Source organism: Neoarius graeffei, chromosome 4 (assembly GCF_027579695.1).
Source record: "Neoarius graeffei isolate fNeoGra1 chromosome 4, fNeoGra1.pri, whole genome shotgun sequence".
Taxonomy (NCBI): domain Eukaryota; kingdom Metazoa; phylum Chordata; class Actinopteri; order Siluriformes; family Ariidae; genus Neoarius; species Neoarius graeffei.
This window is the reverse complement of record NC_083572.1, coordinates 749,483-821,571: the sequence shown is the minus strand read 5'-3', so window position 1 is coordinate 821,571 and position 72,089 is coordinate 749,483. Positions and strand designations below refer to the sequence as shown.

Below are 72,089 nucleotides of genomic sequence, written 5' to 3'. Positions count from 1 at the left end.
GTTTGGATTTGTGACTTTACAGAGTTATACCTAATTTACATAGACTTAAGGAAATTTCAGTTTAAATGAATAAACTTACAGTCTGTTATCTGTGTCTGTTATCGACATCAGAACTGAACGAGCTCCTGCTGCTTTGTCATGTGCTGCTGTGAGCCAAGGGCGTAACTTTGGGTCTACCACTGGGGGGGTTAAACTCTTATTTATTTATTGAATCATTTACTTGCGTAAAAAGAATCATGCTAATTTGGCATTCCTGTATTAGAAATACATTGTGATATTTTTACTCTGATTTACTTAACGTAGTTGCAGCTGTGCACTTGACTATTTATACCACAATGACACAGTAGTTAATTCATAGTGTTTAAGCACTAGCTAGCAAGACTGTGGCAGCTTCCACTCAATTGATTTTGTGTGTGTGTTCACTATCTATGAAAAAAAAAACCAAGAACTTAACGATTAATCAATTGCATCACTGTATTGACACCAATAAACTACACACAGCAAATGTCTTATGCATAATTCATGACAACACTCAATACATCACACAATACAGGGTGGCACACTGGAGTGCAGCTTGCATCTCTATTCTGAACATGGCAAACTAATTTTACATATTGGTGGGCATCACCAGTTCATACTAACAAAATCCAAACAAAAGCATGAAAATACAAAAGTAGGCCTATCTGTGAATCACATATTAAAGTATGTTATAACATATTAGGCTGCAACTTAACACACATACCATACCATGCCAAGTATTTGACTAAAATAAACAGGATGCCATACTGATGTCTATTCTGCCAGCAACTATACTACTACTACTAGCAGACTATAGATATTGTTGGGCAATTCAGATAAAAGCACCAAATACCTGTTTGCATCTCGGTGTAAAAGAAATGAACTGTGTACACACTGACTTCTTAGTTAAGAGGTCCAATTTGTCCTGATGTATGTGACACACTGCAACATGGTTCAGCCTCTGCTGTGTCATAGTTGTGCGTAACCAAGTCTTTAATCGTCTAAGAGCACTAAAGCCCCTCTCTGCCTCAGAGGATGAGACTGGTACCACAAGGAGTAACCTCATCAGAGTTTCAATTTCAGTGAATAAGCCTCGCACCTCTAATGGCAAACCTTTGAGAATGTTTGTAGCCTCTCCACAGGAACTGTACATGTAATTATGTTTGAACATGGGTAGCTGGATTTCCAGCAGCTGGGCATTAATTTCTGGATAGTCATGAACCACTGGGTCAATATTTCCAGAAAGCAAGGTGTTCTCCAGCTTTTGCAGGGTAAGAAGACCACCCTGCTGGAAACGTTCTGTGAACTGTGTGTGAATGGTGTCAAGTAGCTTATAAAACTCAACTCTGTAGTATTCCATAGGAGTTTTAGGACTGAAACCACTTGATTCTCCACTATAGCGCTTGGGTGGTTGTCGAACTCTTGGCATTGTTATAGGTTCTAAGTCTAAAGAATTCACAACTGTAGATGCCTTCTCAAAAAGGCTTCGGAAGGCCTCATCACTTCTCTTGCCATTGAGAGTAGACTGAACCTTACAAACAGCAGCCTGCATACCAGAAACAGTCTGTGTCCTTCTCTGAAGAGAACTGTTGAGACACTCTAGCTCTCCAACTGCTTGTGCCATCACAAGACCAAGTACAGTGCTGCCTCTCATAAACTGCTGAAACAGACCATTTGCAGTGGCTGCAGTGGGAGAGTCAGTCCCTGCCATTTCCTCTAAGGCAGTGAGGATAGAATCATACTGTGTTAAAACGGAACGGATGGCACCATGTCTAACAGTCCACCTAGTTTCACACAGTGGTTTCAGGGCACTTGGGGTTCCATGGTCAGATATCGCTATCTGATGAAACATCTGTTTGAATTTGCCAGACTGTCCACACAAAACTCCTAATTGATGAACCCAATCAAGGGCATCTCGCACAACTCTAGAAGCTGTGCATGCCTTCTGTGCTATCAGATTCACACAGTGTGCTCCACAGTGCACATATAAAGCTAGTGGCTGTTTCTCCTTAATAAGCGCCTGTGTACAAGAATATTTGCCAGACATATTCGCTGCGCCATCGTATGTCTGCCCACGCAGTGCTGACAATGGCAAATTTAGTCTGCAAAGTACATCTAATGCTACTTTTGCAAGATACTCTCCTGTTGTTTCAGGCACTGAATACATCCCAATAAATTCCTCATGAGGATTTAAGTCATGATCCACATAACGAAGACATACAGATTCTTGTTCTTGACCTGATATGTCTTGTGTCCCATCAACAATCAAGGCAAACTGTGTGACTGGGAGGCATCGAATAGTGTCAGCTATTCCTCTTATAATGTCATTGCTCATTATGCCTAGTATTTCGTTCTGAATGAGAGGACTTGTGTAATCCTGCTTGTGTGTCTCTAACCACTTCTGCAAAGCAGGGTCATCTTCTGCCTTGTCTTTAAGATGTTGGGATAGATTACCCTTCTCTTCCACATGACCTCGTAGAGCTAAACCTTGCCAAGCTAAGTATTTGATGGAGCCTACAATCTTCAACAATCCATACCTTGCTTCCTCCTGTTGTCTGGCAACAGCTGAAGAAAGCTGTGAAGCTACAGTGTTCCCTTTTCGTGCATAGATGTTCATGGCTTGGATATGCAGCTGACTTTTTGCATGTTCTGAGAACTTCTGGATAGCCTTTTTCCAATTTCTAAAGCCTACATTCACAAAGGCAGGGTCACACTTGCTTGCAAATGTTGACTGATTCCAAAAACTTTGGCACAGTGAAAACATATGACCCCTTGTAAGGTGGCACTGTAATGCAACCAAGGAAAAGTTGTGAACCATTTCTGTTGAAAAGACAACACACATTTAGCTCACTTCTGCACTACTATAAACTTAGGATCAGGTTGCACAAGTGATAATGTCTGAAACATCAAATCCTTTCCTGTCCCTGCCAGTGTTCGACTGGTCCCTGACGTGGGGCTCAAGATCCTGTGGTAAACATGACAAGAAAACTTGTCACTGTCTGAAATAACAATCCTATTAAATGAATGTATTGTACATATCAATAACACTATTCACAGCTAAATTATGTTTCCTTGCATTCTCACCTGCTCATTTGCCTGACTGCTGCCCTCATCATGTGTCCCTCTGTGAGGAAACCACACGGACCAAATACAAATCAGTTCAGTGTCCTGACAGTGTGTGCTTGCATGCACAATTTTGTTTTTTAAGGTCTGTTACCTGGTCATCTGTGCCTCCTGCGCTGCCTGTCTCTGTGCTCTCCCTCCCTCTCTTTGGTCACCTGACCCTCCGCTGCCTCCTCTTCTCTCTCTCTCTTCAACTGCTGCAATTCCTCCGTCACCTCCTCCTCTCTCTTGCTCAACTGCCACACCTCCTCTGTCGCCTCCTTCTCTCTCTCTCTGGCCACCTGTCTCTCTCTCATCACCTGTACCTCTTTGGCCATTTCCCTCTCTTTCCCTCTTCTCTTGATATATAAAAAAATCTCAGTTATAGGCCGTAAGGTGAACCTCGAAAAGTCCTTCCGAAAAGGGATCCCGCTCCGACCTCTCCGAACCGCACACGCTTCAGTTCATAAAAAAGAATGAGTTGTGGTAAGATTACAACAAAAAGTTCGCGTCACAGAATCACGCTCATTTCTTAAATCGCAACATTTAATGAAGAACTAGTATCTCCAAGGCGCATGTACATATTCGGCAGGCGTAATAACACTTTGGCTCACGAGAGGTGCCACGGTTGAAACGTCATCAGACTGGACGAATCGGGTAGCTGGGAGCTGCCAGCTGTGCAAGGGAAACAGAAGCAGCATGGCAGCCACCTAACCGGAGTAGCAGTGCTATCATCCAGCATCACCGAAGAAGAAGAAAACTCGGCCGAAACTGTTGAAAAAACTAAATCTTCGACACATAAGACTTGTTATATGCACATATCTTCTGAAGGAACAAATAAAGAAGCACTTGCTGAGTTCTTGTATGATGCGTGGACAAATGCTGATCTTACAGCAGTGGGCAAAAACCTCAGCTTGTACAGAACACATCGAGACCAATGTCACTGTGTGACTGTACTGGACGGTGTGCAGTCTGTTCATGCTGTGGAAGACCTGCAGTGTGACCATGAAGAATGTGACACAAGGGTGTTTTTGCATGCACAACATGCTGCACAGGAGCACAAGACTGTCATTATTAAGAGCCCTGACACTGATGTGGCAGTCATTGCTGTGAGTCTGCAGAAAGAATTACCATGCAGCTTATACTTTTTCACAGGGACGGGCAACAGGACACGCATCATTGACATTACCAAGGTGTCATCAGCTCTCGGAGCCAGTGTGTGTTCAGCCTTGATTGGGATACATACATTCACTGGGTGTGACTCCACAAGTGCCTTTTATGGCAAAGGCAAAAGGAAGACATTTGCTGTGGCATGTGAGAAAGATGTCTACCTGAAGGCTTTCAAAAATCTGGGGACTGACTTTAACTTAGACCACTCAACATTTGCATTACTTTGCAAATATGTATGCCATCTGTATGATCAGCCAGCTGCAGAAAATATCAATGAGGCTAGGTACAAGGCTTTCTGTATGGCATCATCAGCCTTGCCAGAATTATCTATCCCCCCAACAAGTGATGCCCTCCACCAGCACTGCAAAAGGGCAAATTATCAGGCTGCAATCATGAGGTCATGTGTGAAACAAAACATTGGCGCTCCATCTCCCGCTGGATATGGTTGGCATCTGGAAGATGGAAATCTACAAGTGACATGGATGACAAGAAATCCAGCCCCTGACACTGTTCTGCATGTGATACACTGTGGTTAAAGAGGGAGTGCCTGTGAGACAAACAGATGCTCCTGTGTCTCTGCAGGACTCTGTTGTACAGACTTGTGCAGGTGTTCCAGCTGTTCGAACACAAAGGAAACAGAAGAGAAAGAAGATGATAACTGCCCTGACACTGACAGTGAGGATTAGCATGTCATGTGATTTTTACCTCTATTCTATTGCATTGATATCATTATCATTCATTTTATTATGATGTTTATTTATATATGTATATAAGTTTATGCCAGTCAATGTATACTTGTTATGATTGTTTTTATGTGTTGTATATAGTTGTGAGTGAATAAATGAACAAATGAATACCTGAATGTTCCTTATCATTGATAATTAGAATTATTTCCATTTACTGATAAAAATGACAACATGAAAAGGTCTACCTTATCACCCGCTTGCATCATTGTTCTTTGTGCTATAAATAAAGCACTGTTTGGAATCCATTTAGCCCACTTTAGAAATACATGAATGGTTATCACTGATAATTAAATTGTTTCCATTTATTGATCAAAATGACAACATGAAATGTCTGCCTTTATCATCCGCTTGCATCAATGTTCTTCGTGCTATAAATAAAGCACTGTTAAGAATCAATTTGGCCCACTTTAGAAGGATATTTTGGGAGATTCCTTTATGTTGGTTACATTTGACAACAACAAGCAGGCTGTGGGTGGTAGAAATGGGCAACTGGACTTGCTTGAAGATTCTTGAAAACGTTTCACCTCTCGTCCAAAAGGCTTCCTCAGTTCTGTCTGACTAAGGAACTGAGGAAGCCTTTTGGACGAGAGGTGAAACGTTTTCAAGAATCTTCAAGCAAGTCCAGTTGCCCATTTCTACCACCCACAGTTTACTATGACCTGGATGACTGAGAATCTTCACAAACAAGCAGGCTGTCATTTTTCCAGTTTGTTGTCGTAAATCGGCTATGCAATTGGTTTAGCGCGGTCACGTGGTGTCTCGTGACGTCAAAATCGCATTCCGCTCTGAGGAAAATAGTTCTTCAGAAAATGTCTCGATTTAAAAAACGAGTGCGATTCTGTGATGCGGAAAGTTTGCTATAAGTGTAATATAACTTGGTCCTTTTTATCAGCTAAAGAGCATGTAGTTCAGAGACGTCGGAGCGACCTAAAACGAAAACGGGGTTCACCTTATGGTCTATTAATGTTCAAATGGTTTGAGAGAGGGGGTATATCCGCATCAGGTTTGGAGAATGCATGTTCCCTCACAAAAAAGTTGGAAAGCATTTTAAATACCTTTTGCCGTCTTACTAGCATATTAAGATTGCTACAAAAAAAAGCATTTTTAAATGTTGTTTCAGTGTTTCCCACATAATTTTACTGTCCTACTGTAATATTCAGCCTACATTCTTTTTGCAATGTTATACTTTAGGTATTTCATTTTCCTGGTTATAATGCTCACATGAATTTACCTGGGTTTGAAATTTGTCGAACCCATGAGGAAAATATTAGACTCGTTTTATTATTTCAAGATTTTATTGTGTCAAGAGAGGAGTTTTCTTAGTGACCACTTTAATGCTGTGATTGTAGATAATTAACAAGCTAAATGTCAGACATGCTAGTTAACATCAAAGTTTGCAGTGACTTGGGGTGGAAGACACCAGTAAATAGGGCAAACATTTCCTTTCCCTTACATTAGATTTTTTTTACGCCCATTGTTTTACATTAAATCTTTCGGATTTTTTGCATAAACTATTGAACAACTAACCAGATGTTTCTGGTAATCCTCAACACACCGTTTCAGTCATAGACTGCATCCTTGTCTTTTGTACCTTGGAGCTAGCCTACTCACATGCACCATCATTCACCGTGTGTCTGTGTGTTGCACAGGTGTGTGCGCTCAAAATGAGTGGAGTAATCTCTGAACTAGCCCTCAGCAGCAATGAACGGATGGCATCTATAAGTAAATTATGCCATCTCCCCAAAACGTGTGACTATATTGGAGCAAACAGCAACTTAAGTTACAATTCAAAACTGACATTGGTCCAGTAGATCCCCTGGCACCCTCTGGCAGGGGCACCGCCAGAAATTTTGGGCCCCATGAAAGATTAGAATTTTGGGCCCCCCAACTTTGCCCACCCTCATCACAATTGCACTATTGTCATTATTTGACTTTTGATAGCCCATGGACCTTGAGTTTGTGACTTTATTACATTTTATGTATTAACCTACCAGGGACTAGATGAAAACTGGTCAGTGACTAATTCTGGTGCATTTACAATCACAAATGAAAATTCAAGATTTTGCCACATGCCTTCTTGTGCTAGGACAATTGGTAGTGAAATGTGGGATGTGACTGCTAATAAATCATAGAAAAAGTTTATTAGCAACACTTTAATCTAGCAAACTGTATATGGCGCTCGCTCATTAAAAACTTCAATCCTAAAGCATTTATGGGTTGTATTGCTGCTTACCTCCTTCTCCAAAGGGGGGTTCAGTGGTTTGGTAGGGCGGAGGTCCCCCTGAGGCTGAATCTGTGCATATTTAGGGCACCCCATTAGTTATGAAACTGGTTATTAGCACTAGTTATTAGCACCAGCATAACGTAATATTTCATCTTGTTTATCACACAAGTCAGTTCAGTTATTAAAATGGAAAAAATGTCACTGTACAAACTGTAAAAGTGTTCTCTTGATAGGCTAATCCAACCACGTTCATACTGTTTATTTACCATTCGCTAATATTTTGAACACACATGTGAGCGATAGCTACCTTTCTTTGGGAAAAACTGAGTGACCAGTTGCCTGCCTCTCCGGTCCCTCTCAGCTTTCAGCTGCCTTTCTTTACGTTTTTGACAGCCACTCTTCATATTTAGCGATCATAGACTGTACGCACTCCACTGCTGGCTGGCTGGCTGCTGCACCGCGACACAGCAGCAAGTAGCGTCGCACTGATCAGCACACAGATTTAACGCATCGCGCTTCTACCAGAACTGGACCGTACCATTTCGCAAAAGGGGGAGGGTTAAATGACAATATGTTGAAGAACTCAAGAAATAGACAACCTTGTTCAATTAGCTCATTTTACCAGATGGAATATTGCATTGTTGTTATTTCAAAAGTCTTATTAAAATCATTAAAAGCATATTATCAGCCCCTTAAAGGGCCCCATGGCAGTGCTGGGCCCCTAGAATTGTTCTAACCTTTCCCCCCCTGGCGGCGCCCATGCCCTCTGGCTTTACCTCACAGGACACTGGCAATCGAACAACTAGCTAGCCAACTCCAGTCAACAAACCATCAGCTAACTTAACAGGCAACTTAACAATATGGGTATTTACCTCCTTTTGGTCAGGATTTTTTCTCTTTTTATTTGGGGTTGGTGTCGACCAACAATGAAAAATTGTTGTCTGGCCGCCTTTTAGTAGCCTAGTAAACTAGACCCACCCGCCTAGCGGCCAAAAATATTTTTTGCCTAGCGAGTGGGTCTAGCCTCGCACCATATAAACAAAAACACCCCGGGCATCAAATCGTGCCCGCCAATCACAACGCAAGGTTTTTATTTGGATTCTTTGGGCGGGCTTTTGCAGGAGTGACGACAAGGCTGCGCGACACTGGAGAAAGCACAACAGGAAAGATGGCTACAGCTAGTGAATAGCGCGCGTTTGACTCCGCTTTGGAATCAGTTTTAGAAGAATTAGACTTGGAGTTTTCGTTGAAACATGAGCAGGAAGAGGCTCTCCGCTCATTCCTTTTCAAGAAGGACGTTTTCGCTGTTTTGCCAACCGGCTATGGCAAAAGTCTGATCTACCAGCTGGCTCCGCTCGTAGCCAAAAGGATGGGGCTAGTTTGTGCAGTACGAAGAATTAATAAACAGCTTTGAAACATTACTTTTTGATTGTTTCTTATTTTCCCGTTATTTTAAATTTAAGGGAAATTATTTCACCAAACACTAAATAAAAACTCTCAAAAACAGTTTAAGCAAACCCTTGAAAAACACTTGGAAAAAAATGTGTATGTGGTACAGACTCCAAACTTGTGGTCATTATCTCCAAACTTCTTAATATCTAGAACCTGTTTATTAATTAATACGCATTTTGAAAAATTATTTATTTCAAGGCCTCCCCCACTGCTTTCTGTCGCTCTGACTACGTCACAGTCACTGTTGCGCTGATTGGTCAGAGCGTTGGCCTATACGCACAGAGACAGTTTGAAAGACAGCGGTTTGTTCCTCCCACACCCGTCGGAAATGTCTACGGATCGAGGCCAGACTAAATATTCACATTTAGTCTGGCTTGCCTGGCTAGCCTTTTAGTGCTTTTTTCATCTTACCATATTCAGTTAGCATGAGCCTGCCACTACTTTCTCCAACAATTCATACAGGACTGCGCAAAATGGTGAATGGGTAGAGAAAGCGGGTTGGGTAATACCAAGTATTCAGTGGGGAAGGGGGGGGGGGGGGGGGTTACATTACCAGATGATTAAACATGCTACTATTTTGCTGGCAAATGAAATGAATAGAGAAAATAAACAAGTTATTCATGCAAGATATTTCATATTTTTATTAATGTGAATGATGTGATTATATTGGGGGGGGTTATATTGGCTGGATCTGATTTTTGCGGGGGTCATGCAAATTATGTGCCAGCTGTGAGCGCAGGATGAGGCTGAGCGAATGATCTCCTACATTTCACTTCACATTTTTATTAAATTCCTCCTCTGCTTTAGCCTTCAACCAGGAGGTAATATCAGAGGGTCGTGTGTGTGTGTGTGTGTTCATATTTGTTATAAACATGATGTGTGTGTTTGTTTTTGCAGGATGAGAAGGAGATCCCCTCCAGTGTGTTTGTGAAGGATCCAATTTGTGACGCTGAAAACGAATCCCTCTCTCCTGATGCTAATCGCGCACAGGAAGAAGCGGAGCTTTACACCGTCCAGCTTTCTTCAGATGAGGATCTCAATGAAGAGCAGGAGGATGAGGAAGAGTTTGTAGAATTGATGGAGCCTCAAGAGAAATCTCGTGCTGAGAAGATCAAACGCTCCAGTCTGAAGAAAGTGGACAGTCTGAAGAAGGCCTTCTCCCGCGAGAACTTTGAGAAGAAGATGAACAAGATTGTCTCGGTGGAGAAACGTGAGAAGATCAAGAAGAGTCTGAGTCAGAAGAACAAGGGCGGTTCGTTTAAAATCTTCCACGTCAAGAAGAATCGAGAAGGAGGTGAGGAACATGCTGAGCACGAGACCTTCAGTGAGATCCACGCTGACCTCGCTCCAGCTCAGGAAGAAGATGTGGAGTCTGAGGAACTGGCCAAGGAGAAGATGGGAGGGGCTAAGGAGAAAGAGGAAATGGAGGAAGTGGAGAAGGAGGAAGTGGAAGTGGAGAAGCAGGAAGTGGAGAAGGAGGAGGTGTCATTGGATGATGTTGGTGAGAATGAGCTATCAATCACAGAGGGGCTCAGGGCTGAGTATACACTCTCAGCCACTCTGCCTCAGGAAACCTCCCACATATCCCACAATGCACTGCAAGGAGAGGAGGAGGAGCAGAGGGAGAGAGAGGAAGATGATGAAGGTGAAGAAGAGAGCACTGCTGTAGAGAAGAGAGCTTAAAGCTTGTTCATTCTGCTCCTCCTGCTGACCTCAGTGCTGATACACAGGAGATGATGGAATGATGATGTAACGATGATGTCATAATGAAAAGAGAGCATCTCCACGATGGGGTGAAATTTCTATTAGTCAACATTTATATTGAGATTAAATTAAAGAGGAGAAACCTGAAAGCGTAAACAGTGTTTATCAGAAATGCCTCTGCTGGTGTCTTTAAAATCCAGAAATTTCATATTTAGAGTGTAAAATTAAAACCTTTATTCAAAAGTGAAAGTAAAACATAAAAAATGCTGTCTATAAATCACACTGTTTTCAGATGTGAATTAAAATTCTTTACAAAATACACTACCATATTTGAACACTGCTGTCTAATGTCATTAATCTCTGGTCTATATTTGTGTAACTCTCTGTCATATTAACGAAGCATTTCACCTTAACCTTTATTTTCACTCTTAAAGCTACATGAGAGAAAACTGATGATACCAAAGAAAGTGATGATGACGATGATGATGAATAACTCATAACCATGTTCACTTGCCTTGTTGTCTGAGCACCTCTGTCCAAATGATTCTACAATAAACAAATAAAGATTCTGAACTGTGTTTATGCTCATTATTTCTGAACTTTGGAGGCAGCAGTGTCCAGGTTTCTTCAGTTTATTGTGTGTAGAAACTCAGCAGCTTCACCACAGAAGGCATCAGAGAGCCAAGTAGGACTGTGTGGAAACGAACACCAGCTTTACACTCTACACATTTCAGCTCGATCCAGCTCTCACAGAGAAAAGTCTCACATTGTAAAAGAATTTCTTGGTGGTGAGTTGCGATCGACACTTTACAGTAAAACGCAGGCTATAACAGAACCGATTTATTGCCACTGTGACCAAAGACTAACGAATTTGGGTCAAACTAAAATCTCAGAGTGTGCCATAACCAGGGCCGGCTCTGGCCATAATGCTCGTCTAAAATCCACCAACAGAACGACAGCAAACCCAGCACACATCTCCAGATACCACCACGGCGATGGAGAAACGTAAACGAAACATGCTAATGGACAGAAGCTCACTGTGAAGATTGTGTGTGTTTATTTTCTTCACGAGTTGATCTCCTGATCACGCTGATCGATGGCGTGAGCGGAACACAGCTGTGGTCTTTAATTGTAGGTTAATCGTGAGAGGATCTTTATCACAGAGACACACAGTGTGTTAGTGAATATTCAGTCCTGGGTTTATTGGGCTGCACAGACTGACACAGGGTTTATTAGAATTAGTGAAATAGGGGTGGCACGGTGGCGTAGTGGTTAGCGCTGTCGCCTCACAGCAAGAAGGTCCTGGGTTCGAGCCCCGTGGCCGGCGAGGGCCTTTCTGTGTGGAGTTTGCATGTTCTCCCCGTGTCCGCGTGGGTTTCCTCCGGGTGCTCCGGTTTCCCCCACAGTCCAAAGACATGCAGGTTAGGTTAACTGGTGACTCTAAATTGAGCGTAGGTGTGAATGTGAGTGTGAATGGTTGTCTGTGTCTATGTGTCAGCCCTGTGATGACCTGGCGACTTGTCCAGGGTGAACCCCGCCTTTCACCCGTAGTCAGCTGGGATAGGATCCAGCTCGCCTGCGACCCTGTAGAAGGATAAAGCGGCTACAGATAATGAGATGAATCCTTACAGAGTGGTTTTATGTGAGTGAAGGTTCTGCTGTTCATCATTTCAGAGCTTTAGCGCCTCCTGGCGGTCTGTTCGCTTCATTTCGGTTTATTCTCTTCATCTGAACAACAAAATGGCGGACACGAAAAAAAAACAATGAGATCTTTTAAAATACGACATTAGAAAAATCAGACAGGAAAAGATCTTGTCATGTTGTTGAGGTCGGTTTTAGAAAACAGAAACCGCCGGTAAATTTAACAGTAAATTATTTTGTCCTTCAGATTTTTAAAGCTTCAGAGTCGCGCTAATTACTGACTCAGATTATCACTGGGTTTCTGGTTAAATTCAGATTTTATTCTTAATTTAATCTCCCAATCTCTGATAACTCATTACTGCCCTCCACTTTAAAGGTGAATAATCAGCATATTCTCGCCGCGCCGTCACGGTGGCCGAGAGGTTAAGGCGTTGGACTCGAAATCCAATGGGGTTTCCCCGCACAGGTTCGAATCCTGTTCGTGACGATTAACTTTTAATACAGGGGGAAAAAAGAACACGTTGGTGGAGGCAGTTATTAGTTGAAAAACTTATGACTCTCAATATGGACCCTGACACAATTAACTGGTACATGAATTTTCTTCAAGATAGAAAACAAAGGCTCGTTTTTCATGGAAATACTTATCAGTGTGTAGCCATAATGTTAGCAACAAAAAAAAGTTCCTGTTCTCATGTAAAAGTGAATGCAATGCAGTGGTTCATACAAAACAGTCTGTTGAGGGTCTTCTGACCCTTTTCCCCTCTGCCTCCATTATAGTCAGGTGACTGTTGCTTTGTGTGGAAGGCTGTACTTTCTGTTCATCAAAGCAGGTGTAAATTGTCTGTCTGGCAGGTCAGTCAGGTTAATGTGTAAACAATTTCAAAAGATTTTTATCCAATAATAAAGATTCTTATCCATTGTTGCTGTTGTTGTTACGAATGATGCGCGCGAGAGTGCTGCTTGTTCTAGTCATGTGGTTGTGACGTCATCATAAACAAATCCGTTCTACTCATCCAGATGACTTCGCAACGGCGCCGTTGCCAGATTTTTCCACCCTGGAACCCGTTCTCAAAAAATATCGTTTTGGGGCACCCAAAACGCCGGTGCCGTGTGGATGCCAGGCCGAAACGATAAAAAATTTTTATCAGATTCACCTGAATCCGTTGCCGTGTGGACAGGGCCTGAGTCAGACAGAACTGAAGAAGCCTTTCGGATGAGAGGTGAAACGTCTTCAAGAATCTTCAAGCAAGTCCAGCTGCTCTCTTTTACCACCCACAGTTTACATTTCATTATACATACACCTGAGACAACAAATATCAAAAATATTTAATGTAATATCTAAACACATACAAGTGCATCTGCAGTGACACTGAGCTTCCAGATTTAAAGCCCATGTTCCAGCGTTTCCCATTAAACCCACGTCCCAGTTTACGGAGAACACAAAATACTTTGATGAACACATGAATGACGCACGTTTACAATGATACTTGATTTTATTTTTACCATTAAAATGTTAACAATTTTAAATTAAACTTACACTTTCTCAAAACAGATGTCTTTTTTAAATTAATCATTGAATCATCAACACAAATAATGAATTGATAAAATTCAGCTTTGACACACAGAAACAATCAAAATAAACACCTCCACCAAAACAACCCAAACCGTTTTCTCTACACATCAAAATGGGTACAAAGATTTAAATGAACATTAAAATCAGTAATGTGATGATTACTGAGTCACTTCTTTGATGAGAATGCCGTAAGGACGGATTGAACTCTCCACGATCTCCTTCTCCTGCTCTGCTGTGCTGCCCTCAGGAACAGGGATGAGCCAGAAGTTTTTCTTTTTGATAATCTTCCGTTTATTTGGGTTAACTCGGTTCTGCATGATGACTTTGTAGGTTTTACCAGTTTTCTTGGATGTGAATGTCTTGGTCATGGTGTAACCCTCTGCAATTGTAATGTCAGGAGTTGAATAAATGCCGCGACCGTATGCTTCACGTGGACCGGCTTTGTAATGTGAGCGTGTGATTCCTTTAGCACCTTCGATGCTTGTGCCATGGAAGGAAACGGGCCACTCACCGGCTTCAGAGTGACTCCTCCAGTGTACAGAACCAAGCCATGCATTTCCATCTGGGTATTTATCCTTCACTTTGAGAGCGAAGCGGTACCATCCGACCGGCCGCGTGTACGGCTCACCTCCACGCGAGCACTTTGAGGAATCCGTCAAGGCTCGGAAATCATAATCAAAACTCGGGTCTAAAAAACTGTCCAAGTCCACAAACAGCTCGTTACGTAAATACGAGAATTCACTGTTGCTCCTGGTCTGGTCATCATCTACTAACAAAGCGCTGATCCACGGACACAGTGAGCTCGGTGTAGCATTTAATAACGCTGGCTCAAGTAGAACTGCATAAAGTAAATTTTCAATCGTGAGATCAGCAACACTCGCACAGCTCTCTTTCTGTTCAGTGTAAGTTCTCACTGTACGCTCAGTGAGGGCAGAGAGAGCCTCCAACACAAGATCTCTGTCCATCCCCGGCATGGCTCACTCACGTCTTTGTGGAGACTGAACACTGAGAAACACTGACATGATTTTATACAGAGCTGCTGTGATTTCAGGGAAATGGTGTGCCTTATCTGAAGCTCATGGACTTTTACCTTTAACCTGAGAATAATCATGTGGTCCATACCTTCTCACACAGGAGCTGTTTCTACATACATGGCAACTCACTGTGTATTTAAAGTTAGGGGATTTCTTTATGACTGTTCATTATTGAAAAGTATTTATAAAAATGGGTGTCCGGTGATGGACAGGGTAAAGGACTGTATAGGAGGGACACTGGATCGGGTATACAGCAAGCTACCCAGGCTGTCCGGTTAGAACAGGAATTAATGGATGTCCACTCACGAGAAACCGTGTAAACCGTGGTTTTACTAGAAAACAGAATAAAATACAAATACAACAAGACATGAGTGATAATATACACACAAGCAATAATGTAAATAATAACAATGATATAAATACAAATACACATCGCATTAAATATATATTAACGCAAATGAATAATAATTATATACAATGTAATACAAATGTAAAACACACAAATGAATACTATATAAGTAAAACAATGTAAAGCCCAATGAATGCTATTTACACCCCATAATAAATAACACAACACACTAGATACTGACTATATACACGATATGTACACAATATGTACAATGTGTACAACGTACACGGAGGATGAGGATAGCTGCCTACAGCAGCTATCATTACCAAGGTGCGTGGTGCAACTGCTTACAGCGAGTCACACCCGCATGAAGACACAGAGTGTGTCGGCTGAATGAAGGGGAGCATGGCTCCTTTAAGCGCTGCCCCGCGCTGTATTGCGCATAGAAGGTTAGAATATGTGGCGCGGTTATGAACTGTACATACCACCACTACACTCCCAACACGGCAATAGCTAATAATGAAATGTGCTCCCGTAACAAACCGTGGTCGAGAAAACAAGCGCTATCATTACATGGCTACTGAACAGAACAGAACAAACACGTAAGAAAATAGACAGACACAGGATGAGAGAATAAGAGAAGAAATACTCGCTAGCATTACCGCTACATGTAACAGTTACAGATAACGAGTACACACATAACACAGTAGCTACGCAACAATAAACAACTTACATTCAAGGACGCACGGAATGCTCACACGGCACAAATGATGGACGTTGGATCCTGACACGTCCGCGATAGAAAGACAGAAAGCAAGAAAGAAATGAAACCGAGAAAGAAAGAGAGAAACGGATCCAAATATTCACTGATGAGAAGCAGGTGTTGCATGGAGTCCCCGTCTGATGTGTGCTGTGTTTTCCTCGATGTTTGTGCGCATCTTATATAGTCCACGCAGCACAGTGTGATGGACAGTGGCGCCAGGGTGTCTGAAGTTGGCGTGTGATGGACAGTGGCGCCAGGGTGTCTGAAGTTGGCATGTTGTAACATGCCCTGACAACTAACGAGTTGGGAGCCACTATGTCTGACAAGGGTGCCTGTTTACTACTTTTAAAGGTCAAAATAATTAAGACCTGGCACCGCAATTCTGAACAGCCGCCCCCAACTTTGTGGAACAAAGTTGTGTCCATGATGTCAGGCAGAGGGGCCCTGAGGGAGTGAAGGGAGTCTCACCAGGCGTGAGACTGGGCGTGTGTAGGTCCGGTCCTTGACCTGCACCTGTGCAGTACGTACCCTGCCATCTGCTCCAGGGGTGACAGCAGTGACCTTGCCCACAGGCCACAGGGCACGTGGGAGTTGAGGGTCGACAATCATCACGATGCTGTCAACGATGAGGTCCTCCCGGTCTCGTTGCCACTTGGAGCGGGTTTGAAGAGAGGGCAGGTAGTTCCTGATGAACTTAGCCCAGAATTGGTCCGCAAGGGCCTGGCACTGTCTCCACCTGCGCCTGCTCAGGATGTCGGAGTCGGTGTAGACCACTTGTGGTATGGAGGGGTCGTGCCGCCCCATCAGCAGCATGTTTGGAGTGATGGGATCTGGATCTGCGATGTCTGACGAGGTGTAACCCAAGGGCTTGGAGTTGATGATGCTTTCCACCTCGATCAGCACTGTCCTCAACACCTCCTCAGTGACTGTCTGTGCATCGAGTGTAGTGTGTAGGGCAGCTTTGATGGAACGGATCTCCCGTTCCCAGGAACCACCGAAGTGCGGAGCATGTGGAGGATTGAACTTGAAGTCAATCTGTTGACTGGCTAAGTGGGACTGTAGCTCTGGGCTGAGGGCTTTGAACGTCTCCTGCAGTTCAGAGTGACCCCCTCTGAAATTGGTGCCTTGGTCGGAGAGCAGCTCATGTGGCTTCCCTCGGCGTGCGATGAAGCGCCGCAGGGCCATCAAGAAAGCATCAGTGTCCATGCTGGTGAGGAGGTCTAGATGCACTGCATGGATTGTCAGGCACTTGAAAACGATGCCCCACCGTTTCTCAGTGCGTCGGCCGATTTTGATGAGGTATGGCCCGAAACAATCCATTCCAGTGGAATAGAAGGCTGGCTTGTGCAAGCGCAGACTTGATGGTGGCAAGTCAGCCATTCTGGGGATCACTGGTGTGCCTCGCCACTTCTGACACTCTGGACAGCTGTGCTGATGTTTCTTGACAGCCGCTCTTCCACGCACGATCCAGTACCGCCGGCGCAGCTCAGCAAACACTCGCTCTGGTCCTGGGTGCGCCAGGTGGCTGTCGAAGTCTCGGATGATGAGCTGTGTGATGGGGTGCTGAGGGTCAAGCAGGATGGGGTGTAGAGTCTCCTCCTCAACCGTGTCACACCTGCGCAGACGACCTCCGACCCGGATCAGCTGTGTCTCAGCGTCGTACTCCGGGGACAATGTGAGGATCCTGCTGTCAGTGGAGACTGGCTTCCCCGCTGAGAGCAGGGTGAGGTCTTCGGGGAAGGAGTCACTCTGTGCCTTCCTGAGGAGTGCCATCTCCGCTTGCCTGTAGTCCTCAGCTGTGATGGCGGATGTGGCCGCCCCGTGACGCGCTCTGACTGTGGCCTCCAGCAGCTCTGGATATTGACTGAAGTTCCCTGCATCAGGCAACGCAGGGTCAGAGGTCACGGTGATGTGGCCACAGAACTGGGACTTCCGCAGCTCGGTGGCATCCTGCAGCAGCTCCACTGATGGTGACGGTGCACTGATGAACAGGCACGCTGGGGTGGAAGACCAACGCTTGACAGCCTTGGCGGGGCCTTGAAGTGTCCACCCAAGGCGTGTCTTCAGGGCAATGGGTCCACCTGGTGGGCCCATGTGCACAGGCTCGATGGGGATGAGGAGGTCTGGGTAGTCAGACCCAATGAGGAGCAGCGGACGGGCCTGAGTAAAGGAGTGAAGAGGCAGCCCTCTGAGGTGGCGGTAGGTCCTTTGGAGAGTCTCGACTGGGTGTGAATGAGGGGACAGTCCCAGTTCGGGTGATGTGAAAGCCCGCTGTATCTTGTACCGCTGCTGCGGTTGACTGAGGGATGACACAGAGAAGGACACTGACCTCCCCGGCACCGTTCTGATGTCATGACGGATGGTGCGGAGGGCCAGATTCTCACTCTGTCCTTTGAGGCCAAGCTGCTGCGCTGCTTGGGGGAGGAGCATGGTGCGCTCTGACCCGTCATCGAGGATGGCGTAGGTCTCCATCTTCTTGCCCCCGTAATGAAGGAGCACCTTCACCATCTTCAGCAGCACACAACTACCTCTCCGTGCTGGGTCGAGGTAGTAGGTGGATGGCTGGCTGGTTGAAGACAGTGTCGCAGTCTCCGACCTGCTTTGTGCATTCACCTCATGCAGTACCTCGAGGTGCAGGCGATTGCACTTCGGGCACCGTGCCTTGAGGTAGCACTGAGCTGCTTGATGGTCGCGTCCACACCTCCAGCACTTCTTCCCGGTCTTGATCCACTGGAGCCTTGATTCCAGTGACATACTCTTGAACGCAGTGCACTGGTTGAAGTAGTGCTCCGTGCTGTTGCAGAAGGGGCAGTACTTCTTTGGGGGCTCCACCTTGGCGGGTGTGCGTGGAGCTGACTTTGATGGCTGCTGAGCTGACTTGGCTGGGGGGTCTACCAGCAGGACCGTGGTGGAGCGTGTGGCTGCCGGATGCTTGCCTCTGGTGCTCCGCTGCCGCTCTGCCTGGCTCGCTGTTGCCTTTGGCGGGTCGTTGGTCTCGTCCAGCTGCACACCAACCTCGTACTGTAACCATGCAGCGAAGTCCAGGAGTGTGGGGACAGGCACACGGTCTGGGTCGATGTACTGCCTGAAGGCAGTACGCAGCTCGTGAGGCAGCTTGGGCAGCAACCGAGACACATGCGAACCGCACCGTAGCTCAAGCTGTTCCTGGGTCCCCATCTTATCCAGCATCCCCACCAAGGACTGCACCTTCAGGGCGAAGTTCCTGAAGCCTCTCTGGTCACCGCTCCTGACAGGGGGCTCAGCCAGGACCTGGTTGATCTGCCTGAGTGCCAGTTTGCGGGGCTGCCCAAAGAGCTTCGTGAGGGCTGCCATCGTATCACTGTAGGGATAGCTGCTGTGGCAGTAAGCATCCGCTACCAGGACAGCATCCTCTAGCTTCAGGTGGTCCAGCAGGATCTGATATTTGAAGCGCTCTGTCGCGTCGGGTGGTAGGACGTTGTCGAGCGCCAGCTGCATCCTGTTGAACTGCCGTGGGTCGTCCTCGGTGAACGCTGGGATTCGCATCTTGGGCCCGCGGTAGGTCAGCTCCTGAGGGGGAAGAAATGTCAGTCGCTGTGGGACAGGTGACAGCCTGTGATGATCTGGTGCCACTGCCCTCTGACCGGCCGACACCGGTGATGACGTCCGCTGTCTCTGAGCAGACGAAGGGTGCCGTGGGCTGAATGGCGCTGAGTACTGTGGGGTGGCAGGAAAGGGTGAGGATGACGTGAATGAGTGACCCCGTGGCAGATTCATGCTCCTCAGGTGCTCTGTCAGCTCTGCCATCAGTGGTGTTGGCAGATGGGGAGCTCCTCCGTGTGGCGGTGTGGACGTCGCTGCCTCAGCTCCTGCGATGTGTGGCCGAGGTAGAGGTGACGACTGCTCTGCCACCGGGGCGCGGCGATGTCCACTGGTTGAGTCAGCAGGGCTGTATGTTCTGTCATGCTGCAGAGGTGATGATAGGACTGCTGGGGGGGTTCCAGGCGTGACGGCTGGAACCTGGATGTCCCTCGCTGGAGTGCGTGGAGGTGATGCATAGTGTTGTTGTTGCAACAGGTACTGCACATCCCGCTGCAGCTGCCGATTGTCCTCCCGTATCTGCTGAAGGGCGAGGAGGATAGCTGCTGACGTGTCCAGGGGAGTCTGCCCAGCAGGGGGAGTGTGTGATGGCTCCCGGGGCCTGCTGTCTCCCACATGGGAAGAATCATCCTGGGTGTGTGCGCCGTCCTGTGGCAGCCGTCGCTGAGCCTGGGTCACCACGTAGTCATCCAGGTGCCTGGGGTGGTGGTGCTCACGGCGAGGACGGCCACTGCCATCATGAGTGGACATCCTGACTGTGTAGAATGCTGTATCCGGCTCGAAGGACCATATAAAAATGGGTGTCCGGTGATGGACAGGGTAAAGGACTGTATAGGAGGGACACTGGATCGGGTATACAGCAAGCTACCCAGGCTGTCCGGTTAGAACAGGAATTAATGGATGTCCACTCACGAGAAACCGTGTAAACCGTGGTTTTACTAGAAAACAGAATAAAATACAAATACAACAAGACATGAGTGATAATATACACACAAGCAATAATGTAAATAATAACAATGATATAAATACAAATACACATCGCATTAAATATATATTAACGCAAATGAATAATAATTATATACAATGTAATACAAATGTAAAACACACAAATGAATACTATATAAGTAAAACAATGTAAAGCCCAATGAATGCTATTTACACCCCATAATAAATAACACAACACACTAGATACTGACTATATACACGATATGTACACAATATGTACAATGTGTACAACGTACACGGAGGATGAGGATAGCTGCCTACAGCAGCTATCATTACCAAGGTGCGTGGTGCAACTGCTTACAGCGAGTCACACCCGCATGAAGACACAGAGTGTGTCGGCTGAATGAAGGGGAGCATGGCTCCTTTAAGCGCTGCCCCGCGCTGTATTGCGCATAGAAGGTTAGAATATGTGGCGCGGTTATGAACTGTACATACCACCACTACACTCCCAACACGGCAATAGCTAATAATGAAATGTGCTCCCGTAACAAACCGTGGTCGAGAAAACAAGCGCTATCATTACATGGCTACTGAACAGAACAGAACAAACACGTAAGAAAATAGACAGACACAGGATGAGAGAATAAGAGAAGAAATACTCGCTAGCATTACCGCTACATGTAACAGTTACAGATAGCGAGTACACACATAACACAGTAGCTACGCAACAATAAACAACTTACATTCAAGGACGCACGGAATGCTCACACGGCACAAATGATGGACGTTGGATCCTGACACGTCCGCGATAGAAAGACAGAAAGCAAGAAAGAAATGAAACCGAGAAAGAAAGAGAGAAACGGATCCAAATATTCACTGATGAGAAGCAGGTGTTGCATGGAGTCCCCGTCTGATGTGTGCTGTGTTTTCCTCGATGTTTGTGCGCATCTTATATAGTCCACGCAGCACAGTGTGATGGACAGTGGCGCCAGGGTGTCTGAAGTTGGCGTGTGATGGACAGTGGCGCCAGGGTGTCTGAAGTTGGCATGTTGTAACATGCCCTGACAACTAACGAGTTGGGAGCCACTATGTCTGACAAGGGTGCCTGTTTACTACTTTTAAAGGTCAAAATAATTAAGACCTGGCACCGCAATTCTGAACAGTATTTTATGACAGTCATCAGTGAAAATTCATCTCAGGTGATGAAAATATTTATAATTGAGAGAGACGCTTTCACCCAAAAAAACTTTCACCCAAACAAGGTGTTAATGGGACCAAAAGAATGTTAAAACTCTGTCTCTGCAGGTGCTGGGTCATGAGCTCCATCTGGCCCTCAAATGAAGTGACAGAGGTGTTAAACATGGTCCAAATGTCTTCCAGACCCTGAAGGTAAAATGACTGTTTGTAATATAATGCACCAGCAGAAGGGAATATTTCCTTTTTCACTTGGGTTTCATTCAAATCCACACAGAATAAAATCATGTTTAAGAATAAAAACAGAATGAACGGATAACAAAAAATGCTGAATAAACTCATTTTGCTTTGGCTATGTACTCTGTTTTCAGTATCTCCATGGGGTCAGGTGGAGGCCTTGCCTTTCCTTAGTATCTCTGCCAGATCACAATAAGGCTTGAACACTGTGAGAGAAATTAGACTGGAATCAAAAAGTCTCTGGTTTGTCCTGCAAGGGTTCACTAAAGAGTTCTACATGTGACTCTGGTTGACATTCTTCTTCTTCAGTGCCTTCAGCATCATCTCCTGAACTGTATGAGTAATACGTGAATGTAATAAACACACTGGATGGAGCAGATATCAGAGCTTAGCTCAGATCAGTGTATGAGCCATGTTACACATCTCTAACTCCAGTGTCAGAATGGTGTAGATCTCTGGGGAAAGATATTAGAAAACAAGAAGAGTCAACAGAAGATCCAGCTACATATCAACAGTACTTTGGGAGCTCATCAGGTGAAACTACACTCACTGGCTACTTTATTAGGAACACCCCTACATCCACCTACTGTGTGTTTCCTGCAGTTCTGTAATCAGCCGATCCCTCGCCAGCAGCTCGATGCATCAAATCCCACAGAGACAAATCAGGAGCTGCAGTTAATGTTCACAATGTTCAAACATCAGAACGGGAAACATTGTGATCTCACAGTGTGACTTTCTCTCACTGTGGTCTGGGTGTTGGTTTGATCCAGATGGACTGGTTTGAGTATTTCAGAAGCTGCTGATCTCCTGGGGTTTTCACACACAACAGTCTCTAGAGTTTACACAGAATGGCGCGGAAAACAAAAAACACTGAGTGAGCGAGCGACAGTTCTGTGGGTGGAAACAAACGCCTTGTTGATAAGAGAGGGTCAGAGGGGAATGGACAGATTGGGTCGAGCTTTTTTGCCAGGAAGGATATAGTAACTCATATAATCACTCTTTACAACCGTGGTGAGCAGAAAAGCATCTCAGCATGAAACAACAGAAGAACACATTGGGTTCCACTCCTGCAGCCAAGAACAGGGAGCTTACAATCCTATTAAAGTGGCCAGGGAGTGGAAATCCCAGTAAGACTGAGCTGTTGTTTGGCCCTGATGCTGCATCTCCACATCATGATCTTGTGATCATCCTGGACAAAACTGAGTTCTACCTTGGTGTAGTTCTGAGGAACCAGTGATCCTCCTGTCCTCACTTTGCTAAACTGACACTCATATGAGTTTCTCCTTTACAACATCACAAGGAACAGGAGAAAATTTCTCTCCACAAAGGACACTCAGATACAGTTCTCTGTCATTTTCAGACTGGACTGCACCTTGCTCCTGCAGGTCTTCCTCTGCTCACCATCTGTCCCCTGAAACATCCAGAATGCAGCTGCACAACTTATCTTCAACCTCTCTGGGTACAGTGAAGGACTCTTCTCAGCACTGCACCCAGGTGGTGAAAGAACTTCCCCTGGCTGGAGATCAGCAGAGTCACTGACTATCTTCAAATGGTGACTGAAAATTAACCTGAAAGAGTTTCTGGAACAGAGCTCATAACCCTTTCGATGACTGCACATAGGACTGCATGTATCAGTTCATATATAAATATATAATAAAGGCAACCAGTACTTTTTTATAGTTCTCACTGCTTCAGTGTATGATTTAATTTCTGTGTAATTTATCTTGATATAAATAAAAATAAAACTCATGTCTAAAGATTGACCTTCAGTGAAAATGAGCATGAGAGAGTGTGTGGAGTGTGTGACTTTCTTAACATTACTCATAACCTGGGCACTTCTATCAGGCATGGTGTGCCAGTTTAGTGTGTGTGTGTGTGTGTGTGTGTGTGTGCGTGTGTGGTTTGACAAAACTGAAAGTTCATATAGATAAGTCAAGTCAAGTCAAGTTTATTTGTATCGCGCTTTTAACAATAGACATTGTCCTAAAGCAGCTTTACAGAATCTGAATGACCCAAGACATGAGCTAATTTTATCCCTAATCTATCCCCAATGATGAAGCCTGTGGCGATGGTGGCAAGGAAAAACTCCCTCAGACGGCACAAGGAAGAAACCTCGAGAGGAACCAGACTCAAAAGGGAACCCATCCTCATTTGGGCAACAACAGACAGCATGACTATAACATTAACAGTTTTAACATGAAGTCAGTTTCGTTGATGTTATAAACTCTTCATTGATGGAAACTTGAGTGCAAAACTGTTCATGACAACTGCAGTCCTAAAGTTAGCAAGTCAACTGCAGTCCTCAGCCATAAAAGCATGACTGTAAGAGTCCAGAGCGTCCTCCAGGTGTGACTTTCAACTGTCCACATGGGGCCGTCCTCCACAGGAGCGATGCGATGAGACTTCCAACCAGACACAGGGCACCAGGATGGATCAGGCAGGTCTGAGGAGCAGAAGAGGTTCAGCATCTCGATCCCAGGACCGACATGTAACTCAGAGGGACAGATTTGGGGGGGGGGGGGGGGGGGAAGAAAACACAGGTTGTTAGGTATGCCCGATGTCACCTGAATAAGTAGGAACAGTATACATATTGCACTGAGTACAAGCAGGGACTCCGGCAACTAACTATGACAGCATAACTAAAAGGGGAGAGCCAGAAGGTAACACAGGCATGAGGGAGCCCCGGGACATAAAGCAGCAGCCACTACACCGTCAACAAACTCGAGTGAGCAAGCGAGTGGGGACTGACAGCATCCATACATCCCAGTTTACCAAAACACTCTATGTCTGAGGATCCTCCAGATCTACACCTTTACCTCATAAACACCATTAACACAAGGCTTGACTAAACAGATATGTTTTCAGCCGAGACTTAAACGCTGAGACTGTGTCTGATTCCCGAACATTACTTAGAAGGCTGTTCCTTCCAATAAGATAACTTCCTTATTGCTGATATACAGTAAATGTGTTTAATAGTTTAACAAATGGCTTATCACCAGGATATCTTTACACTGTGCAAACACACACACACACACACACACACACACACACACACACACACACACACACACACACACAGTGATACGATTAGTTGTAAAAGGCTGAAATCCTTCACAGAAAGTAAAAGCACTCTTTAAACAGTCGATCAGGTTTTATTACTTTATTACTGTGACATGGAGAAATAAAAATAAAACACACTTCCATCGATCTCCACCATCTGTACACAACATCAAACAATTACTATAATGATTTTAAAAATCCTCTAGAATGGTTATTAATTAAATGAATCAGGTTTTTATTTTTCATTTATCTACATTAGGATTTTCTTCTGTGAGAATGTTTTGGTTGGTGTTGGACTCACTGATTCTGACAAAACAAAAGAAAAAGTAAGAAATGTGGAATAGAGAGTCAGTTCTACCAGTGTATGTAGAGATATTTATAGATAAACAGATTTTAATTGTGTAGTTTATAAACACAAAGATCATAAATCAGTTTTTAAAATAAATCTAATTACAGGACATTTTATAAACAGGAGATTTTATTGGTTTCCTTTTTAAACTTTAAATAAAATAAAATCATTGTTTTATTCTTCCTGTTTCGTGTTGTGTGGATGGGTGATCATGTTGCTCTCCTCCAACTTTTATTTAATTAATTTTAACAAAATCAGAACAGAGGCTTGATTTGGTCAAATGTACAGTTTATATAGAATCAGCTGCATGTAAGTAATTGTGTGTTTAATACATAAGGAATAAAAGAAATAAACCATAAATTGAATGTAAAAGTTAAATTAGCTCAAAATTCTTATTTATCTAAAAACAAGTCTGAAAAAAAACCCAACTACCAGGCAGAAACAATCAAAATAAACACCTCCACCAAAAACAGCCAAACTGTTAACAATAAAACTGAAGAAAAGTTTAAACATGTTGGATCAGTTTTAATTAGTAACAGTGAGGTAATTATACCCACTTTAAATGAACATTAAAATCAGTAATGTGATGATTACTGAGTCACTTCTTGGATGAGAATGCCGTAAGGACGGATTGAACTCTTCACGATCTGCTTCTCCTGCTCTGCTGTGCTGCCCTCAGGAACAGGGATGAGCCAGAAGTTTTTCTGTGTGATAATCTTCTGTTTCTGTGGATTGATTCGGTTCTGCATGATGACTTTGTAGGTTTTACCAGTTTTCTTGGATGTGAATGTCTTGGTCATGGTGTAACCCTCTGCAATTGTAATGTCAGGAGTTGAATAAATGCCGCGACCGTATGCTTCACGTGGACCGGCTTTGTAATGTGAGTGTGTGATTCCTTTAGCACCTTCGATGCTTGTGCCATGGAAGGAAACGGGCCACTCACCGGCTTCAGAGTGACTCCTCCAGTGTACAGAACCAAGCCATGCATTTCCATCTGGGTATTTATCCTTCACTTTGAGAGCGAAGCGGTACCATCCGATCAGCCGCGTGTACGGCTCACCTCCATGCGAGCACTATGAGGAATCCGTCAAGGCTCGGAAATCATAATCAAAACATGGATCAAAAAACTCCTTCATGTCCACGAACAGCTCGTTCTGTAATGCAGAGATTTCACTCGCACTTACTTTTAACCCTGCAAGTAATTCAGACACAGTCATCTCACCATCACCTGTCAATGCCTTCAATAAAACAGTTGAAATAAAAATTTCAACTGTCAGTTTGTTGGTAATTTCTCGCGCTTTGCGGTCAGCAAGAGGTTTTACTGTAGCACCAGTGAGAGCAGAGAGAGCCTCCAACACAAGATCCCTGTCCATTCCAGGCATAATGAACTCTTGATTCGAGATCTAATGGGTTCTGAAGATCTGTGTTCTCACAAAACACTCCTGAAGACTGAATGTCCTCAGCTCTGTGCTCAGACAGTTAAGGGAATGGCTGGAGCTGACAAGGGTGCCACAAATATTTCTGTTATGAGTCTTACAGCTTCCTTCCTGCCATACTTTCACTTCCACTTTGATCAGAGTTCTCTTTACTTTATTTGTTACAGTGGAACACAGAAACAAGGAAATGTTCACCTCTTCCACTCTCTCACTTCTCCATCTCCTCCTTTGAATTTCACTCCTTTTCAGTCTCTTCTCCTGTTAATCTGTCTGTCATTGTTATTTATCACCCTCCCGGCCCTGTGGGATGTTTCTTTGACAAACTGGAGATCTTATTCAGCTCCTTCTCAGAAGATGGCACTCCACTGATACTCTTGGGAGGTTTCAACCTCCACCTAGAAGCCTTGCACTCAGGCCCGTTTCAAGCTATTTGGGGGCCCTAGGCAAAGGGGGATCTGGGGCCCATAATTGTCCCCCCCTCGACGAAAGGCCTTATGGCCACCTACCCACTGAAGACTTAATAAACAAACATCACACATATTGTAATCATTCGTACGATTTTTACTTAATAAATGAACTCTTTGCATTATTATAAATAATCATCAAACCCAATTAAACACAAGAATAGACAAAATACACACACACACACACACACACACACACACACACACATATATATATATATATATATATATATATATATATATATATATATATATATACACAGTGGTGCTTGAAAGTTTGTGAACCCTTTAGAATTTTCTATATTTCTGCATAAATATGACCTAAAACATCATCAGATTTTCCCACAAGTCCTAAAAGTAGTTAAAGAGAACCCAGTTAAACAAATGAGGCAAAAATATTATACTTGGTTATTTATTTATTGAGGAAAATGATCCAATATTACATATCTGTGAGTGTCAAAAGTATGTGAACCTCTAAGATTAGCAGTTAATTTGAAGGTGAAATTAGAGTCAGGTGTTTTCAATCAGTGGGATGACAATCAGGTGTGAGTGGGCACCCTGTTTTATTTAAAGAACAGGGATCTATCAAAGGCTGATCTTCACAACACATGTTTGTGGAAGTGTATCATGGCACGAACAAAGGAGATTTCTGAGGACCTCAGAAAAAGCGTTGTTGATGCTCATCAGGCTGGAAAAGGTTACAAAACCATCTCTAAAGAGTTTGGACTCCACCAACCCACAGTCAGACAGATTGTGTACAAATGGAGGAAATTCAAGATCATTGTTACCCTCCCCAGGAGTGGTCAACCAACAAAGATCACTCCAAGAGCAAGGCGTGTAATAGTCGGCGAGGTCACAAAGGACCCCAGGGTAACTTCTAAGCAGCCGAAGGCCTCTCTTACATTGGCTAATGTTAATGTTCATGAGTCCACCATCAGGAGAACACTGAACAACAATGGTGTGCATGGCAGGGTTGCAAGGAGAAAGCCACTGCTCTCCAAAAAGAACATTGCTGCTCATCTGCAGTTTGCTAAAGATCACGTGGACAAGCCAGAAGGCTATTGGAAAAATGTTTGTGGACGGATGAGACCAAAATAGAACTCATCTCATCTCATTATCTCTAGCCGCTTTATCCTTCTACAGGGTCGCAGGCAAGCTGGAGCCTATCCCAGCTAACTACGGGCGAAAGGTGGGGTACACCCTGGACAAGTCGCCAGGTCATCACAGGGCTGACACATAGACACAGACAACCATTCACACTCACACCTATGGTCAATTTAGAGTCACCAGTTAACCTAACCTGCATGTCTTTGGACTGTGGGGGAAACCGGAGCACCCGGAGGAAACCCACGCGGACACGGGGAGAACATGCAAACTCCGCACAGAAAGGCCCTCGCCGGCCACGGGGCTCGAACCCAGAACCTTCTTGCTGTGAGGCGACAGCGCTAACCACTACACCACCGTGCCGCCCCCAAAATAGAACTTTTTGGTTTAAATGAGAAGCATTATGTTTGAAGAAAGGAAAACACTGCATTCCAGCATAAGAACCTTATCCCATCTGTGAAACATGGTGGTGGTAGTATCATGGTTTGGGCCTGTTTTGCTGCATCTGGGCCAGGACGGCTTGTCATCATTGATGGAACAATGAATTCTGAATTATATCAGCGAATTCTAAAGGAAAATGTCAGGACATCTGTCCATGAACTGAATCTCAAGAGAAGATGAGTCATGCAGCAAGACAACGACCCTAAGCACACAAGTCGTTCTACCAAAGAATGGTTAAAGAAGAATAAAGTTAATGTTTTGGAATGGCCAAGTCAAAGTCCTGACCTTAATCCGATCGAAATGCTGTGGAAGGACCTGAAGCGAGCAGTTCATGTGAGGAAACCCACCAACATCCCAGAGTTGAAGCTGTTCTGTATGGAGGAACGGGCTAAAATTCCTCCAAGCCGGTGTGCAGGACTGATCAATAGTTACCGCAAACGTTTAGTTGCAGTTATTGCTGCACAAGGGGGTCACACCAGATACTGAAAGCAAAGGTTCACATACTTTTGTCACTCACAGATATGTAATATTGGATCATTTTCCTCAATAAATAAATGACCAAGTATAATATTTTTGTCTCATTTGTTTAACTGGGTTCTCTTTATCTACTTTTAGGACTTGTGTGAAAATCTGATGATGTTTTAGGCCATATTTATGCAGAAATATAGAAAATTCTAAAGGGTTCACAAACTTTCAAGCACCACTGTATATATATATATATATATATATATATATATATATATATATATATATATATATATATATAAATAAGACTGTCTACAAGATAACTACCATTAACGTAAGCTAGCTACCAAATTTGCTTGTCGACCCGCTTGGTATTAATGAGTGTGTACATTCTCACTTACCAGTGTCTTGTTTTTTTCTGTCTTCCTCTTCCCTTTTCTTCTTTCTCTTCTGGTTCCCTGAGGGGTAATTTTGCTTCATATTTGATTGTTTTTTTTTTGCCGCGGAGCTCTGCAACCATTTGACTGGACGGAGATGGGCATTGAGGGGTTGACAACAGACTGTCATTGCACTTTTTGGCCAAAGCATGTAGGGAGGTGCTGTTGTGCATTAGGGTGCCCCCCTTGGAACTAGGGTATTTCAACAAGTGTCATTAGGCGCTGCGCTGCCGCGCTCAAAAAGTTGTCATTGCTATTGAATACATAACCAGTCGTTCGGCAGTGGGGGCCCTTCGAGGGCTGGGGCCCTAGGCAATTGCCAAATCTGCCTACCTTGTTGCAACGGGTCTGCTTGCACTCTGCTGCCTTCCTTCCTCTATTCCACTCCCTTGATCTCTTCCTGCTACACTCACCTCCAACCCATAAAGCTGGCAACCTTCTTGACCTGGTCTTCCTCCAAAACTGCTTAGCCTCAGATTCCACAGTTACCCTCTCCATCTGTCTGACCACCACTTCATTTCATTCTCCCTCCCTCTTCCTCTTCACCCATTATCCCCCCTCCTAACCCCGCTGTTACAATCTGTTGAAACCTTCGCTCCCCTCTCCTTCCTCTCTTGCCTCCTCTGTCACTGCTTCCCTCCCCCTTTGAATCCTTCTCCAATCTCCCCATTGAATCTGCTGCATCTTCTCTGCTCTCCTCATCACTTGACACGTTATCTCCACTCCTCTGTGTGTGTGAGTGAGTTAGTGAGCGAGTGAAAGAGAGAGAGCTTGTAGCGTCCTAGAAACCTTCAAAAAAGACGTGTACAAAAGTCCAGAAACTCCTCCTTACCCAGGCAAAAATGCTTCAGGATTTATCTTGTAGTGTCCTGATCCCCAGATCTTTAACCCAGACACATATAAAAAGTTGTTCTCCTCCATGCTCTTCCAGGTTTCCATTTGTGTGTCCGTGCAGAACAATGGCTGCAACACCAGGGAGTCTGAGATGTCGGGGAACTTGACGGATGGATCATTTTCCAACTCATAATGAATGAATGAATGAATGAATGAATAACTTTATTTAAACATGATAAGTTGATCAGCAGAGCTGGTGGGGTCGTGCACAGATACAAATAAATTCAAATACAAAAGACTAAAAATAAATACAATCTTCAAAAAAAAACCTTAAATCTGTTGATTAGGTGTTAATTATCTTCACATTAAGTTAATTAATAGTATGCATAACTATTGTCTTTGTATTTAGTTACGGCTACAATAGGATCAAAATTTATTCTACTAATGTCGAATTTAGTGAGTAAATTTTTCTTTCATAGGAAAAATCTTTCTTTGTTAGACCCCGGTCACACCGCCCGAACTTTGCTGGAGCGTTCCTTGAACGGTAGGGAGGGGGGGCCGAATTTCGACAACGCTCGTCACCGCGCACAAAATGGGAAAAAAAATCGAAAACACGGGCGTTGGCTTAGCGGTGCACCGCTGAAGCCGGCGTTGCTTTAGCGTTGGTTTAGCGGTAGCGAGCGTTGGTTTAGCGGTGACGCGAGCGCTGGTATAGCGGCGTTCTGCGCATGCGGGCTTTGGCTCGGCGGGGGTATTAAAGTTGGTTTAGCGGCATACCGCTTGTGACTACGGAGCTGAACGGATCGTTTTGATACAAGTTCTGATAGATTTTTGATAGAAGCTCCACCATCAGCTTGTCATACAGTCCATGTTCAGGCCTTCTCAGTATCCACTGTCTGACCCACACAACTCTGTCTCTCCTTCTTCTCTCTCTTCTCCTTTTTTTTCTATAGTTAAAATTCTTATTACTGTTCTGTTGTCTGTATAGCTTTTCCCCTTTTTTCACTGTTGTTTAGTTGATCTTATTATATTTTTATCTATAAAAACGTTTGTTATTAATATTATTATTTATATTACTTTATACTTTTTTATTATCATTCATATTACTTTATTTTTTGTTTATTGTTTGCTGTCAGTCAGATTATTTCTATTTTCATTATGTTTTTGCTGTCTTTTCCTTAATGTTATTATTATTTGCTATTATATTATCTTTATCATTATTTAATCATCATTTAATATTTACTATTAATATATACAACATTTTACTTTATAATTGTTATCCATAGGTACTAGTAATACTTTTTGAAATCAAATTTTATAATCAAATTCCAGTCTAGTCTATACAATGCATTTTCATTGTCTACTAGTCTAGTCAATTTAAGTCAATTTATTATTATTATTATTATTATTATTATTATTATTATTATTATTTTATTATTGTGGTTGTTATTATTATTATTATTATTATTATTATTATTATTATTATTGTGGTTGTTGTTATTATTATTATTATTTTCACCATTTACATAGTACAGTGAGTCAATATTAAGTCAAATCATAATGTTGCCATTGCTGTTTTACGTGTTTTAATGGGACCACAATGGAAATAAGTGCTTGCGCTTTCTTGTGTAATCCTGATTTTAATGTATTTTGTACTTCATTTTACATTATGATCGAATAAAATCAAATCAAAAAATCTGTCAACAGCTTGTTGCAATCTGAGGAGGTTCTGATTCTGCTGCTGGACTAGTGCACCAATCATAGCAAGTCTCTCAGCATCCATGGTGATACAGTTTTACTGTAACTTTGAGCAAATTCGATATAGATGAGGTCTGAACTCAACGGCAGCTCGATTCCAAATGAGCTCCTGGTCCATTTCTCCCCGTATTTATAGCCAAATTCTGGTCCCGCTCCGACACCTCTATACCAACGCCAAACCAAAGTTCATCGCCGTCATGGATAGCTGCTTCAACGCCCGACACCGTTCCAGCAACCCCGTGTCCGCTCGTAAAACGCTTACAACCGCTCCACCGAAGTTTGTGCAACGTTTAATCGCCGCCCGGGCAACGCTGGCGAAGCAGCGGTGGTCCAGCGTTCAAGATTTCTGCGTTGGCCTAGCGGACCCAAGTGTCCACGAACTTGCGTCTAGCGGTGCCAAACTTTGACTGGGCGTTGGTGGAGCGGGGGTGAACTTTGCCGGGGCGGAAAATTGCCCCCTCCTCACCGCTCGCAATATTTTGTGCAGCTCAAAACTTTCGGAGCGGTAGGAGGGCCCCTCGAGAAACATCAGCGGTGGCCGAGCGTATACGGCGTTGCTTTAACGGGGGCCAACTTTTGTTAACGGTGGTGAACGGTTACGAGCGGTGATGAATTTTTTTCACCGCTCCAGGAACGCTCCAGCAAAGTTCGGGCGGTGTGACCGGGGCCTTAGCGTGTAAGGATCTAATCCCACTGAGTGGTTTCTATATCCACTTCTTTTGAGGGTCCTTCTTGGTTTTAATAACTTGCTTGTGTGCTGAACACAAACATGGCAGTAAGTTCTTGTGTTAATGGACCAGACTCCACTTTTGGATCATTAATCCCTTTTGACTGAGAATGACCTGCATGCAGGGGTTTGGCTTCTGGCACATCCATACAGTTTTAAATACAATACCTACAATTAAACACAGTTTGGTTTTACTGGATTTATTTAATTCCTGGGCTCCCATCTGTAACAGAGAGTGATGTTGCATCCCATTAATACACTTTACAGTAGATTATTAGATTCTAATAGAATCTTCTTCTTCTTCTTCTAGCTGCTCCTGATTAGGGGTCGCCACAGTGGATCTTTCGTCTCCATTGCTCCCTGTCTTCCGCATCCTTCTCTACCACACCTGCCATTTTCATGTCCTCTCTCACCACATCCATGTATCTCCTCTTTGGCCTTCCTCATTTTCGTTTGCCTGGCAGCTCCATCCTCAACATTCTCCTTCCCACATGCTCTGCATCTCTTCTCAGGATGTGCCCATACCATCCAAGTCTCATCTCTCTTACCTTAATTCCCAAGCTCTCCACATGTGCTGTCCCTCTGATGTGCTCGTTCCTTACTTTGTCCAACCTCGTCACTCCCATTGCAAATCTTAACATCCTCAACTCCGCCACCTCCAACTTTGCCTCCTGTCTCTTCGTTAAGGGTACGGTCTCCAATCCATACATCACAGCTGGTCTCACTACTGTCTTATACATCTTACCTTTCACTTTTGCTGGGACTTTCCTATCACAAATTACTCCTGAAATCCTTCTCCAACTGCTCCACCCTGCCTGCACTCTCTTTCTCACCTCACTATCGCAGCCCCCATTTTCCTGCACAGTTGACCCCAGGTACTTGAATTCACCAGCTTTCTTTACGTCTACTCCTTGCATCTTCACTACACTCTCATCCCCATTCTCATTGATGCATATGTATTCTGTTTTGCTACGGCTCACCTTCATTCCTCTTCGTTCCAATGCATCCCTCCATCTCTCCAAACCCAGCTCAACCTCCTTTCTACTTTCACCACATATCACAATATCATCCGCAAACATCATGTTCCATGGTGACTCTTGCCTCACTTTATCCGTCAAGCTATCCATCACTATGGCAAACAAAAAAGGACTCAAAGCAGATCCTTGATGGAGTCCCACCTTCACCTTGAACCATTCAGTCATTCCAACTGCACACCTCACTGCTGTTTCACTGTTCTCGTACATGTCTTACACCACTCTAATATACTTCTCATTCACTCCACTCTTTCTCATACAATACCATAACTCATCTCTCTGTATAACCGCCTGCTTTCCTTATGTCTTTGATCGTCCCAATTCTTCTTTGCTAGCCTCTTCTCTTTTATAATTTCCTGCACTTCTTTGTTCCACCACCATGTCTCCTTGTCTTCCTTCCTCCTTCCTGATGACCACCCTAGCACCTTCCTTGCTGCCTCTCTTACTAGTACAGCAGTAGTATTCCAATCTTCTGGCAGACTTCCATGACCACTCAATGCTCATCTCATTTCTTCCCTAAACTCCTTCTGATGTTCGACCTCTTTTTGTTTCCACCACTTAATCTTCGGCTCCACTATTTCACGCTTCCTCTTTTTCACTTTCAAGCTCATCCTGCACACGACCACTCGATGTTGTCTAGCTACACTCTCCCCTGCTATCACTTTACAGTCTCCAATCTCCTTCAAGTTACCCCTTCTGCAGAGTATGTAGTCCACCTGTATAGATCTTCCTCCGCTCTTAAACGTCACCCTGTGCTGCTCTTTCTTCTCGAAGTATGTATTGACTATTGCCAAATTCACCCTCTTTGAAAAATCAACCACCATTTGCCCTTCCACATTTCTCTCTCTTACACCATATCTGCCCATCACGTCTTCATCTCCTCTGTTTCCCTCACCAACATGTCTGCTGAAATCTGCTCCTATCAGCACGCGCTCCTCCCTTGGTATACTTTCTACCACTTCATCCATCTTTTCCCAGAAAGACTCTTTCTCTTCATTCTCACATCCAACCTGTGGGGCGTACGCACACACAACATTGATTACCACTCCTTGAATCTCCAACTTCATGCCTATCACTCTATCTGACACCCTCTTCACATCAATCACACTGTTGACCAACTCTCCCCTCAAAACAACACCAACACCATTTCTCTTTCCATCCACTCCATAATAAAACAACTTGCATCCATCTCCAATGTTCTTGGCCTTGCTTCCTTTGCACCTCGTCTCCTGCACACACAAAATGTCCAACTTCCTTCTTTCCATCAGACCTGCTAACTCTCTCACTCTGCCAGTCAGTGTTCCCACATTCAGTGTTCCTACCCTCAATTCTAAGCTCCTTCCCTTCCATCTTTCATGCTCTCCTAACACGCCTCCCCCCTCTCTTTCTCCTTCTCTGTTTTGACGCAACAAGTAGCACACTTTCCACCGGCACCCTGTTGACCAACAGTACCGGAGGTGGCCATTGTTAACCCGGGCCCCGACTGATCCGGTATGGTATTCTTTTCAATCCGCATGTTAGATTTGGCACAGTTTTACACTGGATGCCCTTCCTGATGCAACCCTCTCCAGGCTTGGGACCGGCACCAAGAGTACGCTTATGTACCCCCAGATTTTAGATTCTAAAAATCCAGCCACTGGGGGTGTATAAGCGTGCTCGTTTAGCTTCATTCTGAACTGCAGAACTGTTCAGTTTTTAAATCCATTAGATTCTAATAGAATAGAGGAGCCAAAATAATTGGGAATCTTTTTTAATGGGCCCCGACTTGTTACAAGTATGAATAGGTGGGGCTTAAAGCAGAGAAGGTTGATAACCACTGCTCTAAATAATCACATCTCTACCCTGTGTGTGTGTGTGTGTGTGTGTGTGTGTGTGTGTGTGTGTGTGTGTGTGGACTCGGCTATGTGGAATCTACACCCCCGTTAAATCTGTTTAGCTTCATTCTGGTTTCAGTTTTTAACTCCTGCCTGTGAGACTTTTTTTTCTTCACTCATTTCAGATGAATTCATGTTTGTTCCACTTTCACTTCTCTCTCAGTGCAGAACAAGTTGAACTTTGATGCCAGTGCTGCTGACAGAGATGCTGCTGCTGCCAACAAGCCTGACTCATCATTTTCTTCTTCTTTTTACTGAAGTTTATGCCTCAAATACAAATATATGAAAATATACTTCAAGTAGGAAGGAAGCTAATAAAAATCTTAGACACTTGACCTTGCTGTGACCTTGACCCTGTTTGGATTAATTCCTAAATCTAATCAGTTCATCTGTTAGTTAAAATGAGAATTTCATATAAATCCACCGCTGAGTGATGATTAAAGTGAAACTGTGAGTTTAAGATCACCAGTGATTTACAACTTCATTTAATCACCACCTTATTTATAGCTTTTTTTTTGCTATCATCTCTCTCTCTCTCTCTTACACACACACACACACACACACACACACACACACACACACACACACACCTCCCTCCCTCTCTCTCTTACACGCACACACATTATATTCAACACTTTCACTTTTATCAGAAATGTGTTTATTTTCTGTGTTAAAATACTATTAAATGTAATCAAATTATTTTTGAAATAATTCACAAATGATCAGTTTAAACTTTTATAAACGTCCAGTTTGATTTGACAGGAAACATATTTAGACAAATATACATTTTTTTACAAGCTCTCACATTATATACATAACATTAAAAATTAAATGTCTGGAGTTATTTAGATTATTTTTACCCGAAATGTCCCCTTGTTTTAATTCCTACTGAATTACTGAATTCCTGCTGAAGTTTTGTAGAGTTGTGCAGGTTTGTGTTCGGTGTTTATCAACTCTGAAAAAAAAATCTCTGTAATATTTTATCACATCTGTAAACATGTGGCAGTGAAGAAGTTTTAAAAGTTTCCCTCCATCTGAAACAATCATTCATGATATAATAATAAACCATAATAGAGCTCATGACCTTCTGTAGGCTTTAATAAGCCATAATAAACAGTCTGAGCCACAGGGTTATTACAGTGTAAAGGTTGCTGCTGCTGTTGATGATGACGTCAGAGGGGCGTGTGCCGCTCTACTTCTCCTTCAGCAGGATGCCGTAGGGGCGGATGGCCTGGTCCACGATCTTCTTCATCTCCTCTTTCCGTTTCTTCTCGTCGGTGAGCGCGTAAACTTCCAGCGGGACGCGCACGAGCCACAGCGACTCGGACTTTCTGACTCGGTGTTCGGGGTTGATCCGGTTCTGCATGATGACCCGGTAACTCTTTCCGTTTTCGGAGGTGAACTCTTTGTGCAGCTCTGCGTCCTGCTCGGCCAGTTTAATATCCGGAGTGGAGAACATTCCGAACTCCTGCGGCTCGCGCGGCCCGCTCCCCTGCTGGCTCTGTCCTTCCCTTCCGGTTCCGTGGTAGGACACGGGCCATTCACCCGCGACAGAGTCGCTCCTCCAGCCTCCGGTGCCGAGCCATGCGTTTCCATCCGGGTATTTATCCAGAACCTTCAGAGCGAACCGGAACCATCCTTGCGGCCGGTGGTACGGCTCCCCGCCGCGCTGGCACACCTCATCGTCTCTGAGCTTCCGGAAGTCGTAATTAAACCTCGGGTCGTAAAACGTGTCCAGATTAACGCGGAGCTCTTTCGGCTCTTCCGCCTGCGGCTCTCTCACTTCCGCTTTACACAGGATGAGCGGAAGCAGCGCCGAGGACACGAAGTTATGGACCGTGAGCTCCCCGATATCGATACCACCGGGAGCCGCCGAGTCGGTGTGCGGCTTCACCGGGAGCCCCGTCAGGCACGAGAGCGCCTCTACCAACACCGAGCTTTCCATCTCACACACACCCTGTGACACACACACACACACACACACACACACACCCTGAGCTCCTGCGGGCAGCTGATCCGCACTGCGCAGAGATCAGTATATAGCCGTCAGCACGCGCATGCGCAGTGACACTGAGCTACAGACACTTTCACTTTCAGTTTAATTAAAGGAACAGTTCACAGAAAAATGAAGAATCAGATTACAGAACTCATAAGACACACAGCAGAAAAACACACACTTGTTGGTGTAGACATGCAGCAATCACACTTTATACACACTTGTAACTCATTTAGCCATTAGCAGACTAGCTGCACAGCGAGCGATACTCAGCCAGAGACCCACACCATATGGCCAAAAGCACAGGGTGTTTCAAAAATGTGATATTATTTGAGCAGCGGCACGGTGGTGTAGTGATCATCACTGTCGCCTCACAGCAAGAAGGTTCTGGGTTCGAGCCCCGGGGCCGGCGAGGGCCTTTCTGTGCGGAGTTTGCATGTTCTCCCCGTGTCCGCGTGGGTTTCCTCCGGGTGCTCCGGTTTCCCCCACAGTCCAAAGACATGCAGGTTAGGTTAACTGGTGACTCTAAATTGAGCGTAGGTGTGAATGGTTGTGTGTCGCTCTGCGATGACCTGGTGACTTGTCCAGGGTGAACCCCACCTCTCGCTCATAGTCAGCTGGGATAGGCTCCAGCCCACCCGTGACCCTGTACAGGATAAGCAGCTACAGATAACAGATGGATGGATATTATTTGAGATGTAAATATACCAGAAACTGCACACATCAAGGCAAATGAAACTGAACAGGCTTAATGTTGAGCAATATAAGATTCATTCCTCAAAATTTGAATGAGAAATTCAAAGGTATGTGGGGTCCATGAACGATTTCGCAAATTTTCAATATGCGCACCACCTGAGACACAGGTGTACTGTCGCTTTCCTTTTTGTACTTTTCACTTTCGCTTTCTTTTTTCCGTTTTTTTTCCCGGTTTTTCTCTTTCTTTTTTCAGAAGAACGCTGAGACCGGAAGCGTTCTTTTTCTCTCCTCCTGTGTAAAGACCACAAGCGGAGGCCATCCACATCGGATCTGCTTTAATATCAACAGATCTTCGTTTAAGGTACGTGAATCTTTTCATCATGGCACACCTTCTGCCTGTTCAGTGTGCTGAGTGCAGGATGTTTAGTCATTCTTCCTCCATCGCTAGCGATAGCTTTATTAGCTTTATTTGTGATAAGTGCAGATTAGTTAGCTCTCTGATGGAGAAGATTACAGTGCTAGAAGCGCGTATCCAGGCTTTAGAGCAGGTTAGTGAGCGTGAGAACAGTGTAGCTTCTGTAGGGGAAAGTCTGGATGCCCTAGGTGGAGTTAGTAATCCCCCAACTCCGGCATTAGAGCCCTTACAGCGGGGCGAATGGGTGACGGCTCGGCGGCATAAGCGTAGAGCCAAAGCTACCGCTGAGGCTCGCCCACAGGAGCACCACTCCTCTCCGCGTCACGTGCCGAACAGGTTTGCTCTCCTTAGTGATGCACCTGAGACACAGGTGTACTGTCGCTTTCCTTTTTGTACTTTTCACTTTCGCTTTCTTTTTTCCGTTTTTTTCCCCAGTTTTTCTCTTTCTTTTTTCAGAAGAACGCTGAGACCGGAAGCTTTCTTTTTCTCTCCTCCTGTGTAAAGACCACAAGTGGAGGCCATCTCCACATTTTTTTTACACACTTTTTTACTTCCTGTTTGGAGAGTTACCTGTTGTGCTGCTGAACTGGGTAAAATAAATCTACAAATATCTCTGTAATCCTTGCTTTGATAAATATTTTTTAAAGGAGCTTTTAAGCAGAAGAACTGAAACCTTGTTGGGGCAAATTTGGAAGATTTTGGAAAGTCTGGGACTGTTTTTTCTTTTTAACTAGAGCTGGTGTTAGACCCAATACAAAATGGCTGGTGGGAAGGGGAACAAAGAAAGAGGGGAGAAAGACAATGATCAAACTGTATCAATGGTACATCTACAAGAACTGCTGGAACAACAAAAACTCTTTTATAAAGAACTTTTATTACAGCAGGAAAGCAATTTTAAAACTTGTGTTAGTACCATTATGGAGACATGTAATAAAAGGATTGATGACATGCTAAAAGACTTGCAAGACTTAAGAACAAGTTTACAATTTACACAAAAGGAGTTGGATGATATTAAATGTGAAAATAAAGGAATTCAAGCTAGCTGTAAATCACAAAGAACAGATATTGATCGACTGGCTGAATCCATGCTGATATTGGACGAAAAAGCTGACATCCTCGACAGGCAAGCAAGGAGAGCAAATATAATCATCGATGGAATTCCAGAGGTAGAAAAAGAGAACAATTTAGCCACAGAAGAAAAGGTTCTGGAAATATTCAAAGAGAAACTCAACCTGGACCCAAAGACAATCACAGTGGAACAAGCATGGCGTACTGGAAATGTGAATATTTCTAGCGATGGCACTCAAGGCAGGCCACGTCCAGTCATCGTGAGATTCCATCGTATAAAGGATAGAGACATGGTACTAAGGAACGCAAGAAAATTGAAGGGGACTAGGATTTTTATAAATGAGGATTATCCAGAGGCGGTGAGACAAAGAAGGAAGGAGCTCTTGCCTAAAATGAAAGAAGCCAGAGAGAGGGGGGACATTGCTTTTCTGCTCTATGACAAACTAATAATCCGGCAAGGAGAGAAAAAAGACTCCACAGACGAGTAATAAGATATAACACTCAAAAAAGGACTTTCGTTTTTTTACTGACACAAATGTTTTCTACTGCAGGGCTACCCAAGAAGGGACTGAAAGTAGCTCACTTGAATATTGGCAGTTTGAGAAACAAAATCACTGACATTGAAGAACTCCTAACCTCTAATTCTGTTCATATTCTGGCTATCTCAGAGACTCATCTTGATGAAACTTTTAGTAATGCTGCAATGTCCATTTCAGGTTTTAATATGTACCGCAGAGATAGAAATTGTAATGGTGGTGGAGTAGCCTTTTATGTTCAAGATCACATTCCTGTAAAAGTAAGAGAAGACCTAGAACCAACTGATATTGAAATAAGGTGGTTGCAAATCCACTTACCGTATCAAAAGGATATATTGGTGGGTTGTTGCTACAGACCTCCCAGTGCAAATATTGGTTATATAGATAAATTGAATAGTATGCTTGATCAGGTATATGACCTAAGCATGGAGGTCATCCTAACAGGTGACCTAAATGTAGATTGGCTGCTACCACACTGTCCTTTAAAGCAGAAGCTCATGAACATAGCCAATTCATGTAGTTTAAAACAGATGGTGAAGCAGCCAACTAGAATAAGCATCAACAAAAGAGGTATTACAACATCGTCCTGTATTGACCACATTTATGTCAATAGAAAAGAAGTATATTCGAAAGCTATTTCAGTTCCTGTAGGTTACAGTGACCACAATTTAGTGGCTATTGCAAGGAAGGGAAGTGTACCAAAGGCTAAGCCAAGAGTCATTTTGACAAGGACTCTTAAAAGGTTTTCCAAGGAGGCTTTCTTAAATGACATTTGTAAGATAAACTGGTCAAGTGTACTTGAGGAGGAGGAACCAGACACAGCATTAAATGTATTTATGTCCAAGTTTGTGCCGGTGATAGACCAGCATGCGCCGGTTAAAAAGATGACCGTAAGAACCTCTGGAGCACCTTGGGTGGACGAAGAACTTAAACAACAGATGGCACTGAGGAATGAGGCAAAGGCAATAGCCAACAAGACCAGGAGCGTAACTGATAGAAGACAATATTGTAAATTAAGAAATTATGTCACTAAACTTAACCTGAAGAAAAAGAGAGCATACTTGACTTCACAGTTAAGTAAATTTAGTAGTGATGGGAAAAAAAATATGGAAAACGTTGAATAGTATGTTGGGGAATAAAACACCCTCACAACCAACATTCATGGAGAAAGACGGGACATTCATCACAGATCCAATAAAAATTGCCAATCATTTAAATACTTATTTTCATAACAAAGTGGCTAAATTAAGGAAAGAACAATTATCAAAAGGGAGTAATGACTCCAACCCGATGATAATGCAACTAATTAAGGAGCAATCTTGCAGCTTTCAGTTTGCCAAAGTGGAGGAAGACATGGTAAGCAAGTTAATTAATTCATCTTGCAAGGACCAACAAGCAGGTATTAACAATATAGATGGAAAGTTTCTGAAAATGGCAGTGAGTTACATCTCCCACCCCATATGCCACATATTCAATGTCAGCTTAAAGAGTGGCATTTTTCCCCAAGTTTGGAAGGAAGCAAAAATTATACCACTACCTAAAGATAAAAAGAAAACTTTTACACCATCAAATAGCAGACCAATAAGTTTGCTCCCTGCACTTAGTAAAATATTTGAGAAAATTGTTTTTAATCAAATACAATTTTATTTTTCTGAGAATAATCTGTTAACAGAATTTCAACATGCCTACAGAAAAGGGTTTTCAACATGTACAGCTTTAACCCAAATGACTGATGACTGGCTGCGAGAAATTGATAACAAAAAAATCTGTGGTGCTGTCTTGTTAGATTTCACTGCAGCATTTGATGTCATTGATCATGGACTGTTACTTCAAAAGTTGGAGAGGTATGGTTTCAAAACGTCAGCTTTAAATTGGTTTAACAGCTATCTAACAAATAGATCCCAGAAAGTTTATTTTAATGGCAGTTTCTCAAGTAGTGTGAATGTAGACTGTGGTGTGCCACAAGGCAGCTTTTTAGGACCTTTGTTGTACTCCATTTTTACAAATGATTTACCTTCAGCTGTACAAAACGCAAAAATTGTAATGTATGCAGATGATACTTCCATTTATACATCTGCAAAAACATCAGCCGAACTGACACAGGTTTTAAATAAGGTGCTAGGAGCAATAGAAAGATGGATAAAACAAAATAGACTTGTTCTCAATATATCAAAAACTAAAAGTATTGTTTTTGGCTCTAGTCATTCATTGAGTCATGACTCAGCACTTAATCTCTGTATTAATAAAGAACAAATTGAACAGGTAAAGAAAGTAAAGCTACTTGGAGTCATCATAGATTCCAGACTGTCCTGGTCTAAACAGATTGACCACATGGTTAAGAAAATGAGTAGTGGCTTGGCATTACTCAGACGTCGTGGCCAGTTCCTTACCCAGGAACTTAGAAAGAGGATTGTATGCTCTTTGGTTTTAGCGCAGATGGATTACTGTAATATTGTGTGGTCAAATGCCACCAAAGATCACCTTACTAAACTTCAGCGAGTCCAAAACAAGGCAGCACGTCTTGTTCTTCAATGTTCCTACACAACAAACATCAACTACATGCACTCAGTTTTACAATGGTTAAGAGTGGAGGATAGGTTTTATGTCTCCTTATTAACATCAACCTGGGCAGTTTTACATAACAAGACTCCATTAAATCACTATAATTTGCTCTATAAAAGTTGTGACATTCATACATATAACACAAGGCTTGCAGCAGCAGGGCGACTGAGCGTCCCAAAGATTAATACTAATGCATTTCTACGCACTGTTGAATACAGATCAATTAAAGCATGGAATAAGTTGCCAATCAAGTTAACTACATTGAATAGTAAAGTGGTTTTCAAAAAACACGCAAAAAAATATCTGAGCCTATCATATATAAAATAGGTTAATATAGAATCGAGGTAGAGATTTTTAGGTTTAAAACCATTATTAAAGTAATTAAATTATATGGGTTTTTTTGTCTTCAATTGATGGTTGATTGAATGAATGTATTGAATTGTATAGAATTTTTAACTGTATATGATTTTATTGTTGGACCCCAGGAAGAATAGCTGGGTCTGTGCCCAGCTAATGGGGATCCTAATAAACTAATAAACTAATAAACCCATTGAGAAACCTGAAAGAGCTCTGGTTATAGGGGACTCTATCATACGGCACGTGAAATTAGCTCAGCCTTTAGGGGCACCAGCAGCTTTAGTCAGGTGTATACCAGGAGCCAGGGTGCCGGACATAGCAGGTAATCTTAGGGTCCTAGGCAAGCACAGGTTCTCAAAGATAGTTATCCATGCAGGAGCTAATGATATACGCCTTCGTCAGTCTGAGGTTACTAAGAGTAACTTTGTAGAGGTGTTTAAATTAGTGAAGGCGATGTCCGATGCTGTAGTATGCTCTGACCCCATCCCAATGCGGTGTGGCGATGTAGCTTACAGCAGGTTATGGTCGCTGAACTGCTGGCTGTCCAGGTGGTGCTCTGAAAACAGTGTGGGCTTTATAGATAATTGGGCTAATTTTGAGGGCACTGCTGGCCTGTTAGGGTGAGACGGTATCCATCCCACTCGGGAAGGTGCTGCTCTCATTTCCTGCAGCATAGGTCATAGTCTCAGAACAGGCCTAGTTAATTTCTGACAATCCAGAGCCAAGGCCAGGGAGCAGACGAACAGGCTAAACCGACTGTCTGCTAGCTGCACAGAGTCGTCACTCAGGGTCCACTACATCGAGACTGTGTCTGTTCCCCGAGCTCAACAAAAAGGTAGAAATTTTCAGAGAGTTTGTTCCAGTAACCTAATCAATATAAAATTAGATCATACTGACTGTACAGCTGCTGCCAGCACCTTTGATCTAAAGGTGGGGCTATTAAATATTAGATCTCTTACATCTAAAGCGCTAATGGTTAATGAACTCATTACTGATCCGGAGTTTAATGTACTTTGTTTAACTGAAACATGGATTAAGCCAAATGAATATATAGCATTAAATGAAGCGAGTCCTCCTGGATACAGTTATATACACCAGCCTCGTCTAACTGGCAGAGGAGGAGGCGTCGCGGTTATTTATAATGATTATCTAGGTGTAACACAAAAACCTGGTTATAAATTTAATACATTTGAAGTTCTTCATACGAATATAATGTATGTAGCCTCGAAAAATAAGTCTACCCAGTTAATTCCATTGCTTATTATTTACAGGCCCCCGGGGCCATATTCTGAGTTTCTTTCTGAATTTGCAGATTTGATCTCAGATCTGGTTATTTCCTTAGACAAAGCTTTAGTTGTCGGAGATTTTAATATTCACTTCGATAACCCAGAAGACCCTTTAAAAACAGTGTTTGTGTTCATCTTAGATTCAGTCGGGATTAAGCAGAATGTCATCGGACTGACCCATAATGGTGGTCACACCCTTGATCTAATACTAACATTCAGATTAAACATAGACAGTATAGTCACACTTCCACAGTCTGAAGTTATCTCAGATCATTATCTCATCTCATTCAAACTATGTCTGAGTAATAATATATGCACCTCACCACACTACTGTATTAAACGTACTTTCACGTCAACTACTGCACAGAGCTTTATAAATGATCTCCCAGAGTTATCAACTTTGATTGGGTCACTGTCAGCCCCTGCAGAACTTGATCAGGCAACTGAATGCTTAGAGTCAACATTCCGCCATACTTTAGATAATGTAGCTCCTCTAAAAAGGAAAATGGTCAGAGACAAAAAATTAGCACCCTGGTATAATGATGACACTCGCACATTAAAACAGACCACTCAAAAATTGGAACGTAAATGGCGTCAAACAAAATTGGTAGTGTTCAAATTAGCTTGGAAGGAGAGCTTCCTGAAGTATAGAAAAGCTCTTAGTGCTGCGAGATCAACATATCTCTCCTCCCTAATAGAAGATAACAAAAATAATCCTAGATTCCTATTTAATACTGTAGCAAAATTAACCAGGAATAAGTCCACTATAGACACATGCACACCTGCAGTATGTAGTAGCAACGACTTCATGAATTTTTTTAATGACAAAATTGAGAATATCCGACAAAAAAATTCAAACTACTAATTTAAGGTCAGACAATGAAAGTGACCTTGTAGTTAACAATATAACTGTATCAGATCAGCAATTAGAATGTTTTACTCCCCTTAAAGAAACTGAATTACTTTCATTAATCTCACCATCAAAAGCCTCAACTTGTGTACTAGATCCCTTACCGACACATCTATTCAAACAGATAATACCTGGAGTAATTGAACCGCTTCTAAAAATAATAAATTCTTCTCTTACGATTGGCTATGTACCCAAATCCTTTAAACTAGCAGTTATCAAACCCCTGATTAAAAAACCTGACCTTGATCCCTGTCAGCTGTCCAATTATCGGCCAATATCAAACCTCCCCTTTATCTCCAAGATCCTTGAAAAAGCTGTGGCACAGCAGTTACGCTCATATTTACATAGGAATAACATCCATGAAATGTATCAGTCAGGATTTAGACCTCATCATAGCACAGAGACAGCTCTGGTTAAAGTATGTAGTAAACGACCTACTGTTGGCGTCTGATCAGGGCTGTGTCTCACTGCTTGTGTTGCTTGACCTTAGTGCAGCATCTGATACCATTGATCATTCCATTCTTCTGGATAGACTAGAAAATGTTGTGGGAGTTAAGGGAATGGCCCTCTCCTGGCTCAGGTCTTATTTAACTGATCGCTATCAGTATGTTGATATAAATGGTGATATTTCTAGACGTACTGAGGTAAAGTTTGGTGTTCCACAAGGTTCTGTCTTGGGTCCACTGCTTTTTTCTCTAAATATGTTCCCTCTGGGCGATATTATTCGTAAACATTGTATTAGTTTCCACTGTTATGCTGATGACACACAGTTGTATGTCTCTGCAAAACCTGATGAGAGACACCAGCTTAATAGAATTGAGGAATGTGTTAAGGACATTAGACACTGGATGCTTATTAATTTCCTTCTGCTTAACTCTGACAAGACTGAAGTGCTTGTACTCGGACCACATGCAGCTAGAAGTAAGTTTTCTGATTACACAGTGACTCTGGATGGCCTTTCTGTTTCTTCACGTGCAGCAGTAAAAGACCTCGGAGTGATTATTGACCCCAGTCTTTCATTCGAAACTCACATTGATAACATTACCCGGATAGCTTTCTTTCATCTCAGAAATATTGCAAAGATAAAAAATTTAATGTCATTGCGTGACGCAGAAAAACTAATTCATGCTTTCATTACCTCCAGGTTGGATTACTGTAATGCCTTACTGTCTGGATGTTCCAATAAGTGCATAAACAAGCTCCAGTTAGTTCAAAATGCAGCAGCAAGAGTCCTTACTAGAACTAGAAAATATGACCCCATCACCCCTGTCTTATCCACACTGCATTGGCTCCCAATCACATTTCGTATTGATTATAAAATACTACTATTGACCTTTAAAGCACTAAATGGTCTCGCACCACAGTACCTGAGTGAACTTCTGCTCCTCTATGACCCACCACGCCTACTTAGATCAAAAGGTGCAGGCTATCTGCTGGTACCTCGTATAGTGAAGGCTACATCAGGGGGCAGAGCCTTTTCTTACAAAGCCCCACAGTTATGGAACAGCCTTCCAAGTAATGTTCGGGAATCAGACACAGTCTCAGCATTTAAGTCTAGGCTGAAAACATATCTGTTTAGTCAAGCCTTTTGTTAATGGTGTTTATGAGGTAAAGGAGTAGATCTGGAGGATCCTCAGACAGAGTGTTTTGGTAAACTGGGATGTATGGATGCTGTCAGTCCCCACTCGCTTGCTCACTCAAGTTTGTTGATGGTGTAGTGGCTGCTGCTTTATGTCCCGGGGCCCCTCATGCCTGTGTTACCTTCTGGTTCTCCCCTTTTAGTTATGTTGTCATAGTTAGTTGCCGGAGTCCCTGCTTGTACTCGGTGCAATATGTATACTGCTCCTACTTATTCAGGTGACATTGGGCATACCTAACAACCTGTGTTTTCTTTCCCTCCCCTCCCCCACCCCAAATCTGTCCCTCTGAGTTACATGGAGTCAACAGGAAATCTTTTGGTGGAGAGGGTGGAGACCTCGACTGGCTATCGTAGCCTGCAGGGAATCAGCCGTCAGACTTTCTGTCGCATGTCCCAGACCCGGTGAAATGTAACTGAATTGTCTTGGCCAGCCCTAAGGGTCCCATCTGCATCTCATCATTGCTGAGGAGTGTGCTCCCATCACCCAATCAAGCATCCAGCCAGAGCAGGTCATGATATATTTTTTACCATATTAACATGCCATTGTTGTGTGTTATGCCTGATGTAAAGACTCTCGTCTCTGCGAGCCTACCACACAGATTTAATACTTGTCATTTTTAGGGCATACCTAACAACGTGTTTACTTTCTCTCTCTCTTCCCCCCCAATCTGTCCCTCTGAGTTACATGTTGATCCTGGGATTGAGATGCTGGCCTCTTCTGCCCCTCGGACCTGCCTGATCCATCCTGGTGCCCTGTGTCTGGTCGGAGTTTTATCGCACCGCTCCTGTGAAGGATGGCCCCATGAGGACAGTTGAGGGTTATACCTGGAGGATGCTCTGGACTCTTACAGTAATGCTTTTATGGCTGAGGACTACAGTTGTCTTGCTAACTTTAGGACGGCAGTTATCATGAACAGTTTTGCACTCAAGTTTCCATCAATGAAGAGTTATAACATCAACGAAACTGTCCTCATGTTAAAACTGTTAATATTATAGCCAGGCTGTCTGTTGTTGCCCAAATGAGGATGGGTTCCCTTTTGAGTCTGGTTCCTCTCGAGGTTTCTTCCTCATGTCATCTGAGGGAGTTTTTCCTTGCCACCGTTGCCACAGGCTTGCTCATTGGGGATAGATTAGGGATAAATTAACTCGTGTTTTAAGTCGTTCAAATTCTGTAAAGCTGCTTTGCGACAATGTTTATTGTTAAAAGCACTATACAAATAAACTTGACTTGACTTGACACAGCACACGTCAAGTCGGTAAGCCAGTCGCAAACGTTTCCTCAGGACACGCCAAACCATCGTTGGAGGAATCTGGGTATCCAGGCTTGCTCTTCTTATGGACTTCTTGGGGCTTCGCCAGAGTTTTTCATGAACCTGCTCGACCATCTGTTCCAATGCTGGCAGTTGTCTAGATCCTTTTGCCCTGCACAGACAACCTTTCTCTTTGAACTTTTTGTGCCGTGTCCAAATCTGCATTGCAGTTGGTGCATTTTTAGAGAATTCTCTCATAAATGCACGCTGCAATCTTGTTCAACTGTGTTCGAGTGAACTTTAACACACAAAATGGCTTTTCTGTTCCAGTGAATGGCATTTCTATACCTAAAAAGATTAAAAAAAAAACATTAAACACAAAATGTTGACCTGTTTCCGCACATGCTGTTAAAATTTGAGGTCAATTGAATGAGAATTGGCAAAGTTATTAGAGTGTGAGAAATATCAAATATTTTCAAACACCCTGTATGTGACCATCACACCTGACTGTCCCTGTTGAATGTCTCATTCCAGATTTATTCCCCTTTCCTGTTATAATGAGGTCCACTCTTCTGGGAAGGCTCTCCGTTAGATTTTGGGGTGTGGCTTTAGGGGTGTGTGTTCGTTCAGCTACAGGAGCAGTGTTACACTTCACATGATAAGGGATTAATTTTATTTGTTTTACTTTTATGAAACTGTTTATGTACAAATAGTGTTACTGAAACTGTGCTGGTCTTAATGACCATATATATCTGTTAGAAAATGACTCCTTCAAGACAACACCTTACTGGATAGAACGAACCCCACCACAGACCAGATTTGCACCCTGCTTGACCTCTGCCTGACTACTATTTATTTCCAGTTTAATGAAAGTTTCTACAGACAGAAGCATGGATGTGCCATGGGCTCACTGGTGTCCCCTATTGTGGCCAATCTTTACATGGAGGAAGTGGAACATAAAGCTTTGATCACTTTTTCAGGAGTTGCTCCCAGCCACTGGTTCAGATATGTGGATGACACCTGGGTTAAAATCAAAACCCATGAAGTGGAAGCCTTCTCTAAACACATCAATGCAGTGGATATCAACATCAATTTCACTCGAGAGGACGTAAGTGAGAATAATCTAGCCTTCTTGGATTGTGATGTACAGTAGCAGCAATTGAATTTTTCCCGTTCCAACCGCACGCCATGCGACTGCCATGCGACTGCCATGCGACTGCCGTGCAGTTCCCAGCTGAACACCAGTCGGCTGCCATGAATGGCTCAGACCCCCCTTCCTGCCCTATTTTAATTCTAAACATGCCCATTCATTCGATTCCACGGTGTCACCATTAGATGGCGCTTCTCTCATTAAAAAAATCTTGAAATGATGTGTGAAGCTTTTGTACTGCGCTTCCCGATTTCAGTGAGAAAGTAGCTGTAGAATAGATACATAAATGTGAGGTAAATTTTACCCAATTTAAGTATTTCATAGCTTTTTATTTCAGTTATTTTATACTCAATATATGGAATTAAATCTACCCCAAACAAGTCAATGCAAATTGTTACCTCAGATTTATTGGGTAAATTCTATACGGTAGGTTACTTTTTCAGTGCAGGAGCAGATGAAACTGTGGGTCTTGGTAGTCTGGTGGTTACTGCACATGTCCTGTACCGGTAACTCCTGAAACATGTTTTGATTCTTGCCTTGGGTTTACTCACTCAAAAATAAATATTTAAAAAAAATGACTCTTGCAATGAAGCACTGTGCACTTTTTAGTGTTACATGTAGGTCCGTGTATCATCCGATCATTCAAGTATTCCATTTAATCTGAAAAACAAAAAAAACACTCAATATTTCGTTTTCCTGTTTTTCTGTATGACCAAAAAATGAGGGATTGGTGTTTGTTTTCCTTTTTCCAACTCAAAACAGAACAAATAATAAACAGGGAAACCAAAACGAAATAATAACTCTAATTTACGATTATTGATTTTCTCTATATTCCCCACGCTACATTAGCCTTCCCATGATCCTCAGCGACAGTCCATCATCATCTCTGCGTCTATGAAACAGAAAAATTGCATGTGCATGTATATATCAAGTAATTTATTCATACATCCTATTCATTTAATATATTAAGCTGTTAATGTTAAGCTGATGATCTCTTAATTATTATTATCTCAATATAATAGTAATCTGTACTCGAGTTGAGGGGGGATGGGGGGGATGCCATCCCCCCGGAATAAAAAATGGTCAAAATCATCCCCCCTCTAAAACGGGCATCCCCCTCCCTTCCCTTGAGCAATTTTATCAATAAATGTGGACATTACTTCTATTTAACATTGGAATTAGAAATGCCATTCCATGTAGCTTTGCTGAAACTGAGCATACAGTAAGCTCCCGCGAGAGAGGGCGCGCGCAAGCGAAGCGTTTGAGGAGGTGACATTCAGTTGGGGTTCCGTTATTTTTGATTTCATTCGGCGTCAGTGACAGCAGCGGATTGCAGCATCATGGCCAAGCGGAGTGGACAGCAAGACCTAAGCAGGTTCGGCTTTAAGATCGCAAGAAAAAAGCATTTCAGGAGGTAAGTCAAGAGTTACGAATATCAGTCCCACTTTCTGTGAGCCCACTATCATGCTGTAAAGTTCCCGATATGGAGCCTAATTTGTGGGCGGCGGATAACAACACAGCTATCATAATGAATGTTAGTTTGGAGTCTATCCAGCTATCGATAGCTTACTCAGGTTCATGTTAGCTTTGATTTCTTGTATAAGGCCATTAATTTAATCAGCCTGGACGTTCGTTTGTTATTCTTCAGGCAAGTAAGAGTGTTATTCAAGGCAGGAAGGCTAAAATAAATGACACTAGCAGTTTTGAAGGCTTCATTGCCTCATTAGAGAGCCGGTAACAACATGTAAGGCAGAGCAGGATTGGTGTAGGACTCGACAGTGTCTGCTAAAATGCAGCTTTCTTTTGCTTCGTCATAGGCTCTTCTTCTGTCTCCTCAATGGGCCTTTTCCCCTTTCCAAAGAAACTTTCCAAAGATGCCTGCTTTTAACTCATTTTGCTAGCTTGTATCCAGTATGTATCAAAGTGCTGGTATGTATCGAAGCAAAGTATCAAAGTATCCAAGGCAGCTCCTTGGTAACCGTCAACATTAAGGTGTCACGTGACCTAGATAACAGCGGGAATCAACGTTACAGAAAGAATCCGGTCATTTTTCAAAGCTCAAATCCTCATTCAGATAATAAATAAATCAGAAATAACATTATAATTATATTTAATTAAATTATCTTATCCACTGCTCTTTATTCCAGATGACAGTCAGCAGCAACTGCAGCACAGTGCGACAGGAGCTGGAGGACCCGGAGTGGGAGACAATACAGGAGCAAGCAGGAGAACCAACAGCTGAAGAGCTGAAGATTTACAATTTACTGTTGCTTGTTTTAGCTTATTGGTTCCCTACCTACCTCTGTATTTAATTCAATGTTCCCAATGTTCAGCTTTGAATAAAAATTCTATTGACTTGATATGAAAAGATTCAGTTGTTCATTTACATTGCCTGCTGAGGTTTTAATAAATTATTTACCAAACGATTTAAAAGGAGCCTACCATGACTAGTGCAATTTGAAGTGCAACTTCATAGTCATGGTAGGCTCCTTTTAAATCGTTTGGTAAATAATTTATTAAAACCTCAGCAGGCAACTGAATCGGTAACTTTACAGCATGATAGTGGGCTCACAGAAAGTGGGACTGATATTCGTAACTCTTGACTTACCTCCTGAAATGTTTTTTTTTTCCTTGCGATCTTAAATCTGAACTTGCTTAGGTCTTGCTGTCCACTCCGCTTGGCCATGATGCTGCAATCCGCTGCTGTCACTGACCCCGAATGAAATAAAAAATAACGGAACTCCAACTGAATGTCACCTCCTCAAACGCTTCGCTTGCGCGTGCCCTCTCTCGCGGTAGCTTAAGGCCCGGTCACACAGCACTCCGCGTCTATATCACGTTCAAAAAGATACAAAAATCTGACGGACGTGGTCGTAAGTGGTAATTTTTGGTCAATTTTGGCTTTGCCGTGCTTTGTACGGGGTATGGCCGTCGGCGGCTGTTTCACTGCTGCAGCACTGCCTAAGCACAGCTAACCAAGTCCAGCCAGGTGTAAGGCTAAAAATAGGTTCGCACGTGTTCGAACGCAGGGAAAAAAGCGACAAGTTACCACGGATAACCGTGGCCTCATCGCGTCTGTAGCACTGCCGATCGCGTGTTGAGCGCGGACGTAAAACGGGCACTCCACTGCCATAGCACTGCCAAATCACGGGTAACCGCGGCTCAGCGTCGTTGGAAGAGCGGCTTGCTGCGCATATAAAAGCGGTCGCGCACGGCTGGTCTTCACAGTTGCCGATCCAGATCTCTACAGTCCACAACCGTCACGCAAGTTTGTTCGGTGATTTCTGTTTTATCATGGCCAAGAAGAAGGGTCCCCCTGCCAAGAAGAGGCCGACGAAGGGTGAATATTTGCAGATTGAAAATATGAATTTCAATGTATAAATGAAAATTAGAAGCATGTCAATAAATAGATTTATTTTTCATGTACAGGTGCTACCCCTCCTGCCGCCCCTCCTGCCACCACCACTGCTACCACTACCTCTGCTGCCACCCCTCCTGCCACCACCACTGCTACCACTACCTCTGCTGCCGCCCCTCCTGCCACCACCACTGCTACCACTACCTCTGCTGCCGCCCCTCCTGCCACCACCACTGCTACCACTACCTCTGCTGCCGCCCCTCCTGTCACCACCACTGCTACCACTACCTCTGCTGCCACCCCTCCTGCCACCACCACTGCTACCACCCCTGCTGCTGCCCCTGAGGCACCCATGGAGCTTGGAGAAGTGAGCCACCCAGCCCTTGAGGAGGGAGAAACACTTCCTGTGGAAGAAGTGAGGCCTCCTACTCCTCCCCCCCAAGCTGGTCAGGACGAGGAGGAAGAACCAGTGCTCGTAGGCAAGGGCCGTGGACGTGGACAGAGCAAGGGCAAGGGGAAGACTGCCCCCAAGAAGGACTGGAGCCTTGATGCTGCTGTAGAGGAGGACGTTCTCGAGTGGCTGAAGGGCAACCCCTACCTCTGGATGCGCAGCAAGAAGGGCTACAAGCAGAAGAAGGCTGCCTGGGAGATGAAGGCCCAAGAACTGGGGATCGATGTGGAGCACCTAGAGCAGTGGTGGAAAGGAATAAAGGACTGGTATGTGAAGCTCTCAAAGAAGACCAGTGGTCAGGCGACCAAGATGCTCACAGAGAGGGAGACCTGGGTCCTGCAGCACTGTGGCTTCTACAAAGGTCAGTACATTTAATTACATTGATTTCAAATGTGTTTTGAATTTCATTGCATTTGTCAATTTCATTTCACATTTAAATGTATGAAATGCTTTTAAAAGCAAAATGTCAATGCCGTGTAACTAAATAAATGTTTTAAACCTTTCAGTTTCCATCCCCAGTGACACTGGAGATCCCCTCGTCACTCTGGCCTGGGTCCCCTCTGCCTCTGCCACTGCCATGTCCACGGTCTCATGCCCTCCCCCTTCAGTGGACTCTGACGGCGACAGCCAGGCTCACGTCCTCGAGGACATGGAGTCTGCAGCTGTTGACCAGGCCTCTACATCTCAGCCCACGTCCACGTCCAGTCGCAGCCGCAAGCGTGACAAGAGGAGAAGGGAGGAAGAGTGCCAGGAGGAGGAAGACACCTGGATGCGAGAACTCCGTGCCACCATGCAGGCCAACCAAGCCCTCCTGGAGAAGCTTGTGGAGGAGAGGCCCAATTCTGACCGTGAGCCCTTCGTACGGTTTGTTGCTGACACCCTGCGTACAGCTCCCCAGGAGCAGTACGACGAGATGAAGGAGCTGATCTTTGATATAGTGCGCCAGGGCCGGCGCCGCCAGCCTGGTGACAGTGAACAGCCATCCACGTCATGGGCCAGACCAGCTCAGTCCGTGTCAGCACCCCCAGCCTGGACAGCTTCCCAGCCTTCCCCCCAGCCCTTCAGTCAGCAGTTCAGCCAGCCCTACAGCCAGCCCTACAGCCAGCCCTACAGCGGCAAGCAGTACTTCCAGCAGCACAACCCCCAGTACCAGCAGAACTGGCAGTATGGCAGCAGCTTCATGCAGCAGACCTCGTTCCCCCCCATGCGGCAGACTGCTACTACACCCTCTCCTACACCTATGCAGTTATGTGCTCAGCAGCCCACCTACCCCCAGCAGCAGCAGCAACAGCAGGAGCAGACTCCACCAAGCCGTGCCCAGCCCAGAGAGTCAGCTGAGTCATGGAGCATCCAGTTGGCCCAGAACACGATCCAGAGTAATGAATGGAACGCTAACCTCAGCTTCGACAGCACCATGCTCACACCTGCAGGCAGATCCAGACTTGACTCTCAGACATCCATGAACACTCCCAATGTGTCAGCCACCTCTCCTGGACTACAGACCGGGCCTCAGGAACAGCCTACAGGACAGCCGACTCAGGAACAGTAGAGTCAGGACTCCATTGTTAGTTTTGTTTAGTGTATGCTCTTGTTTGTTATTAGGTTGAGAAGATTGGCTATGTATGCCTTGCTGTAAACTTGTGACTTATGTTATTTGCTGAATATATGCCAATGACATTGGTATAAATTATGAAATGTGTTGGTGTTTTCTCTGGTTAATAAATATAAACCAAAAATAAATGAACATCCATCAAAAAACATAATTAAAGTAAATAAAATGCGAACTTAAAAAATAATGAAAAAAAGAAAAAAGCAATAGCAAACACAAAAATAAATGACAAAGTACATATGAAATTAAAACAAAAATTGGATTAAGACAGTTATCTTCTAACATTTAATAGAAGATAATTGTCTTAATCCAATTTATATTTTCCTTTCATTTCGTACGTACTTTAAATTTTTGTTTGCTATCTTTAATTTTTCATTTTAATTTAATATATGACAAGTTTATTTATTCTAATTCACAATAAATTACTTCTATAGTCTATAGTTTTTAGTTTTAATCTAGTAAAGTCAAAACTGCCAAACACATTTTACATTTCAATTTATTACATTAATACAATATGTAATGTCACCAGTACATATATCAAACATCATTATCACATCAATATTTACATATCAGCGCTCCAGCTTCCCTAACTAACATGATCAGTAAACATAGCTAATGGGGGAGGAGCATATCATCCTGCCACGGCACCCTTCCAGCGGGGGAGTTGCACCACTGCATGATGAGGTTCCTCTGGGCCTTGGCTACCCTGGCATCTCTATTGGGTCCTGTTACTCTATCAGGCCTCGTGTCTTCAAGGTTCCTACCTTCACGCCAAGCACCAAGCACCAGGGCTCCATCTGGACGTTCCCAGTCCACCAGCCTGTTCTGCATCACCGGGTAACGTGTTCTCATCAGGTTGTGAAGGAGTACGCACGCCTTGACCAGCAGCCTGACAGTGTCAGCTTCATGCATCATGGTAGTCAGGAGAATTTGAAATCGGTTGGCAAGGATCCCGAACGAATTTTCAACTACCCGTCTGGCCCGCGACAGTCGATAGTTAAATTTCCTCTGCTCCTTGGTCATGTCCCTGTTAGCGTAGGGCTTCATCATGTAGGTCCGGAGTCCAAAGGCATCATCACCTACCAGGAAGTAGGGTACATCTTGTGTGTCCCCTGGCAAAGGATCCGGCTGAGGGAAGCCGGCGATGTCATTGTTCTGCAGACCCTCCTTGAACTCACTTTCATTGTAGATGTGGGCATCAGAGGAGGACCCCTTGCCGCTTACGTCTATCCACAGGAATTTGTAGTCAGAAGACACGACTGCTAGGAGGATAACACTGAAGAAGCCTTTATAGTTGAAGTAGTCAGACCCAGTATTGGCAGGAGCTTTACACGCAATATGTTTCCCATCTATAGCCCCAATGACATGTGGAAAATTCCATCTGTGGTACCAATCATCAGCTACCTGGCGCCACTGGGCTTCAGAGTCTGGCAGGGAGAGCATCTCATGAGCATACTCGTGGATGATGACCTCACAGACTTCACGCACCAATAGACTTATGGTGTTGTGGGGGACCCTCCAGGCATATTCCATCTCACGGTACTTGGAGCCAGAAGCAAGGTGCCTCAGGGTGATAGCAATCTTCAGGCCTGGTTCAAGGGGTGCTCTCCAGTTGGTGGTCTCCTTGGTAAGGGCTGGTGTCAGTCTCTGCACAATTTCATCGTACATCGCAGGAGGCATCCTCATAAAGTTCTGAAAGGCTCTTGGATCTTCGTTACGCAGCTCGACCATGAGACGGTCGTAAAGCCCAAGCTGAGGTCTCCTCGCAATCCAGTCACGCACCCAGATGTTCCGTACCACCCTCCTCCTCCTCCTCCTTCTTCTTCTTCTCTCAGCAAGGATATGTTGAGCCTGTATCAGTTGGTTCTGTTGGTGTTGGAGCATTAAGATGAGGACATCACAGCGTTGAGGGTTCATGTTCACCCCTTGACATCTAGACTGCAAGTGCCGAGGTCTCAGAAAATTACGGTATTTATACATGCCGCAAATCAGAAGTGATGCAGAAGTGATTAGACAGTGATCAATCGAATTTAGAACTTGTTTGAGACGTCGTTTAACGGGCTTAGACAGTGCTATGTACGCGGAAAAATCCATTTCTCAGTGATAAGCCGCTAAACACACGCTATATCCCGTGATACCAACGCGTAACACCCGTCCGATGACCGTGCTCTGCCCGTGATAGACCGCCAAACTTTCGCGTCTTACCACGTCTCCCCAAGTTTTAATAACGGCCGGGACACTGATTATCACGTGTTTTTCACCTGTGTTGCACGTCTTTACCACGTGTGCCGGCCGTGGTTGTCCGCGGTCTAAAGTTTTGAGCAGTCCAAAACTTTTTGCCGCGTCCGACGCCGTTCCGATTTTCCCCTGCGTCCTGTCACGTCTGTATATCGACTGTAACACGTCTTAACTTCGACATCAACACGAACAACATCGTCTGCTTCACGGGAGAGCACTTTTGGACGGGTTTTGGCCGTGATAAAGCCGTAAAGCGCTGTGTGACCGGGCCTTTACTGTATGCTCAGTTTCAGCAAAGCTACGTGGAATGGCATTTCTAATTCCAATGTTAAATAGAAGTAATGTCCACATTTATTGATAAAATTGCTCAAGGGAAGGGAGGGGGGGATGCCCGTTTTAGAGGGGGGATGATTTTGACCATTTTTTATTCCAGGGGGGATGGCATCCCCCCCCCATCCCCCCTCAACTCGAGTACAGATTACTATTATATTGAGATAATAATAATTAAGAGATCATCAGCTTAGCATTAACAGCTTAATATATTAAATGAATAGGATGTATGAATAAATTACTTGATATATACATGCACATGCAAGTTTTCTGTTTCATAGACGCAGAGATGATGATGGACTGTCGCTGAGGATCATGGGAAGGCTAATGTAGCGTGGGGAATAGAGAAAATCAATAATCGTAAATTAGAGTTATTATTTCGTTTTGGTTTCCCTGTTTATTATTTGTTCTGTTTTGAGTTGGAAAAAGGAAAACAAACACCAATCCCTCATTTTTTGGTCATACAGAAAAACAGGAAAACGAAATATTGAGTGTTTTTTTTGTTTTTCGTTTTCCAGATTGAATGGAATACTTGAATGATTGGATGATACACGGACCCGTGTATCATTCGTTCTTTCTTTTTTTCAGTAATACGCAATGACTCGGCCAGGCCCTTTCTTTAGACAGTAGAGAGGTTCATGCCATTTGTCTATTTTTATTAACCGGTACAGTGTAATCACAAAACAGTATCATATTTGAACCGACAAGAGACAGTTACCGTATCATTTCCCACTATGCCCTCCTTTGTTCCTAATAACCAGATTTATCACGTTTAATTATTAACAATTATAATAATAATAAATCAATATAAAACCCCGACATCTACAGAAGATTTTCAACAAATAGGGGGCAGGGAAGCTCGCACACAGCAGCGAGTGATGTGTGATGAGATGATTTTGAGAAGCAAAAAAAAACCCCAAAACGCTCAACACCAGCAAATGTGGATTAAAGCAGAAAATTGCGTTAGGTAAAATCATTTTAGAAATTTTGGAAATCATTACATTCTTGTTTTTTCAATAAAAATAATATTTTTTAACTTTATAATGCTTAGGCTACGTTTACACTAGACCGTATCTGTCTCGTTTTCTTCGCGGATGCACTGTCCGTTTACATTAACCCCCCTGAAAAAGCGGGGAAACGGGAATCCGCCAGCGTCCACGTATTCAATCTAGATCGTATCAGCTCCGGTGCTGTGTAAACATTGAGAATACGCGAATACGCTGTGCTGAGCTCTAGCTGGCGTCTCATTGGACAACGTCACTGTGACATCCACCTTCCTGATTCGCTGGCGTTGGTCATGTGACGCGACTGCTGAAAAACGGCGCAGACTTCCGCCTTGTATCACCTTTCATTAAAGAGTATAAAAGTATGAAAATACTGCAAATACTGATGCAAATACTGCCCATTGTGTAGTTATGATTGTCTTTAGGCTTGCCATCCTTCCACTTGCAAGTAGTAAGTGATCTGCGCTGGGATCTCACACACAGCGGCTCAGTCCTGAATCGTGGCTTGTTCACTTCACTCGCGCGCTGTGTGAGCTGCGCAGGGCCGGAGTGCGCACCCTCCAGAGGGCACTCGCTGTTCAGGGCGGAGTGATTTGGAGCGCAGGATGCCTGCGGAGCCGAGCGTATCCGCGTATTGGTGTTGCTGTGTGCACGGCTAACGGTTTTAGTGTAAACGCGAATCATTTTAAGAACATTAATCTGATGATCCGCTGATTCGACGTAATGTAAACGTAGCCTTAGTTACGTGCCGGGGCTCTGTCAGTCATTGATAGCCCAACTAATCACAGCGCTGTGGTTCTTTTCCTGATCCTTGGCATTGTGTTTTTTCTTTCTTTGTTGATAATGTGTTACCGTATGTGAAAAGGCCCACTTCTGCTGCATGCCCCCTCCTCTCTGCAAAAATTGTGTATTCCTCTCAAGGTGCTAACTGTCTCCATTGTATTGTGAACAGCCACTCCACCCCCACTGAGGTTGCTATTCATGAATGGTAATTTGGTTTTAGGTTACACCCTAATTTCAGTGACAATTTACTCTGCCAAGCTTACAATGTCAGAGGACAGAGGACTGAGTGCCCCAAAAAACACAATTTCAGCTTGGAAAAACTACAGACGGTATAACTTCAGGAAGAAAATAAACATTTATTTCACACTAAGAAAAGCAGACTCACTACACATGGAGGCTATACAAAGCACAGAAATGTAGCATAGAGTTGTCCCATCTAGTAGTTTCCACATTCCCATGGTGAGTCTTTCCTATGGTACATTTGCCACAGGTGTATTTGTGGCAGCGTACACAAAGTTTAGTGCTTCTGTTATTATTGCAGGGTGCACTGTCCTTCCCAAGCTCCATCCTCAATGCTCCACAAGTGCCTGGTCAGCACCCCCATGTTATATTTGGATTATTATTCCATTATTATTTGAGGCTAGGTTTTGGGCTAGGGGTTGGGTTAGGGGTGAGCTCAGGTTGGGGTTAGAGCCAGGATTTGGGGTTAGGGTTAGAACTGATCCTTGGTTGCCTTGGTTGTGACAAATGCCGCTTTTCCACTACCAACGCGGCTGAGTCGGGCTGAGCCGTGCCGTGCTGAGTCGAGCTGAGCGGGGCTGTTGGAGTTGCATTTCGACTACAACCGCGCTGAACCGTGCTGGCTGGAAGTGGGTGGACACATTGGGTGGAGTTAGCGAAAGTGGGTGGACGTCAGGTGATGTCGTTAAGCAGCGCAAACAGTGACATCAGTGAGCTTTGAAGCGGTAGTCTCACAACCCGGAGAGTAAACAATAAACATGGAGGACATGGAGTCGTTAGTGTTGCTGGTCTTGGTGCTGTGGCTTGTTGTCACCGACAACGCCAACAGATACTGGCAAGAGCGTATAGATGAGGCGAGGCGCATAAGGCTTCAGAAATTCTCGTAATTCATAATTCTCCTTCTTCCGGGTTTACGGTGTTTACAGATCCCAGCGTGCTCGCGGGGCGTGTGTGGGCATGTGAGGACACTCCTCCTCACCAATCAGCGCGCAGGGGAGTGTCTGCTCACGCCCCCAGCCTCACTCGGCTCGCTTTGGCTCGCTTCAGCCCCACTCCAAAACCGTGCGAGTTTTAGGGGTTAAGCAGGGCCGAAGCGAGCTGAGTCGTGCTGGTTTTTGGTAGTCGAAACGCGAGCCGTGTCGGGCTGAAGTGAGCTGAAGCGAGCTGAAGTGAGCTGAAAAAGGGTAGTGGAAAAGGGCCAAAAGTCTGGTTAGGGTTAGAAACAAAGAGGCTATTTCTCAGGTAACACAATAATTAGGCTTCTTTACACAACAATGGGAGGCAGGTAATGGTACGTTAGACTTATTCACAAATTTGGGGGGGGATTTCATTGCAGACTAAAGTCTGCACTTTGGGCCTTCTAGTGTTAAAAATATGCTGTTAACTCAAAACACTTCTTATTCATTGCAAAACGTTTATTTCAGCGCTGTATACAGGTATTGTATGGAGCCCCTAAAGGGACATGGAATAAAAAAAAATCACAGTAAAAAAAAGCCTATGTACTTTTGCGAGATCTCGCAAAACTTTTTGCGAGATCTCGCAAAAGTTAAGCTGACGTACTTCCGGGTCAGCCTGATTTATTTCCGCTGGCTGGTCAGATTGTAAACAATAATGGAGAGCGTTCACCCGTGGGAGACCTGCATGGAGTTTTATTTTGAGATTGGCCTCAAATATAAAGACATAAAATCAGTACTTGCCAATAAACACGGCTTTCATATTAGTGAGAGACATCTGAAGCAACTCCTTAACGAACGAGGACACTAAAGGGACATGGAATTAAAAAAAAATAAGTAAAAAAACCCCAAAACTATGTGCTTTTGCGAGATCTCGGAAAACTTTTTGCGAGATCTCGCAAAATCTTAACGGCTTATGGACTGGTGGTGGTAGCCCGGTCATTTGGGAATCAACAGGATGTCAGGAAGACCAACGAGTTATGGAGGAGGATTTGGAGCAGTTTCTGCGGTCAAGAGGGATCCCTCAAGCAGACATCATCCGCATGACAAGAGACAAGGTGGGCAAAGAATTAATTCAGTCACAAATAACGCTAGAAACTAACTTGGAGGAAAACGGAGTTAGCAATAATAGTTTGCTGTAATGTTAGTGCTCCACATGAATTATGCCATTAGCTAATACAGTATATTATCTTATCATTTTGCCGTATATTAAGTTGTTCTTCTCACGCCACAAAAGTGGACATATCTGTGACATAATGCTAGGGCAGGAAACACACGAGAAGCTACACAGAGGCTACAGTCGTTGAATACGAAGCACGAAACCATACTTTTGAAAGGCTCAAATATCCCGTGCCGAGGATTGCAGTGGCTGCAAATACTAAGAAAGTATTGTGCGTAGTGTGACAGTGTGACGGCTCAAATGGCGTTAAGAGGTAGGCTTGAGTTGAACATCGCACTAAAACGTAAGCAGTGAGCAGAAAACACATTTAGACGTCCGTTTGTTACTGGTTTATTAACACTGATTATAAAACACATAATAAATCTCTGATTTATTATGTGACTGAGGTTTGTTACTGGTTTATTAACACCATAACTTTGGTGAGTCCTAAACAAATGTAAAAAAAAAAAACCTACAAAATATCAGGGAGGCAGTTAAATCAGTCAACAGATCACTGAATTGTTTTTTACTGAAGTATTCATATGAATAGAACAGTTCCGCTGTCACTGTTCATTTACTATTGAGCTGAACCTATTTAATTTAAAAGACAAATATTATATCTGTTATAGACTAATTTTATATCTGTTCTACAGAAGAAATTAATATAATTTTGTGTAAAGTAAACCAGTTCTCTGCCCTTTCCCATTGCCTTTACACTTCTAATTTATGTTCAAGTAAGCATTTCAAGTATTTAACCTAATATTTTCTGTTTGCAGGTGGACAAAGCAGTCATTTCTATTATGACTGATGAGCAAATGGCCAAATACATCAGTTCATATGGTGACCGAGTATCTGTCCTTTCCTTCTGCAAGCAAACAATGTCCAGCCCTGATAAAGAGACTCTTATACAAAGAATAAGAGATAAAATAGAAACTCGGAAAATGAGCTCAAGGAGAAAAGGTTTGCAAAACCCAGGAGAGGGTATGTCAAGACAGAGAAACCTCTCAGCAGAAAAGTCTTCTAGGAAGATTGAAATTGGATGGCTTCACTTTGATAAAAATGAATATCATCAAGTGAGAACCAACAATGGTGGAGGAACAAGACATGTATCTGTAGAAAAAACATCAACTGTTGCTCAGATTTTGGAGCTAGGAAAGGAGCTGTTTTTCCCAAATGGGCCCTCAACCAAAGGGCATACTGATGACTTTACCTTTGAGGTCTGTGATGTTAAAAGAAAGCAGATTCCTTTAGATGACACAGTTGGCAGACTGTACGAACAAACAAAACTGAAGCTGCTTAGATTTTACATTTGCACTAAAGAGGAAGGACCTTCACCAGATCAGTCTTCAACTGAAGAGGATTACTGTGAAGCTTCATCTGTCAGCATCCCTGAGGGAGCAGGTTCACAGTTGACCAAGGATGGATCTCACCTTGATGTACATGACTCCATTACAGATCCACTGGATCATGGACACTCATCTGACAGTGACATAAGCCAACAGGTCTGTGGCAGTAGGAATAACATTTGTTATAATGTAACAACAGCAAGTTATGACAAATTGAAAGAGATTTTGCTTGAAGATTAAACTTCGGGTAGTACCTTCATTCAAAGATAATGCTTATGTATTTCATAAAACACAGAATGAGATGCCAACAATGGGAAACACTTATTTTCTTACCAGTAAGAAATAGGGTTTAATAGTTTTAATAGGTTTTAGCTTCTTTGAGCCATATGCATTTTTTGCACACCATTTGATCTTAAATGTTTCTCTATTCCATGATTTTTAATTACTGCTGACAATAACTGTGAAAATGTGTCTTTTATTTATTGCAGAATCTCCATTTCCAGTTGCAACAAAGACCCAAACGAAAAGCAATGTCTGAGACTGTGACAGCACAAGGCCCAAGAACATCACAACCCTTTCGTTCAACCCCAAAAGACATTGAAACCATTCACACTGGACAGTGGCAGGACACCAATGCAAATAATCATGATTTGGAAGTGCACTGGAATAATCTCCAACCTTCTAATGATTTCAATGACTCCACTGATATTGTTGACCTCACTGGAGCAGCTCCTAATGTCTCCCTACAAACAGAGCCTGAGCACATCCGTCAAGTTAATTTTGATGAGGAACCGGTAGCAGATGATGCAGATACAGTCCTATGGGATCCAGAAGATAACAGCAGAGCAGATGGAGATGAGACAGTTGTAATCACATTGCACTACATCAACAGTGAGGATATCACACAGGTAATAATTCTGTGATGAGATTAGGAACATTTTGCGGTATAGAAATAGACTTATTTTATCACATTATTGTACTGGCAGACTAATGAATAGATCATGCTACTACTAATATATATCATTTAACACTCTTAAGGCAGGCATATTTGCTCAGATTGATTCTCCATTTTTATATCAAATTTCTATATCAAAAAATTTTCCTGAACTTGTCTTTCTAATGTATAGTACTATGTCATGCACAGCGTGTCTTAAAAACTGAAAAGTCATCAAAGTCCCTTTGAATTGATTCCTGGGATTGGGCAGCAGCTCAAATAAGCATTTTGTGACTTAATGATGTTTTTCTGTTTTGGGAATTTTAGAGGTTTGCTTTTTTCCCCCCATTTCTGAAAATCTGTGGATTTTTTATGACTATCCTCTGACGTAGACAGCTAATTTGGAAAGACTTTTATAAATTCCAGTCTGCAATCACATCACAGACTTTAGGGTCAACGTGTCTCCTGTCATTTATACATTGTATTTTATTCATTCTTCAGAGTACTGAGATGAATGGACTCCCATTGCCTTCATCTAATGACCTGCCTACACTAGCTCTGGAGTCCATAGATGGGGAGGCAGTGCAAACTGCACAGGTAAGATGCTGATACTGATCTGATACTCTAGGAATCAGCTTTTAAAAACATTTCTGTAATGTCTGTGAGGCTCTGGAGTAGCTCTGATGGGTCAGTAACTGTGATGGTCATATTGATACTACTACTACTAAAAGTTAGAATATTTTCACCCTTGCTTCATTGATTAAACACTAGTTTTGTGGATGTTTTGTTCTTCTCACAGCACAGTGGACCGACTCTTTTACCACAAGATCCAAGCAGCCAGCCTTCGCTATCAACCTCACCTGACAACCCAGGGAATCCGGAGAACACGCGGCGTATGTCAATTCGTAGGATTAAAGTTGTTGAAGATCTTTTGTCTGTATTTATGGACAGTAGCATAATGTATTTGACTCTTAAGATGTACTTTGTAAATGAAAACGCTATTGATGATGCTGGAGTGTCAAGGGAGGTTTACACTGCATTCTGGGAACAATTTCTTGAACAGTGTGAAGGGGAAACGGAGCGAGTGCCGAGGCTGAGGCCAGACTTCTGTGAGGCTGAATGGCAAGCGGTTGGGCGGATCTGGGTGAAAGGGTTATTAGACCACGGTGTCATGCCCGTGAAGCTCTCAAAGGCTTTCATTTTAGCCTGTATTCATGGCATTGACTCAGTTGATGTAGACGTCCTGATGATGTCATTTTTCAATTTCCTTCCTCCTGTTGAGAGATCAGCTGTTGAGAAGGCTCTCCAGGGGACAATGGAGGAAAGTGATGAAGAGGATTTGCTTGACCTCTTTACGAGGATGGGTTCCCATTTCCTACCTCCAAAGAACAGAATGCAAACTGCCATAGAAACAATGGCTCACAAGGCTATTCTACAAGAGCCAAAATACATAATCGATTGCTTCTCCACACCCATGGAGTTTTGCAGCATAAACTGTCAGACAAAGGAAGTGTATTGTCTCTGTATGAGGCAAAGAAGGCCACAGGCAAAAGTGTCGCAGCTTTTGGAAACAACAAACATGGTGCTGTCACAGAGAGAGCAGGCAACCTTTAACCATCTCCAACGTTACATAAAAAATGCTGACCAAACTAAAGCTGAAAAAATCCTGCGTTTCTGCACTGGTTCATCTGTCATGTGTGTTGACAAAATCATGGTATGCTTTAATGCTGAAACTGGACTCAACAGAAGGCCTGTTGCTCATACCTGTGGTGCCACCCTTGAAGTACCCTGCACGTACAGCTCTTACCCTGAATTTCGTACAGAATTTGACAACATCCTGTCCAGTAACTACTTTCAAATGGACATCCTCTGAACCTGAGAGGGCAGTCCTGATCGACACCCAGTCCTGCGACACTCTTTTGCCTGAGAGGGCACTCCTGATCAGGCCTCATAGGAACAGGCCTCTGTTATATGGCTGATCATGTTCTTGATCAAGTTCTTGTTTTCACATCTAAACATTTGATGCACTTTACTGTGTGTAGGGGAATGTGCAATTCTATTTTATTTGTCTTAATTTCTTTGTCTTAATTTAATTTTAAAATGTGCATCTTAATTGTATTAGTGTCATACCAGTTTGATTACTCTGGAAAATCTGCAGAAATGTTATTAAAAACATTGTTATTAAACATGTCGGTTGTCTGATTTCAGATTTCTAGGCCAGTTTCAGATGAATTAGTAACCAAGACAGCAAGTTTACAAAGAAGTGTTTTTAAAAACAATAGTGCTTTTCATGACCAGCAGTTCAAAAGCCAAAGATGTTATCCTATCATAAAACGTTGAGAAAACAGAATATTCACCTTTAGAGATTAGACATTTTAATTGTAGAGTTAAAATTCATACAATACAATACTGACATTAGCTTCATTATATACATGGACTTTTAGTAGTACTTCAAAATTTGACACTGATTTGATTTGCTTTATCTCTAAAGCAACACCGGGTGAAGATCAATTGTGTACTGTGACCCATACGTCAAGCCAAACACGTTTCAAGAAAAAAGTTGAAATTATTTAAAATGACAATAGAACACAATGAAATTGTAGCATGGTGATAGCAAGGAAAAGCTCAACTCTGGCTTCTACAGGACACAACTCAGGACTTACAGTGACAGAGATGCATTGATGGCCTCTCTTAAGCGCATGTACAGGTTCACAGCCTGATATGGATCTGCTGGTAGATTCAGATGGCTCTCAGCCAAAAAGATATTGCACAGTTCATATACATCCAAATCACATGGATGTCTGGCGAAAGACGCACTGGCTTTTGCACAATTGAATATCTTCATTTTCAACTGGGGAAAGGAAGTCTCTTGTCCTGTAAAGTTCAGGCATGGCATACATGACATTAGGCCGACCACTGGGGACGTTTGTGTTCTTCGAGGGCCTGATGGTGTGTGCGTTCCACACCTGTGCAGTGTCATCCAACTCATCCTGTTAAAAATAATACACAAATGTAATTAGGAGGGATGCACATGCATGTCAACTTAAATCATGCCCACCACACACACACACACACACCTTCTCTCACTCTCCCCTTTCTATCTTTTCCTCTCCTTTCCCCCTTTCCCTGTGTCTCTCCACCTTTCATCCTCTCTGTCCCCCTTCTCGGTCTCATATACACAGGTACACATACATGAAAACATTACAATTGATAAACTCACCTGGATGAGTCCCATGCAACAGAACTGCAGGAGGCTTTTATCCAGAAACCCACCATCAAAGAAGCCGTTATCTCTGAGGTCGGCGAACAAGGATAACCAGAACTCCACGCACTGGCTGCGAAGAAAACCCCACCAATATTCAATCCTTTGATTGGCGGTGCTGGCTCCTTCCAAGTAACTGTCAATGCTCTCTGGGGGTGTGGGGACGAGGAAACGCTGGAAGTCTTTGACGTGGACATTTTCAGTACCAAGATCGCCTCTGACAATTCGAGGGCAGCCCCTTAAACGCTGCACTACTTTGATGTAATAACCTCCGATTAACTTTGGGTCATTACTTGTTGTGTAGGCATTAAGCCACACTATTTTCCTTGAAAAACCATCAATACATCCATGGACGCATATGCCATATGGTTTCAGTTTATCATAAGAGTCAATATGCCAAATGAAGTTTGGCCCTTTTGAAAAGTAGCTCCGTCGTCTGAGACGTCTTGTCTGCCTTGACACTCCTCTCAGATCAAGCTCCTTCAACACCAAGCGCACGTCTTCTTTCCTCACTCGTAGTCCATGTTCTCTGCATTTAGCAAACATCCAGCGGTAACCATGAAGCTGTCCAGATGATCGTAGTTGGTTGCTAATGAATTCAACCAGGACCGCCAACTCACAGAACGTTTTCCTCCGAAAGTGTCCTCGTTCGTTAAGGAGTTGCTTCAGATGTCTCTCACTAATATGAAAGCCGTGTTTATCGGCAAGTACTGATTTTATGTCTTTATATTTGAGGCCAATCTCAAAATAAAACTCCATGCAGGTCTCCCACGGGTGAACACTCTCCATTATTGTTTACAATCTGACCAGCTATCGGAAATAAATCAGGCTGACCCGGAAGTACATCAGCAACTTTTGCGAGATCTCGCAAAAGTACATAGTTTTGTTTTTTTTTTAACTTTGATTTTTTTTTTTATTCCATGTCCCTTTAGGGGCTCCGTAGTATTGAGCACACAATGTGACCACTTTTATGCGGTAGCCTAATAATAATAGAACAACCTGAAAATTGCAGGGTGACCCCAGACCTGCGCAAGTGATGCGCTACTGGCAAAAGAGACAGCGATGTATGAAAAAACCCACACCTTGGACCAAATACATATTATTTTCGGCACACTGCTCCACCAGTCTGTAATGGTATTTTTCATATGATTACATTACGGTGTAAATGTGGTCTTGAGAAAAAAAAAAAAAAAAGTTTGCAGACCTTTTGTTAAAATTGCTAAAAGTGATGTTGTAATATTAATATGTAATAAAAAAAATAATATCAGACATGGTGGCACAGTGGTTAGCGCTGTCGCCTCACAGCAAGAAGGTCCTGGGTTCGAGCCCCGTGGCCGGCGAGGGCCTTTCTGTGCGGAGTTTGCATGTTCTCCCCGTGTCCGCGTGGGTTTCCTCCGGGTGCTCCGGTTTCCCCCACAGTCCAAAGACATGCAGGTTAGGTTAACTGGTGACTCTAAATTGACCGTAGGTGTGAATGTGAGTGTGAATGGTTGTCTGTGTCTATGTGTCAGCCCTGTGATGACCTGGCGACTTGTCCAGGGTGAACCCCGCCTTTCACCCGTAGTCAGCTGGGATAGGATCCAGCTCGCCTGCGACCCTGTAGAACAGGATAAAGCGGCTACAGATAATGAGATGAGATATCAGACATTATGATCTTAGAAAACGCTTTAGTGACAAACAGTTACAGACAGTAATATGTCGTGATATTATAAAATATTATTTTTCATTAGACTATATATTAAATTATATATTAAATTTATCTTCTAAAATAACAGACTGTACTCATATCACAACCGGTTTATTTCACCATTGGAGATCAGATCACAGAAGACATGCGTTACATGACTCATTTTAAGGATTTAAGTAGGCTATTTAAAAGCAATACTAGCAGGACTTTGTGGCTCAGGTGTATAAGGCGCCACACCATAAATCAGGGGACCCGGGTTCGATTCCAGCTTGGAGTCATTTTCCGAGCCCTCCCTGTTTTTCTCCTGCTCATTTCTACACTGTTCTAAATGAGTTTGGATGTCTGTAAACCAATCAGGATGCTTTTTGTCGAGCATGCGCTACATGAACAGGCACACACAGGCTCCCTCGCACACTCCATCATATGCGCGATGCAGACATTAATGTTTCGCGTGCATACTCTTGCTCACTTGCTCTAGATTCCGGGAGATATTCTCCAATTTGCGGGCATCAGGGAGCCACTATCAATATGCGGGAGACTCCCGGAACTTCCGGGAGACTTGGGATGTCTGCACTCTGTGGGTGCAATCAGTTAATTATTGATATTAAGTGATCAATCTCGTTAAATCAGTCTCATTAAAGTTTGAAGGTTAATAATTAAAATGAATCAATCGCATCGAATCATTTACTTTGACTCATTTGAAGTGAATCATTCAGTGAATCATTTAGGGAATCGTTCAATGAATCATTTAGTGAATCATTTGATGAATCGTATATAGTGAATCGTTCAATGAATCATTTAGTGAATCGTATATAGTGAATCGTTCAATGAATCATTTAGTGAATCATACCATTAATCCTGGTGCTTAATAATAAATTACCAAACAGCTAAATTATGGTATATTTCCAAATTATTAAGATCACTTACCATATTACATAACATATGCACCTTTTGAATTCTTTGAGGAGATTGGGGACTTCATATCGTTCACACAAATAAACACAGTTTGTTTAATAAATGAATTTATTATAACAAAGATAAAAATAGTAAATCAATACATACAAGCAGTGAGGTGTGTGTGTGTATATACATGTGTGGTGTGTGTATGGCCTAGCTTGTTGCTAGCTAAAACAAAAGAATGTTATCAAATAGAACAAAGGATTAGCTCTGTTGCTTGTGTGTGTGTAGGACTTGACCATGTGTTTAGCCTCGTGTAGCTAACTACACGTGGTGGAGGCCTAGATTAGCCGTGTGTTGCTAGTGTGTTTGTGAAAGGCCCTATGGCCTAGCTAAAGTGTGTGTTTGTTAGGCCTTGTGAGGCCTACTGAGCACGTGTTGCTGAAGACAAAGGGAAGCTGTCTAAAGTGTATCAGGCCTGGTCAGGCCTGTTGAGCACGTTCTCAGTAACAAAAAAATTCCACACTCATATTACCAAACTCACTGAAACCTTGATAAGGTCAAAATGTATGATAAGGAAATGGTGTTAGTCAGAATAAGAGAGAGAAGCATGCGCAGCCTATCTATTAAACAATTGATAGAACATAGAACCAAAATAAATCAACACGCTGCGTGTCTAACAGTGTAACAGATAAACCTGGGTTTAAATTCACACCATTTCAATAAAAGCAAATTCCTAAGACTATCCTAATTATGCCCAAATGCCAAAATCTTACTTAATCCTGCCTTTAGCAAGATATGAAGAACTATTCGCCGGTGTCGTTCCGGGCCTCGCCGTGGGAGCACGTGAGCCGCTCGTGATAGAGGCGTAGAGAGACTTTCGGGTCCAGCGGAGCACTGGGGTGGTTCCCGTAGAAAGCAGAGGATTCTTGGTCCGAACCTCAGCGTTCGTGAGGAAAAGTCTCTGATCAGAAAAAGATGCACAGCGCTTTTGAGTTAAAAAGGATTCACTCGCCTCTTAACTTTTAACTGCCTGGGCTGCAGTCGTGACGTCACTTCTAATACAAGTAAACCGGTTGTAACTCAGGTTGAGTTAAAGATCGCGCGACTCTAGAGTTTACCTTTGCCAAGGGTAAGAAAGAAAATCGCGCTGAGTGATGGATCTTGCAAGAAAGAAGACGTCTTTTCAGGTGGAGAGCATCTCTTTATGCGTCCAGCTCCTTGGAAACCGGCCGCGAGAGACAAAATGGCGGAGCTTCCGCCTGGACTTATACGCGCATGGCGGACTGACATAGATGATCCCACCCACGCGTGACGTAGGTCACACGGAAGTTGCCTGGGAATTGTAGTTCTGACACAAGATGGCGGCATGATACCTACAACTCATGGATTAAAGCAAAAAAAAAAAAAAAAAATCTGACTGAAAAAAAAAAAAAAAAAAAACTCCATGTCGTTGGCCCCTACCACATCAGCGATGCGTCAAATTTTAAACGCCGTGTTGTCCATTATCCCCTCGGCCCCTACTTATAGTACATTTACATAATTTTAACAATGACTAAAGCTAAGGCAAGACTTTACCACTGTCATTACTGGCTATAAATGATGAAACATCAAGTTTTCAGCGCAAAGTGCAAATTTATTTCAACAATACTTTAGTAATGCACAACAGTGGTTAAGAGAAAAGTGCAAGTGCAGTCGAACTTTAACCATGCTTTCAAAAGAGTGGAACAGAAAGAACTTGCAAGAAAAGTAAAGTGAAAGTTCACTTTTTCTGCTTCTTCGCAGTGAAGCCAAAGGCATCTAGTTTTTTGCCATTGCTTCCATAGACTTTTTTTTATGGCAAACTACACAAAAGCACACACCTGCCATTTTCATCTTTTTGCACCATTAACTAAATGGCTTGCCATTATCGCCCATTTCATTTAGCCAAGCTCATCTCCACTTATTCTTTACCGTTTTGTCGATGTCTGACACATCTGTGCCTTCATTTAAAAGAAGCGCGTCCATGCTGGCAAAACCGAAAGTAATTTGACGCGCTCTAGTGATGGAAATCGAAGGGCCTGTCCGGTGGCCTTATACGCAGTACTCGAGTTGAGGGGGGATGTGGGGGGAGGCATCCCCCTTCTGAAATAAAAATCTCAAATCATCCCCCTTATAAAACGGCCATCCCCCCATCACATCCCTTGGGCCATTTTACCGATTAATGTGGAAATTAGCCTACTATTATTTTAACAAATATTACTACCATTTCAACATTAG

The 72,089-nt window shown here is 43.4% G+C and overlaps 3 protein-coding genes and 1 non-coding gene across 4 annotated transcripts in view; all 4 read left to right on the top strand.

Moving 5' to 3' along the window:
- cavin2b (caveolae associated protein 2b) overlaps positions 1–10,989 on the top strand; it is a 21,832-nt gene extending 10,843 nt beyond the window's left edge. The window contains exon 2 of the mRNA XM_060918531.1: positions 9,610–10,989. Within this exon, the coding sequence (XP_060774514.1) occupies positions 9,610–10,395 (786 nt within the window). The 3' untranslated portion in view covers positions 10,396–10,989. The remainder of the gene's footprint in view (positions 1–9,609) is intronic.
- A 1,473-nt stretch (positions 10,990–12,462) lies between these two features.
- trnas-cga (transfer RNA serine (anticodon CGA)) lies at positions 12,463–12,544 on the top strand. The gene has a single exon. It is a non-coding gene; the product is annotated as a tRNA-Ser (tRNA).
- A 27,362-nt stretch (positions 12,545–39,906) lies between these two features.
- On the top strand, positions 39,907–55,083 carry LOC132884206 (uncharacterized). Its single transcript, XM_060918028.1, has 3 exons — positions 39,907–40,149; positions 52,990–53,749; positions 53,895–55,083. Exons 1-3 carry the CDS (start codon positions 39,907–39,909, stop codon positions 54,935–54,937), a joined length of 2,046 nt encoding a protein of 681 aa, XP_060774011.1. The 3' UTR covers positions 54,938–55,083.
- A 6,339-nt stretch (positions 55,084–61,422) lies between these two features.
- LOC132884236 (uncharacterized) lies at positions 61,423–66,031 on the top strand. The gene is made up of 5 exons (XM_060918054.1): positions 61,423–61,603; positions 62,481–63,206; positions 63,539–63,958; positions 64,486–64,581; positions 64,784–66,031. Exons 1-5 carry the CDS (start codon positions 61,526–61,528, stop codon positions 65,855–65,857), a joined length of 2,394 nt encoding a protein of 797 aa, XP_060774037.1. The 5' UTR covers positions 61,423–61,525; the 3' UTR covers positions 65,858–66,031.
- The last annotated feature ends 6,058 nt before the right edge of the window (positions 66,032–72,089 follow it).

Coding starts and splice junctions, on each gene's coding strand:
- LOC132884206 (XM_060918028.1), top strand. CDS start 39,907: ATGCTGATATTGGACGAAAAAGCTGACATCCTCGACAGGCAAGCAAGG. Junction 40,150..52,989: donor GCAGGCCACGTCCAGTCATC/GTGAGATTCCAT, acceptor GTCAATAAATAG/ATTTATTTTTCATGTACAGG. Junction 53,750..53,894: donor GCACTGTGGCTTCTACAAAG/GTCAGTACATTT, acceptor TAAACCTTTCAG/TTTCCATCCCCAGTGACACT.
- LOC132884236 (XM_060918054.1), top strand. CDS start 61,526: ATGGAGGAGGATTTGGAGCAGTTTCTGCGGTCAAGAGGGATCCCTCAA. Junction 63,207..63,538: donor ACAGTGACATAAGCCAACAG/GTCTGTGGCAGT, acceptor TATTTATTGCAG/AATCTCCATTTCCAGTTGCA. Junction 63,959..64,485: donor ACAGTGAGGATATCACACAG/GTAATAATTCTG, acceptor TTCATTCTTCAG/AGTACTGAGATGAATGGACT.